This window comes from Parasteatoda tepidariorum, chromosome 2, assembly GCF_982258835.1.
Source record: "Parasteatoda tepidariorum strain Cologne lab strain chromosome 2, Ptep-v5.0, whole genome shotgun sequence".
In the NCBI taxonomy this organism is placed as follows: domain Eukaryota; kingdom Metazoa; phylum Arthropoda; class Arachnida; order Araneae; family Theridiidae; genus Parasteatoda; species Parasteatoda tepidariorum.
In genome coordinates this window covers 27507204-27573372 of record NC_141756.1, presented here as the reverse complement: position 1 = coordinate 27573372, position 66169 = coordinate 27507204, and the positions used below count along the sequence as shown (strand labels likewise).

The following is a 66169-nucleotide window of genomic DNA, read 5'->3' as shown; positions in this document are numbered from 1 at the left end:
TTACTTTTCTGGTTCTATGCCAGTTTAATGAAAAGTTCTTATCACTTTTAATTCGCTTCTGTGCGCTCAGTTAGTGCAGATGATTGATTAAGATACGAAATCAGATACAAAAACTTACTTTCTCTGAATAAACATACCTTTTTTCACCGAATTCTGAATTTCTGACCCCAAAAATATAAGGGGTAGCGCCAGGGCTCGAAAAACAGCCCGTCGGCGGTCAAAAATTCCCCGAGGACAACGAATTTCTCGAATGCGACGTCCGCGCGGACGGCAATTTTTCTGTTAATTGACATTCCAGATAACTTGCCTTTGTCCTTTAAATTATTTCATAAAAGAAATAAATTATTTCATAAACGAAATACTAAGTTACTATTAGTAACCTAGTATTTCTTTTATTACTGTATAATGTAATTCTAGTATTTGTAATCCTAGTAACTACTAATTCATTGTGAAATTTATATAAATGCTTGTAATAAATAAGAGAAAATAATATTTTTATTTATTTAGAAACGAAGGGTTAGTTTCAAAGTAGGACGGGTACATTGTTGGACGAGCCGTCCTCGGAAACGGGTAAAATTTCTGAGTTTTTTCGAGCCCTGGGGTAGCCACAGTATGGAAAAGATGGTCCTAATAGTTTGATCAGGAGGGCGGCTACAAGTTTGGATCCCTTATAGTTAATTTTATTTTGTGCGTATTACACCAAAAATCCAGAACTTGTATAAGAGTAGACTGTAAAAATTTTGCACACAATTAAAATATTCATTTATCGAAAGATAATTCCATACAAAAAACGTAGTAAATATTTATTTATAATTATATATTAATTTTTTATTAGTTATTTTAATAATAGTTGGAAATTTTTGAATTGCAAAGTATACAATTTTGACTCAATTTTACTGAATATAATTTTGAATGACAAACTGCAAAATGTGAGTGAAATCGATTGAATAGTTCCTGAAAAATCCAATTTCCAAGAAAAAAAATTTTAAAACTCTATTTCTCTTAAACTATTCGACTGATTTCGCTCAAATTTTGTCGATCGCTCTTTAACGATAATTTATGATAACACATTCGTGTTATATATATAATAAAAAATAATACCAAGTTGCAAAACGGTTTCGAAATTTAGACACCGATTCAAATAATTTTATTTTAAAATTTAGTGTAATAGGGTAATATCATAGAATTATTTAATAATAAAGAAGCAACTCTTTTAAATTTTAACTCTTAGTTCGAAAACAATCATAATTATGTACTTATAATAGCACTTAAGGTATTTTCCAGTAAAATTTATTCTTATTATTGTAAGAATAAATATTGCTGGCAAATATCTTTAGTTTCGGCATTGAAAAATGGACTTCTAATAGCCAAAATAACAAAACCTTATTGGAGAACAATGCTTCTTTGCAATAACTCATAAATATTTAATATAAAATATTTAAAACAATTATAATTTTTATTTTTCCATGTATAAAACATCCAGCTTTTTTCAATGTTTTCCATTGTAAAAACACAGTAAATTTATAATCTTCGGTTGCGAGAAATATAGACAAATCTGTCTAATCTATCGAAAAGTATTGCATTTTTCAAAGCAATGCACAGCAGTTGATGTCCAGCTAATAGAAAGAATCCGGTCCATAATCAATGCATCTGATTATGATTGTCATCCTAATATCAGCGATTTCCATCATTCTGTCCCACTTAAAATATCACAGATTCTGAATGTGAAAGTAAACACTAAATCGCCATATAATTCTGTTTCACTTTCACAACCCGTAACATAGTTAGAGTCCGGGTACATCTGCATTCACTTTCCAACCCGCAGTGCACAAAAAAAATATAAAAACCGCCCTGAATAACTTTTGATCTAATGATCGGAACTTCACGTTTCAAAACTTAATGCTAAAGGTTCGAAGGGGTAATTTCCAATATGCTAATTAATGTTTCAAAACGATATTTTAAGTTATGAAATCAGACATATAAACGTACTTTCTCTGCACACTTTTGTTTCGAAAGATTCAGATTTCTGCTCCCCTAAAATATAGAGGGTAGCCGCAATCTGGGAAATATGACCCAAATAGTTTGGTCAGGAGAGAGGTTCAAAGTTTGGACCCCCCTTAATACTGATTTCATTTTATGTGTATTTATTATATCTAGAGAACTTTTTAAACTAATTAAAAAAAATTGTGCTCACAATTATTAAATCCGATTATCGAAAGATAATTATAACTTTTAGTAAATATTTGTTATATTTTATTATTTCATTTAAAAGTCGAAAAACTTTTAAATTGCAAGGAATACAATTTTTTGGCAAAGTACAAAAATTTTATCGAAATCGGTTAAATAGTTCCTGAGAAATCAAATTTTTAAAAAATCATTTTTTTTCTGCTTATTCCGAGAAATTACGTTTTTGTGTCTGATTTCGTAGCTTAAAATATCTTCTTCACTAATTAATTAGCCAATCTGGGGTTACCCCTTTCAAACCTTTAAGATTTAATCCTAGAACGTAATGATCCGATCATTAGATCAAAAGCTATTCAATGTGGTCAGTTTTTTACTTTGCGAACACAGCACTGTTAATGTGTCATCCGCCTAGGTTGACACTTCCTGCAATAACTAGTTACTATTTAGTAACTTGTTACTATTAAATAATAAACTTTAGTCTCAATGCAGGTACTATAAATTAATTAATAAACCTGCATAGAGACGTAATCTGAATCTCAGACAAAGGTGTGTTTATTAAATGAAATTACGTTTGTTTGTCTGATTTCATAACTCAAAATATCGTCTGTACTAATCATTTAGCATACTTGAGATCGCCGTTTTGAATAATTAAGACTGAGTTCTAGAACATGAAGATCCGATCGTTAGATCAAAAGTAATTCACGGTAGTACGCTCTTTATTTTGCGCTCTGTACATGAGAATTTTTTCGTTTTGTATTCCGACACTTTCTGTTCCGGTCTATCAGTGTTGCGAAAAAGAATTTTTTCCCGCTCCCCCCTTTCTGCAACATGTTATCAAACATTAATTTATCGTTTAACTGGTGTATTGTCATTCAAAAAAATGAAACACTTTTTATCTAATTGTTTTCACAATGGTGGGACGGATAACAAATTAAACAAGTTCATATTAAGGGATATTTCTTATTCGTTCACCAGAACTTTCAAACATTCCGCTATCCTAACCCTGCTAAGCAATTACATCAACTATCAACAATACTTTTGCACACTTTTTTCAGTGACAGAATGGATTTTAAAAATATGGATAATTTATTCTCCTAAGAAGATAATTGATATTTGCCTGCACAGCCAACTGAACCAACTACGGGAATCGTGGTACTGAGCCGTTATCATTGGTTGACAGCCAAGATAAATCTTTGGGTCTAATACCAGTTTTAGTTCGATTAAGGTTAAAATCCGAGATCAAACCTAATTTTAAAATCACTTAAAATCAAATTCTCAGTTTTAAAATCCCATTAAGATTATTTTAAAGATTAGTCTATAGTTTTAATTACAGTCGTGACAGCTAATTAAATAAGAAAAACTATTTTTTTTTTTTGTAAAAAAACTTTCATAATTTTTTACTTATATATTAAGTATAGTAAATAGGCCTTAAAAACTTTTTTTCAGATTTAGTGGTCCACAAAAATAAAGAATAATGAATCGCTGACCTATTTTCTATAGAATGCAAGCGATTTTTGCCGCAATGGATTTTTTCTGCTAGAAACAACACATGTTAAATCTGAGAGAGTTCATTGTAAAATACGTTTAAAAATAATAAAAAGGTTTTTCTGAATATGTAGTGTATTACTATGAATGTGATTACAGTGATCCATGCGCTTTAATAGAAATATATAGTTTTCATTAGTCATATAAATCAATTATTCCTCGAAAAAACCACTCATAATAACCACTTTCATAATATGCGGAAACTGAAATGGAAAATTCTACAATGAGAAAACTTCATTAACTTCAAAAGTTAAGTTGGGAGCAGTCGACATGTTTCGAACATTCGAAAAAAACCCTCCAAAACGTGAATGATGAAGAAATAACAGAATTGAAGAAAGAAACGAAAGTTTAAATAAAATTCAAAAATGATTATATAATGGTAAAATTGCAAAACTAAATAAGAAAAAAATGCAGTAACCGTTCGGAGCGGTTGCGGCCAAAAGATTTTATTTTCAGGGACGATTTAAAAAAAATTATTGCAATTCTCTAAAAGACTCTATAATCATTGATAACTAAATTTTTGAACAGTTATAATTAGGATGGGATAACCTGGTTGGTAGGGCATTGGGCCCGTGTCCAAATGTTCGTGGGTTCGATCCCCGCCGATCGAAGATGCAATAAATGGTGACTGATAAACGTTAAATCTGCCGAGTCGCGAAGTCCTCCATGTTCCCATAAAAAGCAATACTACTGGGGTTTCTGATCCATGAGTTACCTTGTTTTCTGGATTGGTCCAAAATTTCAAGACTACGGAGTTAAACATTAGTAGTCATAAATCCGAAATTGGGTACGACGGCTAGAAAACCAAATATAAAACAGTTATAATTATGTATTCTGAGCTCATAAAATGTTAGTGAAAGAAATGGAGAAATCGGCTCGATAGAAGCCTTCAACGTAAAATGTACGGGAACAAATCGCTCTATCAACTGCACATTATTAACCAATAATTACTTGACTAACCAGAGGGCTCATTACTTAGATGTTTTTCCTCAATCTTAATAAAATGATGGCAATAAATTTTATCATGAAGATATTAAAATTCTCTTCTGAATTTACTAAAATAATGTCGTTTTTTTTCTTTTTGATTGATTCACACATATAGATAAACTGTTCGAAATTTTTCAGGGAAAATGGTTAAATAACAATCTATTTAAATGTTATTTCACCATATTTAAACAGGACAGTCAAACAACCATTAATAAGATGGTACTCAAACTATTTATAGTGAGAAAAAATTATTTATTAACTGCTTTCTCCTAATACAGTTTAACAACCGGAACTTTGTCGCAGCAGCCTAAAGCTCTAATGAAGACGCTGTTTCTTGTAACTGCATTATAGCCGAGAGGACTAATCTGTTAGTCTTATAACCTAACGAACTTGGGTTCGAATCTCAGCATTAACACCTCAATGTTTCCTTCATTCCCTTCAACGTATGAAGAGTTTCTACTGTCCTGCTTTCCCTAATTTTTGACCCTGGGCTGTTAGAATGCAATACTCTCATTTACGCAAAGATAGTAGCATCACAAAGCTGCCAAACTATCTGCAATATCCAGTTAATTTTTTTAACGATTTTGAAATAATGCTAGTTATAAAGGGTAAAAAAACCGTATAGTTATTTATTCATAGTTTTTTAATCATGCTTATTACCTTTACGGTTTCAAAACCATAAGGGTTCACTGTAAGCTGTACTGTTAATTGGATAGACAGAGAGCTGCCGGATATTTTAGCAATATTTTAAAACGAAAATTCTAACGGTTTGGATGTTTTTCGAGAGTTATCAACATGAAAGTGTTATTCCAAGTCTCAGAGAGTAGCTAGTTAGCCAGGAAAAAAGTCGCTTCAAATTTTACAATGCATTTAATAATCCGTACTTTAATTCTGCTATATTTTAACACGTCGTGCTCAAAAATTACAATAAAAGCGTGTAAAAGCGATTAATTTAAATAAAAACTAAACGCTTGATATACAACGATTTGAGTCTTCTGAATGAATCTTCACGTCCAAAATTCTTACTAATTTAGCAAGCTTTCTACAGTCATCTGAATATAATGCCTCTTTGGAAATCATAGGTCGCATAATGTAGGCTACTTTCCTTTATACTTTCCAACATAAATCTTTCACTTATACTGTCGTAGTGGTCCAGGGAAGCATTGGATTCTAAGCATATCATTGGAGCATTCGCCTCCCAATGAGATGCCCAAGTTCGAATCTCAGCGGTGGCTGGTTGATACGAACTCTTCTCCCGACTCGTACTGACCACAGTACTGACGTAAAATATCGTCAGTAGTAGACGGATCAAGTGTTAGAATTTCCTTGTCGTCAGGTTAACCGTAGGAGGTTTTCGTGGTTGCCCTCTCCATGCAATGCGGGTTAGATCCATCAAAAAGTCCTGCACCAAGTCACCTAGTTTGTTCCTTTTTTTGATTCAGAATTCACTTGACTTCTGGGTTGACTCAAAATTACAAGGATACGTAGTTGAACACTGATAGGCGTAAACTCAAAATTAGGTTGGCTGTTCAACGCAGGTTATGAAATAAAATACAAACGGGTGTAACCACATGTCAATTACTTCCAATGATTTTTTTCTTAAATTTTCATTTTCAGGTCCTCTTCAACATCTTCCAACCATCTTCTTCTCAGTTTTCCACTTGGCCTAATTTAACCAAATTTTTTATTAAACACCTTTTTTTCTTAGCTATATCAATTTTCCACTGAGTATGACCCAACGACCTACATCTCCTTCGTACAAGTCGTGTTTTTTTTTAATACTTGAGGTTTAAAATATATAAATAACCATCCTACAGATATAAGGAAAAAATATAATAATTCAATTTATTACTTCTATTCACAGATATTAAAAAGAAATAATTTTTCAGACAACAGCACAATGAATTTATTAATTTCAACCAAATTTTATACCATAATTGCGTCGTAACTTAATCAAAATTTATTGGATACATAGTACAGTGTATACATGGGAAATTCCATCTGTTTTATAAAACAATTTCCATCTTACAAGGTAAATTCTCTTCAGTGTATTAAACCTAAAATATGAAATAAGACAGTTATAGCCCAGATAAATTACGGCAAATAAAAGTAATAAAAATTCTTGTTGTCGTTTTAATACGCGACAAAAGCATAAAAATAAACGAAATAAACCTGCGAATTCAGATAACTTTAGAAATGCTAATTTGATGACGTAACCCGCATCGATGATGGCGAATTGCGCTAATGGTTTTCTAAAACATGGTGGACTGCACTGCTAACATCTTAACCCCCTTGAGATGGGGTGGTGTACTGCACTCAGTGTAACTCTTATGACCATATTACTTCAATTATAACTCTTATTACTTCAATTATGCAGTGATACAATTTCTGATAGAAACATTGCCAATATTTTGTGCCAGAAGCTAGTGTGCTGTGGAGAGGGGGGATACGTCAATTAGTGTTCCTCCTTTTTTTGGTAATTTTCACTTAAAATTAGTTTTTTTTTAACATGTTGTAAGTTTTGATATTTCTGTAATTTTAAAATGCGAACTATATTTAAACTATGAAAAAAGAAAAACGATTTTTTGTACGTTTTAAGGTGACAAAGAGCGTTTAAAGTTCTGAAAATCGGTCTTAATTTTATTTAGACTGATGCAATTCTTTCAAGAATATTGGTTAAAAAGTTTTGCCAACTTATCATCCTAAATTAGTTAAAAAGTAAAAGTTCTGGATGCAGCAACAAATTTTAATTAAACTGTAAAATCATTACCTTAACACTTAAAACTTTGATTTTAATGAATTTTAAACCAGTCTATACTAGCCAAACTTCTACTGTATATTAGTTTTTTAAAAAATGATTTTCACGTAAAATGTTTTTTACCGTTAACACACTAAAAAGTTATTGATTACAACTCTGACCAGAAGCCCTGGTTAGAAAACATTATTTTACTCCAAAATCGTATATATTTGATTTAAATTGGATATTTTTCTTTAAATAAAATTTATCGGATTTTTAAAAATTTACCATTCAAAGCATCTGATAAAAAATTTTAGTAATACTATTGTTTAAAAGAAATGGAACTAGAATATTTAATGTTTCATTCTAAAATGGATAAAATTATTATATTATTACAAACTAATCACTGAGTTAAAAAAAAAAAAAATCATGATTATATTTTTCAGGCTCAACTTTGTAATGATTGTTAAAAGTCGGGAGGCAGTTTCTCAACTAGATACCTAATGAAAATTTATTAGTTTTGATAAGAAAACATAACTGATAAGATCGCCTTTCCAGTTTGAGGAGGTCTTGATACACTATAAATACTTATTCAATAAGATATAAAAGCACTGCATGTTAATTAGCAAAAAAGTATATAGGTGTAATTGAAATATGTTTTAAGCCAGAAAATTATTTTAATATATTGAATGAAAAACTACTTAAAAGCTTCATATCACACTTATTCACGTACAGTCAATTTTGAAACGTAATAATTTACCTGCACTTTCAATATTTCTTAGTAAAGAAATTCTCGTTATCAATAAAATCGGACTTAACCCCTTAACGATCAGTTAATTTTCACGAAATGGTCATAAAAGTGCCTAATTTGCCAAATACAAGTATTTGATTAGTCCTGACGTCTCATTAAAAACAAACTAACTATCTACAATTACCTTAAAAATAGCTTGGTACTACCATCTGGTGTGTAAAATGAGAAATAAAATGTTTTCCGGGCAAAAGAAATGAACTAGTTTTATTCTTATTGGTGCGTTACTACTGAACACTCCAGCTCGGAAATTTCAAGGGGGTGAGAAATAGAGGGCGAAACCTCACCCCGTCATTTTCTCTAGAGCGAGAAGGAAGGGATTAAAGAAATAGCTGTCAAAAGAATGTATTTATTTAATTGTATAGAAATAGTTTTTTCAATTAATATTTTTTCATCATTTTATTGAAATTATTGATTTATTTAAAAGAAAATCACTTTTGAATTGCATTTATGCATTTTTTACTGAAATATTGAAGGGGATAATATAGTAATTTCAATGCATATGCCTTTTATTATTTTGTAGTAAGAAAAATCACTTCTTTAATAAACATACATTATCAATTAAATTAGACTTTTAAAAATTCTTACCTTAAAGAATGTATTTATTAATTATACTGCATCAAAATATTTAAAATTTATATTAATATTTTTTTTCTAAATTAATTCATAATTAATGCTATAAAAACTATGTTCGTTTAAGTTAATGTTTTTTTAAAGGAAATTACATCTGATTTAAATTAGTGATTTAGTTAAAAAAAATTCAAATGATTTAAATTACGATTTTAATCATGACTAAAATCAAGTGATTTAAATTATGCCAACACTAACAGTAAGCGATCAGAAACTTAGTAATCCAGTAAACTTTTTCTATTTAATTTATGATGTTTTTAAAGAAAAACATTAAAATTGAATCACTTCGTCCATTTTTTTCATTTGAAATGATTTTTAACTAATTCTTTCTGTTTTGCTTTTTGTAACTTTGTAGTAAAAATTTTATTTTCAATATATTCTGAAAATTAATTTCAGGATGCTTAGAATCAAATATTTATTACAAAGTTACAATGAACAAAGAAGAAAGAATTAAAAAATTATTTCAAACGAGAAAAAAAGGAAAAATAAACAAAATAGTTCAACTTTATATTAATGTTTTCCTTAAAAGCTTCATAAATTAAATGTAAGATTTACATTTAAAATAAAAAAGCATACATATAAAAGAATATATTTTCTGAGGCATAGCTATACATCCATATACATACATATACAAAATTGTTAAAAAAAAATCTTTCTTAAGGCTGCTAAATCTAACTGACCGACTTCTATAAATTAGACAAAGATTTATACAAACAATCATATTTATATAAAAATATTTAAGCTAATGATTTTACTCTCATAAAATCTATGCATTTTGCCCTAAAATTATCATTAAATAAAAATGTTGAAAATGTTTTTAAAATGATAAGTAGTGAGTTACCGTATAAAAAACCCTCTTCTTATTAAAAAATAAAAAATTCAGAAGGAAAGTATCTATTAACTAATGGCATAACTAATGTCCTATGCTAAATTAGAAAAAAAATCGCGAAATAAAAATATCTATAAATAAGTGAGGGAAAAAATAATAAAAGAAAAAAAGCAAGTTCTTATGGCAGTTTTTAAACTGGCTGAGAATAGTTCGTTTAATGCTTAAATAAATCAATTTTAACTGTATTTTATTCTAATTGTAAATCTAATCCTGATTACAATACCTCAAATTTAATAACTTTAGCATAATATATTTTGATACATTTCTCGGTCAAGTAGAAATCGGTTGCCAAAATAGGGCTTGACTTTTATAAATTGCACCCCTTACATGTCAATGAGAAGAGAGACCTACATAGAGGCGTAACCAGCTGGAAGGGCAATCAGCATACTGTTAGGGGTGAAAGTTATAATTCAGGCAATTACTGAGCGCAATCCACCACTGTTGATCATGGATATTATTTGGCCAAGGTTGAACAAGATTGTTAACTTAGATGGTACTTTTCCAGCAGTCTCGTTCTACTCAAATGGACTATCGAAAAACCAAAGTGGCTCCGCATATATTGGTAACGCAATCTATAAAAATAATGGTTGAAGCTGTTTCACGCCACTAAGTGAATGCATCTGATTATGTCTGAACCAAGCCAGTTTATGAAATCAGATATTTGATTTGAAGTATAAAGTATCATTTATCATGCTTGAAAATGATTGGTTTCTTTCAATTCAGATTTAAAAGTCAAAGAATTAAAAATGTTACCTATTAGCATTTTTTTAAATTTTTCAGATGCGATTAATAATGAGTATTTTCTTCTCGATTATCTATTTATATATTTCTCTTGTGTGAAACACTAAACTCCAGTGTTTCTCTATTTATTAGCAACACTGTAGTAATTATTCATTTCGTTTTATTTGTTAAAATATAAAGTATCATTTATCATGTATTAAAATGATTAGTTTCTTTCAATTTAACTTTAAAAGATTTCCCAGAAGAATTCAAAACTTTACCTATTACCATTTTCATAACTTTTCATATGGCTTAATAATATATATTAACAATGCAATAATGTTTTCTAAGGTATCTTTACATCTCTATCTTTTATTTATATGGCATTATATCTCTTATGTGATCAGGTATTTCCCTACTTACTGAGAACACAATAGCAATTATTCATTTTGTTCTGCTGTCCTAAGTAATAATTTAAATAGTGTTGAAATATTAACAATATGTTAAGCATTTATTTAGAGTGATTTTGTTAGGTTGTCTTAAGTAATAGTTTAAATTGTGTTGAATAATTAGTTATACAGTATGTATTTATTCAAAAAGAATCTATTTTTATAGAAATAAAACCTTAGTTACGAAGTAATTATCTAGATTTATTTTTTTATTTATTAATATGATCGAAATAATTCTGAGTTGCAAGGAATACAGTTATTAAAGGAAAAAAATTAAATTAAATCTATCGAATGGTTATCGAGAAATCAATTTTGTTGTTGTTTAGACTAATTGGTCTAGTCAATAGGCTAGACCAGATCCATGCGTCCACGGTCAGAAAATCCAAAACAGGAAGAAGTCTTTGTCTCAAATCTTCTCTCTCAAGTCCCAGGCAAAAATTAATCTTTAAATATAGGACTCTTTTTTATTGAAAAAAGTATTTCTTCTCCACTTTTCTTTAAAAGATAAATGAAATGTCCTTGATTATTGTGATTTTACGATATTTATATTTTCTCATAAAAAATTTAAAAAATAAGTATACTTTTAATAATAAAGAAAAAAAGTGCCAGTCACTGATAGTTCACTATACTTTCTCTGAAGAAAAAAAATGAAAAAAAAAATTAATTTTTCAATCTTTTATTATATTTCAAGTTGTATTTTTTTTATTAGCCAACTTTTTGTATCTTAGCAGGATATAAAAAAAAGCTGGCATTTCAAAATTTACATTTTAATTTAAAATTAATTTTAGAATAAATGTTGCAAGCTGAATTATAAGCAGTATTACTAATGTGATAAAAGTTAATAAAACAACTATATAACATAATCTATAATACTTAGTTTAATAAGTGGCTCTATGACAAACTTTTTCAAAAGTGTGATCGAATTTTTTCAAAAATGTGTTAAGGGGTGAAATTCAGGGATGATTTTCAAAAATGTGTTAACTTTTTCAAAAGTGTGAGGATTTTTTTCAGGAGTGTGTGCATTTCTTGTGCGATAACTTAAGGACTAATAAAACAATTATACACCAAAATATATAATACTTACATGTTTGGTTCTGTCGTCAAACTTTTTCGAAACTTTGATAAGGACGCCTGTTGCTAGAGTATTATTTGTTTTTAATAACTGGAGCCACTCTGGTGAAGTTAAAATAGTTGTGGAGTTTTCAACTATGTAACCTATCGCTAATGATTTCAAATAATCATTATTCATCATATCAGCTAACAACAGTACTTTACAGACATTTGTAAGAGACAGAACAGACTTCAAATACGCAGAACATTTTTCCATCAGAGGAACTACTTGATATTTATCGGCAACAACCAGCAGATTCGTTGCGGTTTCTTCATTCATCACATCTACTGTACTAGTATATATGTAATCAAGGAATGATTTTAAAGTTTTTGCATCCACATCGATGATATCCACGATACCTGTTTTACCCTCTACCATGTCTTGATCAAACATGGCTGAGAACACGGGTGAACGGGCAGCCAGTATGTTTTTGTGGGCAGAAAAACACTCATCGTCAGCACGCAATTCGACGTCTGCAAATTTTTTATCCACCAGCAAACTGCGGAGGTCCTGTTGTAAATATGACAAACCATCAACTTGTGGTGCGTCTTTGATACTGAAATCCTGGTCGAAATATGAGCCTGTTAAAACAGAATTTGCTACCGTTTCAGTATCTTCGCTTATATAACTTGCTGGACTGCAAAAGTAGGCATTAGAAAATACAAGATTGAAAGTTAGAGAAAAGCTCCTCGGTTTTTGCAACTTCTGTACAGAGAATAAGTGAGGAAATTCTGTAACCTCGTCTTCTGTTGAGATAAACATCCAATGCTTTCTTGTATCTGCTACGTTTACTAACGTTGCGTAACATGCAAATTTCAATTCCCCATTTACTTTAAAATTTGAAAATTTGATCAGCAGCTCATCTCCAACACATTCGAATGTCACTTTTAATGGAATGTCTACAATGCATATGTCTCTACTTTCTGACCAGCCTTGAAAGTGAGATATTTCAAAAGACCATTCATATTCTGATTTCTTATGTAATTTAGCTTCAATTTCACAACCCGTGGCATAAACCGCATCATCGAAGTGTCGACAAAGCAATTCAAGGTCCCATTCCATTAGGCACTGAAAAGTTAGTGTATCTTCTGACCAGTGTGACATTTTCTGCAACAAGTCACACATTTTGATCATGACACAAGACGTTAGAGATGTATCGGATGTATCATTGAAAACTTTAGAGCTTCTAAAAATAATGTTATTATTAGGGTTCAGCAAAAAAAATTGGTAATTAAAAGGATAGTTTGGACTGTCAATTGTGTACAACTCGCACCCGACTCCACCGTCACCTAACTTGGGGACAAGACGCATAAAAAATTTACTCTCAAAACTATCAACTTCAAATGAAGTACTCTCTATTGTTGCGTCTTTCTCAAAATATGACGATCTATAATACTTTCTAATTTTCCAAGTAACGAAAAATGTATGCTTTTTCTGTTCCGACATAATTTTATTAACTCTGACATCGACAATTCGTTTCCTAAGAGTGATAAAAGTGATAAAAAGAACTATAACAGTGTAAAATTGTTATCAAATGATTTTATCTTTAAACCAGTTTTGTCCCGTTATCGAAGATAAAAATATGAAAGTAGCTTAAAATAAAAAGGAAGGAAGTAAAGGAAAATCCTTATCAAATTTTCGTGATTAAATTCAAACGCACATGAAAGTAAAGTTTCGTATTTTATTCTATAGTTTTCTTTTATTTCCTTAATTTCAGAAAATTAACATTTAAAAGTCAATAAAAAATTTACATCTATACTACAGAAAAAGTAGTGCATCTTAACACCAAAAACGGCGGCAACTAATTTACACTAAAGCAGTGTATTGAAACAACATAGATAACTCTTGGCTCTTAGTGCTTCATTACATCAAGAACTTCATTACGTCAAGCACTTCATTACATCAATCATTGCACTACATTACTTCATTACAAAGGGGACAACTACTATACACTAAAACGGTGAATTTAAACAGCATAGATAACTCTTGGTTCTTGGTGTTGAATTACGTCAAGCACTCCAATGTATCTAGAATTTCATTACATCAAGCGAATGTGGGAAAGAATCTTAATTTATTAAAAACCAAAGAACGAAGAGTAATTCCTGGTGCAGTGAAACGCTGAAAATGTTCTTTTACGAACTTGGTGTAAAATTACTGTCTTTATTTTTTGATATTCATTAACATTAAAATTTATAGTTACTACAAAATATAATATACAACTCAATCAGTAAATTTATTTTAACTAACATTATAAAATAAAATCAATAATTTAGGATACATATACTAGCTAATTCTTAACTTAAAATTAGTTTGTTAGTCGAACAAACACCCATCGCACAACACCCTCGTTAATACACCGTCCACTTATTCACTTGAAATGAAATTTAAATGGTCTGTTATATTATCATAATGTCAAGTGAAGAGCTGTGTACAGGCAAATTTGCAACGGTGTGACACTCAGACTTTATCCTATCATTTTTTTAAATTTGTAATTTTTTTTCCATTTATTTTCAAAATTTAATAAGTAATTGATTTTGTGAATTAAAGAAATTTGAGTGATGAATAACTGTTTCTCTTAGATAGAACTAACTGCCCATAACTGCAAATTTGAATCTAATGATTTCAAAAAATTCTCTTAATTCCGAGTTAAACAATATTAATGCATTACTTTTTGTTGCTAGTTGGAGAAATATCTTTTGTAACTACAGAAAATCTTTTGAATAGAACGTTATTTATGTCGGACTAGAACTGCCCAACGGGCTATTGGTGATGGTCTAAGAAACATCCCCGAGGATGATCCGAACATATTGCCATCACAATATTTGATCATTTGCAGAGAGGAAGCCTCGCTCGCTTTGGTGACCCTAAGACCTGCACGTGAACTCCAGAACTTCACTGCATCAATTTAATGAGGACCAATACCGTACACCCTTGGTCCATTCGAAAGCTGATCAAAGTGGTTATCTTCAGTAAGTGATATGACCTCAGTGATCTACCGGGAACCATGTCAAACCGTTAATTCCCTGTGGAATTCGTGGTATTTGGAAGGTATGTCTAAAGCTTTTCAATTCAGAGAATCCTTGTTCACACCGGCAGATCTCCTCTGCATATGCTAAAAAAGGGACAGTTCCCTCTGCGTGAGATTCACGTGCCTCCGGTTACCGTCTAGAGAAGAGGAGAACGTGCTTGGTGAGTATTTTTGTGGAAAAATATATTTCACTTATCAGGTTCTCATTCACCCTCGACTGCGATTGGAGATGCGTGAATCGCATGCACTAAGTTGCTTCAATTAGTTCCTGACTTTGAGAGCCGTGGTAGCTCTGCGGTTAAAGAATCGGACTCCAGCTGAGTGTAGCTGGTGTTCGATCCTCGACTCCTTTAAAACCCATCGAGTACTTGTGATACACATACTTGTAAAGTCTGTGGAATGAAAAGTACTGTGGTTGTCTACTGAGCAGTAACATGGGTGCTGAAATCCGGGGGAAACCCCTTCATATCTATGACTAAATTGAGGAAATGGTGTCAAAATCAGATCTCCTTTGTCTGCTATCAAAATTGCGATGGCATGTTCTCGGGTCATCATCAGGGATGTTTCCCAGAGCGTCGCCAATAGCCTATTGTGCAACTCTATAAGGTGACGTGATTAAAGTACCTACTTACCGACAGATTGTGACTTTGAGCCTTCTGCCTGAAAGTCTCAGTGCTAAAAGATTATAGATATTAAGAAGGAAAAGAGAAACAAATTGGTAAGTAAATTCCTTTATTATAGCTAGTTTTCGGGAAAATTGAGATATCAACGACCACGATTTCTTTAACAGTTCTTAAACATATATAAGACTATTTTTAAACCGAAGAAAAAATGAGGATAAATAGTTTTGTAATTAAGAATAAATAAAATCAGTTATAGATGAAATAGCTTTACTACCAATTTTCTCTCTTTTCTATCTTAATTTTTGTCCTCAAAAATATGGATACAGGGTCAGCCTCTTATTACGGCTCACGAGGACCTTGATTTTCTTTACTTTCTCATCATTATCTCCAAAGCCTGTATGTGGCCTTTAGACCTGAGTCGGGGATCCAACGCCTCTGTTATCAATTTGTAGCCAATAGTGTTACAAATTATTATTAAAGCGAGAGAAAAAATACTAACGAAGTCATTGAATCCCTACTGAAAAAGATGGAAAAGCAAACATTAAAGACTTTTTGATTTCCAGCCAAAAAAGAGGATTTTTTTAGGGATTATTAAAAACACTTTCACATTTTCAATAGGCAATCTGTTTTTGGTGTTTTCATCATTTCTTCCTCACTAGTGATTCGGCAGATTTCTAATGCGTTTCATTTTTTTCGTTGAATTATTAATGTGAAACTTTTATGGCATACTTTTTTATTTCAATTTCAACAAGATTTAATACTTGTATTAGTTAAAATGTACACAAAGTGACAATTTAAATGTTTATATACCTGATTTTTTAAAATCTATATACAATTCAGTTTATAACAAATACTTTTAACAAAGTTTAACAAATGTATGTATTTGTTTTCGAAATAACAGTATTTTACAAAAATGAACATAATACAACTGATCTTTTCTTTTGATATAATTTATGTAGTTTGCAAATTGGGATGATTATATCTTCCACTTAATAATCCAGTTATAAAAATTACCTACCAGCAAATAATCTTCAGACAAAATATTCATTTCATAAATTCAAACCTGAAATACGGAAAAGAAAGTTAGAAAATTAAGTTTCGTAAGAAATATAGTATCAGAAATTGGTGTGGATAATTGCTTGTTTTCGGTTAGGCCTACTGAAGTTTTGTTATTGCTTATTTGTTATTTGCTTACAGTAGAAAAACGTTTGAGGACAAAAAACAGTTTTTTCCCAGCTTCTACATAGCCACTCGAATATTTCATTGTAAATAGAATAGATGTCGCAAGGTTGCGGTATTTCCCGAAATTCCAAACTTTTTTTTTCTTCGTCATCATAGTATCTTCGTCATCATAGTATCAGCAATTCTTGATTTTTTTCAAGCCAGTATATTTTTACTTTTTACTGAAACGTACTACCATTTTTGTTTTATAACGGTTGTTGAACAGCTAACCCAATTTGAAGTGTACGACTATCAATGTTCTACTCAAAACCCTTGTAATTTTGAACCAAATCCAGAAGACAAGGGAACTCCTGGATCAAGTTTTAGGAGGAATTTGCATTCGTGGAGGACTTTTGGATGAAACCAACCAGTATTCGCGTTAAATTGAAAGAAAAACAGCGAAAACCTCCTATGGTGAGTCTGGTGGCAAGAAGACTAACTCATGATCCGTCTACCACTGAGGATATTTTGTATCAGCACGGTGGTCTGTGCTTGCCGGGGGCAGAATTTATATTGAACAGCCATCATTGGGATTCGAACCTAGTCCCCTTAAAAAGAGGCTAGCGCTCCTGGGCCATCGTGGCTCTGAGATGCATTACTGTAGGAAAAAGGGAAGATTTTCCATAACAATAATAAAAAAGAGGGGAAAAGTTTGATGAACTGAAAATCACTTAACCTTGAGACTCCTTTATCTATTTAAAAAGAGTATAGAAGACGATGAAGAAAAACGCTTGTATACAGTTGAATATATTACCGTAGTTAATCTTTACTGTGACTTTTCTTACGTAAAATAACTATTTTACATAATTTGAACTGTTTAAAAAATTGTAGGGGTAATTTTTATTATATAACAACCAAAATTAGAAAAAAATATCACAATAAGTTAGCCTTTTTAAACACGTTAAACGATATTTTTTCAAAAATTAACAAAAAATTGCGCTATATTGCAATTTGAAACCACTTTTCTTATTATTTGCTATCTTAAGTAAACGAAATTCAAGCCCTTGAGGCATTTATTATAAATATGGGCCTTTCCATTAACGAAGACAAGACCAAATTCATGGAGTTTTCAAGCTCAACTGTAAACTATAGTGAACCTTTGCAGATAAACGAACATTCCTTTGAAAAGGTTAAAGAATTTAAGTATCTTGGTACAATTATCAAAGACCAAAACAAACTGAAATCTGAAATTGACAATAGAATCAATATGGCCAACAAATGTTTTTTTTGGACTAAAAAGTCAACTAAGATCGAATTTATTAGCCGAAAAACAGAACTAAAATTATATAAGACACTCATTCTGCCTGTCTTGCTATACGGAAACGAAACCTGGACTTTAAACCTTGACGTCCAACGCCCGATAGAAACGTTTGAAAGAAAGATACTTAGAACTATCTTTGGAGCCATACCAGAGGGGGGATGTTGGCGAACACGGTACAACTTTGAACTTTATGGGCTCTATAAACATCCTCAAATTATGCAGATAATCCGAAGCAACCGACTGAGATGGCTCGGCCATATCTGGAGAGGCTCTGAAGATAGCCCTGTAAAAATTGCCACCTTCAAGAACCCTCAGGGGTCTCGCTCTAGAGGTAGATCACCTACTCGATGGCTCAACGACACCGAAAACGACCTCAAAGTCCTAAAACTTAAGAACTGGAGGGGAGTTGCCATGGACAGAGGGAGCTGGAGAAGGCGTGCTGTTGAGGCAGCCAAGGCCTGCAAAGGGCTGTTGCGCTCCTGAAGAAGAAGTAAACGAAAATCATGTTTAATCAACATGATTCTTTGAATATTAGTAGAGACTAGGGGGATTTTATCTTCTACTTGCTATGTATGCCAATTCATAGAATTGATTTCAAATTTGTTTTTGGACTGGTTTACGTTTAGTTTATCCAATATACATTAGACCACACGAAATATGATATATACCCCAGCTATTTATATTATATTAGCTAATCTTTCGTTGGGCATAGTATGCTATAACTGAACCGTAACTGTTATATAAGAAGTTGCAGTAGTTGTGTATTCCCAGTTATGTATTCTTACGATTCCTATTGTCATGTTATTATTTGGTCCGCTGACATCTCTTCCTATTAAAATTCCCTGTTTCTCCCGAATCTCTCTTTCTTTTATATTTTAATATTCAAAAATTCAAAGATTTAAATTTCTCACATTAATTAATTTTTTTCTCTTCAACATAAAATTAATAAAAGTCATTACGTTATTGTTTTCCTGTAAAAATTTTTAAATCCCAAATTTAAAAGTATAAATATATATTTTTTAAAGTATTCTACAGATATCCTTTTCTGTAATATATATTTTTCTTCTTTAATATTCTTCTTCTCTGATCTTTCATATCTTTCACTCAGGTATAATCGCGTTATAGATTTTAATTGTTTTCTAAATTAAGTGCTTAGAACTAAGAGAGTTGTTTATTTATTATAACATAATTCTGTGATTTTACCATATCATGCTATATTTTAAGATTAACTTATTTGAATCGGTGTCTTCAGCTATTCTTTGGTGTACGTTAGTATGTTAATATGTTATTATAAATTACAGTTAAAGAGCTTTGTTAAATGTTTAAGAAAGTAGATTTATACGAGATCTTTCATACGTTTTACCAACCAAATTTGTTTAAAAATAAATATTTTATTTTATTTGGGAGCGAGGTAATAATAGTTTTATTTATTTAATTCACTACTTCTTTGTTCAAAATAAAAATTATATAGTTATATTCTGAAAAAACATTCGTTCGTGGGTCAGAATTAAGTTAAAAGCAAAACTACTCAGTATGTCAAGTTAACCATGTCCACATTTAAGTTAATCATTTATTTTTTCATACTGATTACTTACGAATGCATTTGTGACTTGCCCGTATCGGAAAAAGTTAGAGAAATAAATGTTAGATGTAACTATATTTATAAATAGTACATTTATTTTAAGCAAATAATTTCAACTTTCGTTAAATAAATCTGTTTTATGCTAAGGAACAACAGTTATTGTGAAGCATTCCTCAGGTTTGATGAACAGGGAGCTTAGCCCTCTAGTAAGTAAATATTAGTTCGCAAAACTTTTATGACAATATTATTTAAGTGTAATTAAGGATTAGAAAATTTAAGTGCTACAATTATAATAAATTGTTAGCGATTTTTTTGTAATCATTAATAACAATATTTCCAAACCCTGTTCGCAATCTCTCTTACCACAAGCAAAAAAAGGAGCTTTTTTTGCTTTTATTACAACTGCTGTGTAAAACTTGTGCTTGATACATTAAAAACATTAAAATAAAACATTTAAAAAAAACATTATTATGGAGGCAGTGGTGCAAATTCCTAGTGCATTTTTCGTTTGTAGTCAAAGAGGGATTACTGCAGATATTTGAAGCAAAATCTTGATTTATTACCAAACCTCTTTAATGTTAAATATAACAATATCAGCAAAGTAAAATATCAAAGTAAAGGTGAGTTTTTATAAGGCAGATCTATATTTTATGTGACAATTTTCGGGATTATTAACGGTTAAACTGAGGGACAAGAGGGCAAACAAACTACCCCCCCCCACACACACACACACCCTAACGCTAAGAATTTTAAATTACTAGTGAATGAATAATTATTAACGAGCTCTAAGAAACAGAGGAAGAGACCCAAAGTTTGCGATTTATCGATTGATAATATAGCCAAAAACAAGGCCAACCCCGTGTTATAATATTAAATTTCAAATAATCTGGCTACAAAAAACAAAAAAAAAACAGTGAGAATTTAATATAACCCAGTAACCAAAAAACATTTTGTGGTTAGAGAAATAAAGTAGCTTTAATAAAAAAATGAAGATGAAAATTGATTTTAATAATCGAATAGTCTCAATAGGTAATTGATAAGTTATACACTGGTATGGAATTTCAAAGTTAACCGTTACTTTGGTTGTTAAGAAAAGAACAAATTTATTTGTATTTGCTTTTTATAAAATATGATAAAAATTACATAATTGATTTAATTTAATTATATTATAATTAAGAAGGATTTGAAAATTAAATCTATGAAATTGAAGATATTTTAAAAGCTAGGAAATGTTAAATGCCTATAATGGTATCACAATTACTTATGGATAGCTTAGTAAAAAAACTAATATTTATTATGCATTGCTATTTCTTTGGATTGTTATATATTTTCACTTACTTATTTTCTTGCTCCACCTTCAAACCTTATTGACATTTTAAGGAAAACTTCGGATGCCAATGTAGTATTCATTTTCAGCCACTGTGCCCATTGAGGAGACGACAAAATTGCAGCTGAATTCTCTGCAATGTAATCAATCGCAGCTAATTTCAACTGTTCATGATTGATCATGTCAGCGATGGACAATGCTTCACACACATTGTTGTGAGCCAGAGCAGATTGAAGAAAATTGAAGCATTTTTGAGACAGTGGTGGGACTTCATACTTATCTGCCATCACCAAAAGATCCAACGCAACTTCAAAATCCATTTCATCCACCTCCGCAGTGTAAATGTATTCGAGAAATGTTTTGAAACTACTCGCTTCCACATCTGTAATATCAACAATCCCTGTATTGCTTTCCAGCATGTCCTGGTCGAACATGGCCGAGAACACAGGTGAACGAGCAGCCAGTAAGCTTTTATGAGCGCAGAAAGTTTTGTTGTCAACTCTCAGTTTGACATCGGTGAATTTTTCATCTAAGAACATGCTTTGAAGGTGCTTTTGCAGATGGAATAAACAATCATGATTAGTTGCCTTATTGTCTTCAGTTTTAGAATTAGACTCTTTTTCTTGAAATTGTTGGGACACTTTTACTGGATATTGAAAACTTTTCTCGCGGTAGTTTTGGCTCTCTTTGTCTTGAAATTCTTCTTTATTTGATTCCGTGACTCTTTTTTTTAAAGTCACAATATCGTTTGCCTTAGAAATGCTGCTCCTTACAGCTTTTTTACTTCTTCCCAAATATATTTTATTATATTTTACCATCGATTTGAACGAATTTAAAACTTCGCATTTTATCATTGTTTCAGCGCAAATTTCTGCTTTTTGTTTACTGAAGTTAAGGACACACTCATCTTCCTTATTTTTTTGCCGAAATTCACTCATACGCCGAAATGACACCAGCGTAGAATCTTTGGAGTTTACTAGTGACACTTCGAACCAAGCAAAAAGTTCTTCACTTTCTACATTAGAAAGAAAATTAAACTTTAAAGTACTTCCGATATACTGAAAATTAACTTCTACCGGTACATCAGCCAAATTCACAAGTTTTTTTACACACTCATTAGAGTAATTGAAAGGCCATGAAAGTGAAAATCTCTCGCTGAAATCCATTGTCACTTGACAGGTGGAAACTGGTTGCGTCACGCCATCTTCACAATCCATGTGGCAACGAATAGTTACTGTGTCTTCCAACCACGAAAACATTTCAAACAGTAACTCATGACGTTGCATCAGAAAATATTTTTCTGAAAATTTGCTTTTGGCAAAAGTGTAACTTAATTGTTTAGAAGCTTTCAAAACTACTCCTTCTGGATTTGTGAGTTCGTATCGAACACTGATTTCTGTATATGGATTCCTTGGTCCTTCTTGGGTTATGTAGCATCCAACTTGATTTTCATCATGAAAAAGATGTAAAATCCATTTAGTTTCTTTTACGCGATCTGTTGTGAATACAGGAGTACTGATGCAACGATCACGCTCACTGTCATAAAAGTTGAAGTGTCTAATCTTCCAAACGCACACAAAACCTTCAGACATTTTCTGTTGAAAACCTACCCAAATTGCGAGTAAAAAACAACATATACTAGAAAAAATAATGATTACCACCTTAGCAAATAATTCTATTTATTTGCACGAAATAGTGTATTTAATCAAATCTTATCTGTTTCGCTCTTATCTATAAAAACTCAAACGTCACTATTTATATCTAACCAAAATGAGACATGCGTTTTTACAATTTCAATTTCAATATCTTAATTTTACGTTTGATTTGAGAAATTAACTCAACCTATAAATTTATTATCAAATGAGTCTTACTCAGATAATAATAATTATTGGTATGAAAAAACTATTGCTATTATTCCAGATTTTCCAATGTTAATGCAAAAGTTACTTGCAGAAATCATTTACTTTAATTTTAGATCTAAATATCTTTAATTTGTATTATTTATTTATGTATTTTTTGTTTCTTTAATTTTTATTTATTCATTTTATTTATTGATATTTAATTATTTATTTATTTATAAATATATTTTTTTTTGTTTTTGCTTTGTGCTTTTTCAAAGCAGGTTTAGCAACAGTTCATTAAAATATTCCTTGGTTATTGTTTTAAAAACAATATTGTCTAAATTTTAAATTTTCTTATGTAAATGCAAAGTGTTTATGTCTACTATCAGAAAAATATTACTCCCCAAAATTTTTCACTTTAATTTTTCAATATCTTTGCTTCTTATTATTTATTTATATTATTTATTTATTTAATAATTTATTTTGCTTTTTTGCTATATTGTGATTTTAGACACATTTTGCGAACGCTGTTCCTCACCCCAATAAAAATGATGACAGAAGACTGATGATGGAATATGGGAGTTTTAGCGTATCTAAATTCATTTAATACTTCGGTATACTAACTATAGATGGCGTGTGTGAATTGTCATGTATTTATCTCAGAATGTGAAGTCGCTAGAATTTGCTATTTTTTGTTCTCTATACTTTTTGTCAAAATAGAAAAACGGATTTCATCAACATGCTAAACTATAATTCGCAGTTGAACTTTAAGGCTGTTTCTTAGATTTAAATGATAAAAATAACTTGTTCAATGTCATAATTCTTTATTGTATTATCAATTCTGTATTAACAATTTAAAAACGCTGTAAGATACACTACTCTGCTCTGTTTTAGCAACAAAAAAACAAACAAAAAACCATCATGAAAAATCACGAATCTGTTTATTGAAAATTGTATAGGGATTGGCATGGAATAGAATAACTTATAATTAGTCCTAGATTTATAAACTGCTAAACTTTTGGCAAAAACACCACGCTCTGCAGGCAGTTGGAATTCAACTGTTGGGCAACAGAGTTGAAATTAGTTGTTCGAAAATAATCATTTTTGAATATAAACATAACACAAACTTTTTTTTTTATTTCAAATTGTTTTAAGAGCTTTTATAGCGTACGTTACGTTTAGTTTTGCTAATAAAACAACTATAAGAAATCTAATTTGAAATTATTGAAAGAAACGGCGCAATAAAAAAAAGAGTTCCGTTATTAGTTCAAAAAATATTAATTGTTAAATTTAGACAAAAATACGGTGGTTAAATTCGACGCGTTGGAAGACTTAATTTCATTTATAAATTTATTGAGATTGCTTTTAAAATTTTAGTCTGTTCGACGGTTATTGCAATTTTAAGAGATTTTGTAACTATATCTTTCACATTAAATCTCCCTCGAGATTTTTATTTTATAAGCTCACACTTGACTTGATTTCAAAAGCAACAACAAATAAAAATAATAAGTAAAATATTAAAAAATGATCGCAAGAAACATTTGATGTTACCAGCTATCAATTCTAATATTTGTATCAATGCTTTTAAAAAATATGAATGACCCTGGAAAGATAAAAATTATTACAGGTTTGTACAGGTACAATTGTTACAGTTTGTACATTGTTTGTAAAGGGGACGGACAAAAATATATAAACGCTTCAATATCAACTCTATGTAACCAGTATTTCTCTTAGCAGTAAATATTTTGGAAGATTTTCACATGGCCATACTGTTGGCATAAGTCAGGAAGCTTTTAGGAATGATGACATTTTCCTATAACAAATTTGGATTGATCACAATGAGGAGAGAAAGTTAACAACTTCTTTCTAGGGTTCTTCTTGTGATAGTTATAAATGAAAGATTTTAACTCCTTCCATCTCGATCCCGTGAAAATGGCGGGGTGAGGTTTCGCGCTCTATTTCTCAATCCCGTGATGTTTCCGGGCTGGAGTGTTCGGTAGCAACGCGCCAATAAGAATAAAACTAATTCATTTCTTTTGCCCGAAAAACATTTTATTTCTCATTTTGCACACCAGACGGCAGTACCAGGATATTTTTAAGGCAATTGTAGATAGTTAGTTTATTTTAAACTAGATGTCAGCACTAATCAGGGCTTCAGGGATAAAAAATAGACACTTTTATGATCGTTTTCTTGGAAATTAAACGATCGTTAAGGGGTTAAAGTTGTATAGTGATCTTGATGAAGATAAAAAGCTTTTAACTTCCTGCGATTGTTTTATTCGATACTAATTTTACACGAGTAAAAAAGGCACCATTTCTAAAAGCTTCAAGCCTGTTCTTTCGACATGTGATAAAAGTTTTGCCTCAGAAAATCTTCAAAAACATTTGCAGCTAAAAGAAAGATTGTTTACATAGGGTTAGAATAAAAGTTTTTCCATAAATATTTGTCCAACCTCTTTTCGTAGTCGTTATATATAGTTAATAAGAAAAATTATACTAAGTTCTTCGTATTATGGAACACGTATTACATTCCAAAGTATTTTTTTCTGAGTTTAATTTACTATTTTCAAATCCAAATAATCGTTCATTTTGTTACGATTAACATATTAACAAAATGTTCATGTAATTATTAGATGAATAAATAATTTTCTCTTAAATATCAACTTTATTATCGTATTATTTTATAATGAAAAACAAAGATGGAATAAAGGCAAACACGAAGGTTGGTGAGCGCAGCCTACTAGTAAATTAAAATGATACTAAAAAACTTTTGACAGTAATACAAAGAGTTGATAAATAAAAAAAACTGCAAAAAATTATATTCTGCGTAAAATAAACTAAAAACTCGTTAAAAAAAGGCATAGTAGAGATAAGATAACTCTAACTATGTAAAGGTACAATTGTAAAAGTACGATATCGCGTATCGAAATGTCACATGACGAGAGAAAAAACACTGTAAAAGATAAAGATAACTTTTTTCCTCTCTTTCAGAATGGAATATTCGTTATGCTTATTAATTTCAATCAGATCTTATCAATTAACTTCAAATCTTTTTTAAACTTGTTTGGGATATCGTACTGAAAATGTCGGAAAAGGAAACGAGTGAGTTCATTTTCACCTGGAGAATTAAAAATTATTCTGCTTGCTACCAAGCAAAGGGTGAACATATTGAAAGTCCCGCTTTCACAGTAGAAAATTTGCCTGGAAGTCTTTGGTATTTATATTTCTTTCCTAAAGGAGTCTCTATATTGGAAGGAAGAAATCACGTTACTTTTTGTTTAAAATGGGTAGGACCTGGTGGTACATTTTTGACTCCTATTGGTTTCAGTTTAGAAATAGTCGTTGGATCGGACATCGTTTTAAAACGTATGGAGTGCAAGCACGAGTTTACAAAGAAACATAATATTTGTGGCTGGATAAAATTCATGAATATCGAGGAATTAGCTCAGGGAATAGAATTTTGGAAAAAGGATCTCTTAACTGTACGATGTCGGATGAAATGTGATAAAGTGAAAAAACAAATAATTTTTGGATCAGATGCTTCCACTATAATTGATGTAAATCGACGCTTTTTGGGATGGAATGTTACAACTTCATTGGAACATTCTGAAAGTTTAGTTTTTCCCTTTTCCGATGAATATAGTTTTGAAATCACTTTAGCATCATTTGTGGAAGGTTTAAAAATTTTAGTTCGATTAAAAGAACGCGATGAAGATTTATCTCAACCAATAACGTTTAAAATAACATTTTACGATAAAAAAGAATGCAAAATCGTTTCGAAGCATGCCAAATATTTATTTAAAGATGCAGAAGAATGGGAATTTCCCAATTTTATTTCAAAGGATTTGCTGGAATCTTGCAAATTTGATTCAAGTAACTACAAGTTCAAATTGGAATGCGAAATTTGCGTCATAAAAAATAAGATATCGTTTAATGATGTTGAAAAATTTCATTTTAATACTTCAAATGTCAGATGTGTAGATACCGAATCCAAGGTTTCCCCCGTTACAGCCATGCAAAATGATTTCCGAAACCTCTTCGTAAACAAAAAGTATTATGATGTAACTCTTAAAGCTGGAAACGAGGAATTTCCTGCTCATAAACTCGTCCTCAGAGTGCGCTCACCCGTTTTCGAAGCCATGTTTGACCAAAACATGTTGGAAAACGAAACTGGCGTAATCAATGTAACGGATATCGATGGAAAAACCATGAAATCCTTTCTAGAGTTTCTTTACACTGAAAATGTGGATAAAATGGATTTCGAAAGTGCCAAAAATTTATTACTTGCTGCCGATAAATATCAAGTACCTTCATTAGTGAACGCGTGTGCTTCTATTCTGGAATCAGTTTTGTCGCTAGAAAACGCTCTTGAAACTATCTCGATTGCTGATTCTGTCAACTGTGAGTGCTTGAAACTGTGTGCATTAGATTATATAATATCTAACGCCGGTAAAATATTGATCGACCCCAATTGGAAGCCCTGGATCAGAGGGAATCTTGAACTAGCTACTGATATCTTATCCAAAATGTCTACTGATTTTGTAACAAAATACATTTGAAATTACTTAGTCTGACTTTTTCGGTAAAAAGAATAATAGTTTTGCCAATTTCTAGTTTTAGTTACAAATCTAAAGTTTCATTTGAATTCAAACAAATAAATTACAAATCTAATTATATATTTTATTTTCCGATTAATACCAAGTATTATCATTAGCAAACGAGTATGTTTCTCTTTTGCAGTTTCCTTTGAGTTTAAACTAATAATTTATCTAATAAGATTTTCTATGAATGTGTAAAAAATGTTCTTTAAAAATTCTATTGTTTAATCAAATGACTGTAGTTAAGATTTTTGAATGGTTTTAACAAGAAATTTTGAAATTTATTTGTTTATATTTTAAATTTTGTTATTATATTCATTTTTTAATCAAAGCAATTATGTTAACAACCTTTACTTTTAGTATTTAAATCAGCACTAATACCAGTAGTTTTTTTATTACTCATCACATCTTATTGCCATCAATAAATTTTATTAAATGGAATAAAATTTCAAAGCACTGATGTCGTAAATTTCTTGAAAACGACTTGTTTTCCTGTACGATGTGATGTACGATGTGATCTTGACATTTTCAAATCAACATTATTTAAAAATTGAATAACCGGAGAAATATTGAAATAATTAAAATTATACATAAATTTGTTATATTCATTTCAAAAAAGTAAAATGAAAAATATGTATTTTGATTAATTTTATTGATCAATTAAAAATATGTTCATATATGTATGCCGTTTTTAAAAATAAAAAATTAGGTTAAATTTAGAATTTTTCTTTATTTGTAGCTTTAGTAAACGTACAGTATTTTTAAAATCAATTTAAAATGTAAATTTAATGAAAACTTGGAGGAAAAAATAACACAATTTAAATTGCATTTTAATTCATTAATATTAAAAACTCCATTAAAATTTTCATAACTTCAGTTTTTTAATCATTGCTTGTGATTTCTTTTATAAAATGTTCTATTTTCTTTTCTTTAACGACTTTTTTTTCTACAGTTTAACGATTACACTCCAATTTTTACTTAGCTTTCTTCAAATATTTTTTTTGTTTTAATGGTTGAAAATATGATATTTGATATTTAACCTAATAGTTTTCTGGTAATAAGGCCTTCATAAGCCTGCTTCATTTGTCCCTGGCACTTCGCTAAAACAATGTTACTCTATTTAATCATATAAAAATATTGATAAAATTAACGAAATTCATTAAACAAAATAAAACTAATGATAAGATGTATGAAATCAATTTTATGATGAGTTGGATACTTTATATGGAAGAGAAGTGATCTATTATCTAGCAATAATTTTTAATACCATCTCCATGGTATTAAGAAGTATTGAGTTTAGTTTTGAAATAAAGATATAATTTCTGTATATTACATATGATTTAGTTACATTTTACCTCCATATGTAAATTCTATTTTAAAAAATACATGGAGAGCGCTGCTGTTTTGTTTGTTCACCCTTGCGTGACATTTTGTTTCGCAATTCATGTAAGTTATGTAACATTCCATACTTAGTTCGAAAATTATTAACTGTTAAACTTGTTAAAGCTACCATGCGATCCGCTCTGCAAGTGGAAGAAATGCAAATAAAGAGTTGAAATTTAATTTGCTTAAGGGGCCATTTTTATTAACAAAGTTTATAAACAAATTATTATAAATTTTTTAACAAATTTCAAAAAAGGTCCGCTTATTATTTCTTACTAGAAGTTAAACAACAATTCTCGAACTTTTAATCATGAAATGTTAATTTTGTTTATTCATCATACTCCTTGTACAATTTTTCTAGTAAACGTTCGTAATTATAAAGCAAAATATAACGTTAAGTTCAACGCTCGAAACAGCGACTGCGTTAGCACGTTTTATTGCAGAAAGAAATGAAATATTCATAATTTAACTTAAAATAATGTAATCAACGCAATTACAAATTTAAAATGACACGGAACAGTCAAATCCTTCCTTGGTTTTGGATAGAATTGCTTCTACCTCTTTATTTCTATGTCTTTTGAGATTTTTTATGTGCAGTTGCGAATAAGTCTTAATCGATTACATAAATAAATCAGGGCTTTAAAAGGACGCTATACCAAGGGAGAAAATATTCATCGCAAATTCTCTTCAACTTCCATAAGTAATTGGAAATTTAGAGAGAGAGATCAGGTCAACCTAGAGTAAGCCCTGAAATTTCACGTACTGAAAACAAAAATTTTAAATATCAAAAGAAAAACCGATTGAGAGAGGGTGACTAAGTATTGAAGAACTCAATTTTTCTATACTTTAACTTTTAAATTTCTTAAGTATAGACTTGAAATTTTAAATTTTTAGTTACTATGGTTACAGCCGGTACATTTCAATTGCTTAGTAGTCATTTTTTCCTAAAATCTAATAAATCAGTGATTGATATCGATAAGCATTTTCCTTAACAGGAACTTTTCGAAATATTGTTTGGATTTGAATTAAATATATCTATACATTAGAAATAGCCTATCTAGTATATATTAGAAGTTTATTCAATTACAAAAATATAAATGAGTGACAAAATATACTTAAACATACTGAACTTAAGGAACCATATTTAAAAGTATTTGGAGAGGCTAAATACAACTAATGTATACATTACAACTTTGAAATGTGTGAATTGTTAAAAAACGTTCCCTTCACGTGAATCTTTTCCATCATATTCATGGAATATGACCGATCAAAATTTTGAATGGAGACATAAATTATTTTACTGAGAATTCTAAATTCCTTCTTGAGTCTTTCTGCATTGATGCACTTACATTGTAAAACGATTTTTAAGAAAATAATGGAGAAAAGTAACACTTTGTTTATTTAATTTAAATCACCACTCTTTTTTGCTGACTTGCCATGTAGCAAACTTTTTTTTGGGTCTACTTAAGCTGTTGATTTGCAGATTAAGAGAATTTGCAATGAAATGTTTATCCCGCGGTACAGCGTTCTCTTAAAAAGTTTTGCTACACGGTGCTTATTCACTCTTCCTGAAAGGTTAAATTTGCTTTCCCAAGGACATAAAACAGATACAATTTAAATGTTTACAATAATGTAGACGCTTTTTTGAAAAGCTTACTTTTGAAGTAGAAAACAGTTTCTTAAATATTTCATTATTCTGGAGAATTTCGACAGCTAAAGAATTTTTAAAAACTTCCAGTCTTAATCAATGTTAACGTCAAACGTGTTCCGTACTTGGTGTTTCATAATAACCACTCTGATTTATATTTTTTTAGGTACTTTTAAAACAATTAACTCAAAAGAGTTAACACAACAAAGAAACACAAATTAATACATATCTTAACGAGGAAAGAAATGTCGCTGCAAGTTTTTTGAAATGTCGCAAATGTCGCAAATCATCGAAATCTGATTGAGGGACGAAAGAGGTTGAAAAGCAATGTAGCTAGCTTTGATGCTTTTCTTAACAGTGATTCGAGAGATTTCGATTTCATTTTTTTTTCCTCCTTTAAATATTAATCTGTAATCTAGAACGTGTATACTTTCAAGGACTCAAAATATATATAATAAAAGCAGAGATTATGGAACAACCTTGTTGTCACTCAGCTGCGATGGGGCACTGTCATGGTGAAGGTTTATGGCTCGATCCTCAGTGGCGATTTGAACGCCGTTTTGCTTCAGATCTATGGGCACCTGCTTGTCTGGGACATGAAGATGGCTGTTTGCTGTGCCGTACACATTACCTCAGTTTTGACGAACGTTAAACAACCATATACTGTAAACAAATACTATAAACAACCATCTAGATGCGGAAACTGTAGACGCCTTCTTTCCGAACATCTGGGCCCAAGCACCAGTGACCCATGTTGATGAAATTGCAATGGCCCTCATATCCCAAATCGGTGAGATTATCCTGCACTAGTAAATTATACAAAACTAATCGAAATAAAGTTCACCCACCATATTCCGCTGGGTGAAACAACAAGAATTGCATTTTTAAGAAATCCCTCGCTTGAGTGTATATATATATATATATATATATATATAATAATAATAAATAAGTAAATACAAGAAGACCTTTTTTTTGGTTGTTAATTTTTATAATTTTCCCATGCACAAATCCATTTCAGGTAAATCCATTGCCAAAATTATTTACTAAATAATCTCTTTGTTAATTTGTATAATTTTTCCATGTGCAAATCCATTTCGGGCAAATTCGTGGTTAGAATTATTTACTAAAAATTCCTTTACTAAATTATTTCCTTTGTTAATCTATGTAGTTTTTCCATGAGCAAATCCGTTTCGGGCAAATCCGTGGGTAAAATTGATTGCTAAAAATTTCTTTATTAATTTATACAATTTTTCCATGTGCAAATCCATTTCGGGCAAATCCGTGGCTAAAATTATCTACTAAAAATTTTTTCTTTGTTAATTTTTCCATGTGCAAATCCATTTCGAGCAAATCCGTGTAAAAATTGTCTATTAAAAATTTTTTTCTTTGATAATTTAAATAATTTTTCTATGTGCTAATCTATATTGTGCAAATTCGCGGCTAAAATTATTTGCAAAACAGGCAATTTATGTTTCTCTATTCTATTTTATATTTTTTCTTAAATAAACATCTATCTTTTAAAACTATTTATGATCAATTTTTAAAATTATCCAGTATAATATTGCCTTGTGCACATCCATTTCGGGCCTATCCTTGGTAACTAACAAATCAAAGCTCAGAATAACAAATCACTTCAGCAGTGCAGTAAGAACGACACTTTAAAGCCCTCTTGTTACACTCAATTTGCGCTTTTGTTTTCATCTTTTGTTTTCATATTTTGTAATCTGTCAATCTTTCTGCGAAAACATTTTAAATCATTCTTGAAAAATTTTCTGTCCTTGAAAGTTGATCTGATTTTGCTACTCGCTTTATAGTCCCTTTTAAATGTTTTTTATTTTATTTTATTTTTTGTTTTTACATGCTATTTTTACTTTTTGTGATCTATTTTATTTGTTGTTATTTTAATAAAAAAAAATTTTTGAGTGCTCCTCACACTATTGTATTAATATATTTTGCTTTCGCTTTATTGATACAATATCAGAAAGCACTCTTTTTTGCGGATATAATCGTGTGGGCTGAAGAAAAGATTATATCTTTTTCTTCCCGGTTTTATTTTTCCGGTTTTTTAAATAAATTTTCATCCATTTTTTTTTATATATTTATTATATAAACTGTTGTTTGTTATTTTTTACTTATTATTCCCCCCCCCCCCTTTTTTTTCATATGTCTATAATTGTTCTTTGTTTTATTCTTCATTTTGAACTTTCTAACTTCATTTTGAACTTTCTAATTTAATCGTATAATTTTACTTGAAAAAAAATAATAAAAATGAAAGAAAAAACTATTTTTAGACTTTTTTTAGGTGGCTTGGGATACCTTTCGAGGAAAAAAAACTATTTTTTCTTATAAATTATGTCAGCTCCCACATTAAATATTCTTTACTGGAATGCGTGAAACCTTAAAAATGAACGTCACTGCGTGAATCAAAACATATGCCGGCCAAGTGGCCGAGCGTTTAGCGTGCCTGACTGCGAAGACAATGGCTGCTGTTTCGAATCCCGCTCTGGGCATGATTATTTCTCTCTATGTGTTGTCCTCTGTTCTGTGTGATGTGTAAGTGTAGCCCACCCTAGGTGTCCACTGGTTAACATTAAATGAGCAACACTTCCGGCGTCTTCCCAGGTGAAGTACGTAAAAATTCAGTGCCTGACATTAGAAGAAAAAAATATTTTTTCGCTACCGTCCAAAAACCTTTCATTATCGTCGGAGCACACCGTGCCTAGGGCTCGGTCTCGTCCTCTCAAGCTGCTGACATTTTCCTTAACTGGATCTTATAAAATAATATCAATACCGTAAACCGGGGCGAGTCTACCCATTTTAGTTTTATTTAATTTTCACTATTTTAAATTGCAAATAAAAAAAATTTTACCGACGGAGGACTTAGTTCAGACTCTAAGGAAGATGGTGCTGTAGTAGTTTGATTCGTTTTTATTTATTTGGTGTCTTTTTAACCGACCTGTTTAAACGTCTTTTGAGAGATTTGCATTGAAAATCAGCAAACTTTTAGTTGGTGCGGGCGAGTCTACCCATTCGTATTTAGTTTTAATAAAGCATAATAATATAATTTAGAACTTTGTTTATATTAAAATCAAGTCCTTTTAAATGAATTTGAGTATATTCTTTTAATTCTGCATTGATAAATTTATCATTAATACGAAAATTTATAGGTTAAATATAAATGTAAATATAAAATATGTTTATTTTACCTATTTTTTCAATTTTTATATTACAAAATTAACTTTTTTTATTTAATGCAAGGTTAATAAATTTTCATTTATTATTACAGATAGTTCGAAATTATATTCATACGAAATTTTTCATGATTCCCAATGTTTGAATTTCGATTTTGTTAATAATCTTTAATTATTATTATTTATTAATTATTTAATTGTAAATTTATATTAATTTTAATTTATTTTTATCAACAATAATCAGAAAAAAATGTTATTTTATAATGTGAATGATTATAAAAACAAAACTGTGATCCAAATGTGATAATCGATCAAATACTCAATTTGTGTTATTTTATGAATAAAAAAATGGAATATATAATAAAGTTATGAATTTTACTTCATAAATATCCTATATAGTAACTAAAATAACGATTTAATAGTAAAATTTGATTATTTACAATGTTAACATTCATTTTAGTAGAATGGGTAGACTCGCCCCATACGAGAGATTTGTCAGCAGTTCTATAAAAATATACAGTAACAGCGTAACTGTTAATATTTTCTAAAATCGATTTCACAGCTTTAAAGAAGGATAAATAGCGATTCCGAAACACCTATTAAAAGCCTTTTTTCTTTAATATTTACAAAAGTTTGACCACTTGAAAGTTGACAAACTGAAAAAATGGGTATACTCGCCCCGGTTTACGGTATCCTGAACACAAAAGCCCCTACCCTTTTCCCCCGAACTTTTCCAGAAATCTTCTTTCTCTGCCTTTCCAGACCCTATTGATCGTGATCATCTCCCCGTATTAACTAAAATTAATATTTCATGAAACAATCTTTTCTCACCGCCCCCGTAGCTTCATTTGCAAAATGCACAAAACGCAATCACTCACGTTCTGTCTGATGATCATTTTATAGCAAGAACACGGAACAAAATTTGCAATATTGTAGTCAAAGATAATACCAGCATCAAAAAACACTTACCTCATCCCACGACCAAAAATGCTAGTTCCTAGTAGGTCAAAAGTGTAAATTTTTGCGGTAGGTTGAAAAAAATAAGTCTCACCAACACTTTAGCTCAAATACAAACAATGCTCCTCTCAACTCCTCCAATGCATTAAAAGCAGAAAAAGAAGTTATTGGGACAACATTTGTGTCAATTTAGTGTCCCCAAAAAACATATGTAAAATCCTAAAAAGCATCTCGACGAGAAACTGCTCATATCCCTCCGGAAACCTGATTTTAGCCCACCAAACGACAGAAATTACTAACCCAATCGACCAAGCTAGTTTTTTCAATGAAAATCTCTTTCCTACTCAAAGCCCTTCCCCAATCCCTTCCTCTCTATTAGGATCAGGTAACAATGATTTGGATACTTTTTTTCTTGCCTATAGAGTTAGCAGCAGCTCTACATCGAACGAAGAATACAGCTTCCGGACCAGACCTCGTTCCGGCAAACTTCATTAAATTCTTTTACTCTCGCTACTCTAATAAGCTAAATAACTTCTTTAATGATATTCAAGATACAGCCAGCAACCCTAGCTCCTATCAGGGCTAAAGAGAATAGAAGGGCTGGTTCACTCCTTTGTTGTATCTCTCGCCGCGCCGATCCTCCGACGTCACTCTAGTGACGTCACTTTGGCGCAAAGCTCGCACTTTTACTTCAAGAACGGAGCGTTTGGCCTTAATAGCTCTAACTAATATTGGATCATTTCTTTTTGCGAGATATTCTAAGACATTTGTTATTTTCTATAATGACTTTCCTCAGTTTTTGCAGTGAATTTACAAGAATTTAAAACTATTATCGAAATGCCAGTTTGCGCGATTGCAACTTGCAAATATTCTGATATAAAAACAAAAGGAAAAAGTATAATTTTTCGCGTGTTCCCTAAAGTAAATGAACAACTATGTAAAGAATGGATTCCGAAATGACACAGTTAATATAAAACGGCAATACGTTTATTCTGTCGTAAAGAACTTTTATAAAAATTCATTATCTAAATTGAAACCGCCTCGTTACTTCATAAAGAAAGGCAGGTGAAAAGAATTAAAAAATAGATAAAGTCAAAGAAAATTAAAATGTAAGTAAAGAGTATAAATAAAATATATAGTTGAAATTCTCCTAATTTCATAACATATTTTTTAATGTAGTTATTCTAAATATTTATGATTTTTTTAAAAAATTATATTATCTTCAATTTAACTATCTATAAATTATATCATCGTAAATTTAAATGTCTATAAACAATTGTAAAATTTCTAATGTCATTATGAACCTAAATTATTATTTTGTTTCAGTAATTAGCGTTTAAGGTTGATGTTTCCTAATGATTAAGTATGAACAAATTGCTATTAACGACATATTTTAAAATCAGGGATTCTAAATTTAACTTAACTTATCTTTATAAAAGATAAAAAAAGTGTCGATATATGCCTTCATTTTTCTTAATAGTTAAAGTTAAAACTGAACTTTTTAAAATAAAGTATTTATCGTGTCATTTTCACCAACTAGCAAAACATTTTTATAAGTTTACAATGGTATTTTTTTAATATAATAACCAAGAAAGTTTTTTTTGAACTATGTTTATGAACGGAAATAATGTGTTAATTACGTAAAGTTTGAAGGCTAATAACCAGAAAAAGTCTAACTTATTTTTACAAAGAGAAAGATGCAAAGTTATCATATCTTTGCTTGCGATCTCCGAGATCTGTGGACACAGTGACGTCATGAGAAGGGAAATCGTAGCTTCAGCTCTAAGAGCGGAGTGAACTAGCCCTTGTATTCTCTTTAGCCCTGAGCTCCTATACCCAATCAAAAATTGTTCCCATCCTAAAACCAGGGGAAAAAACCTTATTAATTCACGGTTATCGACCGATTGCTCTCACCTCTACTTTTTCGAAAGTCTAAGAACACATGAAAGGCTCCTTAATTTTCGCCTCCAACAAAATTGACGTCTCTCCACACTGGCTTCCTGCCTTTTCGAGACAGCGATACAACTCACTCTATACATTACCATACATACTAGAAGCACGTGAATTGAGAAATCACAAAATCTGTTTAGCACTCTATCTGTTTTCCGAATACCATAACGTATGGACTGATGATCAGCTACCAAACTGCTCTCAATCGCCATCTCTGGAAAACGGCGCTCTTCTTACAAAACTTTCACTCTAACAGAACCTTCTACATCTCTTGGCACCACACCCAGTCTAAGGACTTCCAGCAACCCCAGGGCCTTCCGCAAGGCAATATCCTCTCCCCCTTCTTTTTATGTTGTTGTTGACGTATGCCTGTCCCAGACCGTCGCCAATAGCCCAATGTGCAGCTCTAGTGCGACGTAAATTAACAACAACAACAACAACATGAAAATCTTTTAAAAACACTTGGTGTTCTTTTTGAGTTTAACTAAGTGATTCTAGTAACAAACCCACAAATGTCAAATTAATACAAAATTATTTTTTTTTTTTAATTTCATTGATACTAGCCTTCCTAACCACCTAGGGAAAAGAGTGTTTCCGTTTAGAGTTTCCACTGTTGAATGTTCGCTCTCCAAAAGTGTTGGAACTATTGAATTTCGATTTTGAATTCTCAGAAAACTGCAAACTTTGCATTGAATTAGTTCTTGACGATCATTTTGTATCTTCACTTCTTCATTATCACCAATTCAACTTCTCCAAAAACGTACTGGAACTGCAAAATTCTATACTTCGATTTCTCGGAAAACTTAAAAATTTTGCATTAAATTAGTTTAAAGTTTCTTCATTATGATCATCTTGTATCTTTACTTTACTATCATCATCAACCGAACTCATCATCTTCCACCGAATTCCCCCTTACAGCACAGAGGATAAAAGCGAAAAGCAATCTTCCTCTTCCTCCAACCCAAGAACCCCATCGGATTCACGGATAGACTGGCCAAACAAGCATCCAACGCACCTCGAGCCATTGTATTTATCTTCCCTGAATACTTGTCATATTCAGCTTACTTAGACTGAGAGCGCGAACTCAGTAACCTCTGGATTAACTCGAAATACTGCTAACGCTTGCCCTTTGGTCACTCTGTTAATGAAACTTCTCTAAATCAACTCCCAAACCCAAAATACGACAATTTAATCCCACATCTCCGAAATAACATTATCCAATTAAATACAATATATGCAAAGATAGGACTCGTGGACTCCCCTTTGTGTGATCATTGACGCTTCCCAGAATCGGTTTACCACTTCTTCTTTGAGTGCAAAAGATTCGAAGTTCTGCGTGCCTCATTCGAGATATTCTCTCTTTCCTCTCACCATCTTCTCAACTATGACGTACGTGAAAATCTTTTTTAAAGCTTTGTGTTCATTTTCATTTTAAGTAGACTATTCTAGACCCCAGCCTAAGGACCTCTAATAAACACAACAACAAAATTTTAATTTCATTGGTGTTAGCCTCTTTGATCGCCTTTGGAAAAGAGTGTTTTCGTAAAGAGTTTTCCTCGGATAAAAGTGTGCCTCTCCAAAAGTAATGGAAATATCAAATTTTGATTTTGAATCCCCGGAAAAATAAAAACCTTTCATCGGATTAGTCCTTTACGATCATTTTAAACCTTCACTTCTTCATTATCTTTAATTCAACCTCTCCAATAGCGTATTGGAACTATTAAATTCTGTACCTTAATTTCTCGAAAAACTGCAAATTTTGCATTGTATTCTTCATGAACATCTTATACTTTCAGTTTTCCATCATCATCATCAACTCCACTCATCAACTTCAACCGAGCTCCTGCTATCACACAGAGGATAAAAGCGAAGATCAAAGTTTTTTTTTCATCCAGCACAACCCAATTCTCTTCTTCATCCAACCGTATGACGCAGCAAAATTATTTTATTTCAACCGCAGCTTTGCTCATAAACCGTGAAAAGAAAGGCAGAGTAGAGGGAAGGTAACTCAAATTATGCAAATGTACAATTCTCAAAGTCTTCTGTAAGACATTACGCATAGAAGTGTCACATGACAAGAAAGAAAACCCGATAACATTTTTTTTCTTCTTGAACTTGTCTAGCAAACCTTTCTTATACTTGTTTGGGAAAGCGTACTGAAAATGCCAGACGAGGAAATGAGCGAGTTCATCTTCACCTGGAGAATTATAAACTATTTAGCTTGCTATCAAACAAAAGGTGAATGTATTGAAAGCCCTGCTTTCACAGTAGAAAATTTGCCTGGAAGTTTTTGGTGTTTACGGTTCTATCCTAAAGGAGTCTCTCCATTGCAAGAAAGTGATGACGTCTCATGTTATTTAAAATGGGAAAGATCTGTTGGAAGCCTTTTACCTCCTTTAATTGATTTCAGTATTGAACTAGTTGTTGGATCGAACATTGTTTTAAAAAGTATGGAGTGTAAACACATGTTTAGGAAAACTGAGTCAGATTGGGGCTGGAAAATATTCATGAACATCGATGAATTAGCTGAAGAAATGGATTTTTGGAAAGAAGATGACTTAACTCTACGATGTCGGATGAAATCTGATAAGGTGAAAAAGCAAATAATTTTTGGATCAGATGCTTCCACTATAATTGATGTTCACCGACGCTTTTTTGAGTGGAATGTTACTACTTCATTGGAACATTCTGAAAGTTTAGTTTTTCCCTTTTCCGATGAATTCAATTTTGAAATCACTTTAGCATCATTTGTGAAAGGTTTAAAAATTTTAGTTCGATTAAAAGAACGCGATGAAGATTTCTTTCAGTTAATCATGTTTAAAATAACATTTTACAATAAAAACGAATGCAAAATCGTTTCGAAGCATGCCAAATATTTATTTAAAGATACAGAAGAATGGGAATTTCCCTATTTTGTCTCAAAGGATTTGTTGGACTCTTGCAAATTCGATTCAGGTAATTACAAGTTCAAATTGGAATTCGAAATTTACGGCCCAAAAAATGAGATATCGTTTAATGATGTTGAAAAACTTCATTTCAATACTTCATATGTCACTTGTGTAGATACCGAATCCAAGGCTTCACCGGTTACAGCCATGCAAAATGATTTCCGAAACCTCTTCGTAAACAAAAAGTATTATGATGTAACTGTTAAAGCTGGAAACCAGGAATTTCCTGCCCATAAACTCGTCCTCAGAGTGCGCTCACCCGTTTTCGAAGCCATGTTTGACCAAAACATTTTGGAAAATGAAACTGGCGTTGTCAATGTAACGGATATCGATGGAAAGACCATGAAATACTTTCTAAAATTTCTTTACACTGAAAAGGTGGATAAAATGGATTTTAAAAGTGCCAAAAAGTTATTGCTTGCTGCCGATAAATATCAAGTACCATCATTAGTGAACGCTTGTGTTTCTATTCTGAAATCAATTTTGTCGGCTGAAAACGCTCTTGAAACTATCTCGATTGCTGATTCTGTAAACTGTGAGTGTTTGAAATTTCATGCATTAGATTATATAATATTTAACGCTGCTAAAATTTTGATCGACCCTAATTGGAAGCCCTGGATCAGAGAGAATCTTGAACTAGCTACTGATATCTTATCCAAAATGTCTTCTGACTTTTTAGCAAAATAACATTGAAATTGCTTAGTCTTACTCTTTTGGTAAAAAGAATAATAGTTTTGTCAATTTCTAGTTTTAGTTACAAGCCTGAAGTTTCATATGAATTCAAACAAATAAATTACAAATCTAATTATATTTTTTATTTTCCGATAAATGCCTAGTATCATTATCAAACTAATTTGTTTCTTGTCTGATGTTTCGTTTGAGTTTAAGTAATTAAATTTATCTAATAAAACAATTTTGTCTACTCAAAATTCTAGTGTTTAATCAAATGACAGATTTTAAGATTCTTGAATTGTTTCAACACGGAATTTCGAAATTTGTTTGAGTACATTATTTTAAATTGTAATATTGTGTTCATTTTTTAATCAAGGCATTATGTTAACAACCTATGATTTACTATTACCAAAAAAAAATTTATTTGTCATAATTATCGCTATCAATAAATCTTATTAATTGCAATAAATTTTAAATATATTGATAACGCAAATTTTTTGAAAATGATTGTTTACTTGAAGTATGTGATACCGTGTAGAGGTTTTCAAATCAACATCATTTCTCTGAAGCAAAAAATTGAGTATGCTGAGAGATATTAAAATAATTAGTAATTAAAATTTTACTTAAATTTGTTGTATTTATTTTGAAAATGATATATGATGAAAAATTTTCAAGCATTTTAATTGGTTTTATTCATGTAATTAAAATGTGTGTTCATTTGTACCCTTTTTAAAAATAAAATATTAGGTTGGAATTTTTTTTTTATTTGTGGTATTAGTAAACAGCAATTTTGAATTGATTTTAAAAGCTAAATTTAATAAAAAATCTGTTTAACAAAGTAACTCAATTTAAATTGCGTTTTAATTAGTTTAAAATTCTGTGTTAGAATTTTCTTAACTTCATTTTTATTATTACTACCCGTGATTTCATTCTTAAAATATTTTAACTACTTTTTTTCCGCAATTTCATTATGTTGAACGATTATTCTCTAATTTTTACTTAGCTTTCTTCAGATTTTTTTTTGTTCTTGGCACTTCATTAAAATAATGGTACTCTATTTAATCATATAAAAATATTGATAAGACTAATAAAATTCATTAAACAAAAAAACAAATTATAAGATGCATGAAATCAATTTTATTGAGGAATTGGATATGTCATATTGAAGAGAAGTAATCAATTATCTTAGCAATATTTTTCACCATTATTGTATTAAGACGAATTCAGTTGTTTGAAAAGAAATAATTTCTGTATATAACATTTAATTTAATTACATTTTACGTCTATATTGCAAAAATACTTAGAAGAAGCTGCTGTTTTGGTTCTTCAACCTTACACGACGTTTAGTTTTGCCACTTAAAACTTGGAATTATGATTTTGAAAAGTTTATAGGGTAAGTTATTTAACATTCGATATCAAGTTCGAAAATTATTGAATGTTAAACTTGCAGTAAAAACTGCCTTTATAGCCGCTCGGCAATCTTCAGAAATGCATTTAAGGAATTGAAATTTAATTTGCTTAAAGGGCCATTTTTATTAGCAAATTTTATTAATATATTTCAAAAAAGATTCGCTTGTTATTTTTTACTACAGGTTTAACAATTGGTAGTTTTCGAACTAATCATCAAATGTTAATTTTTTTTTAATCCTTCATAATCCTTGTGCAATTTTTTCTAGTAATTTCGAGATTTCAAGTCTTCCAGTTTTTGCAGCGAGGCAAAATGTAACGTTAAGTTCTACACTCGAAACAGCCGAACTTCGAATTAATATAAGTAACGCAATTACAAATTAAAATTAGACGGAGCATTAAAATGCAACACAGATTTCGGATAAAACTACTTCTACTTCTTTAATTCGATGTCTTTTGAGATTTTTTATGTGTTGTTGCGAATAAGTCTTAATCGATTACATAAATAGATGCTAGTTTTATAAGGACGCTATACCAAAGGGAGAAAATATTCGTCTCCAATTCTCTTCAACTTCCATAAGAAATTTAAAATTTAGAGAGTCATCCTAGAGGAAGCCATGAAATTTCAAATACTGAAAAAAAAAATTCAAAACGAAAACTCATTGTGAGAGGGTGACTTAGGATTACGCAATGGGTAAGTTCACTCCTAATAATTTGTTTCGATTCTGATATTTTGACAATTCATAATTTAATGAAATTTGTTCGATATTTTGACATTTTATAATTTACTTCATGGCCTACTCTACGTTTTCCAGAACTCATTTTTTCTATGCTTTAAATTTCTATACTCCTACACTTTAAATTATGTATAGACCTGAAAATTTAAATTTTCTGTTAGTAGCCAGTAGACTCCAATAGCTTACAGTCCCCGGCAAAATTATTAGACTCACTATAAGATTCTTAGTAAAATCTTAATTATCAGGTGAAATTATACAGCAATATTGTTTTTTCGCGGCGGAAACCGGAATGCATTTGTTTACGTTATTGTATCAATTGGTTAGCATTGAAATGCAATCAGTTAAAAATAAATACAAATAGTAGGAATTTAAAAAATCGCCTGAATAAAAACCCATTGCATGCATGTTTAAACATAAAAGTATTGCATAAAAACTTAAGAAAAAACATGCAGTTATTAAAGCACTTCAGTGCGTTTAATAATTGGTCTAATTATTACAATATACTCACACAAAACCTGATATAATAAATAGTTATTGTTTAGATAATATATCGTCTAATTTATCCATCGTGGAATTTATATTATATATCTTCTAATTTAACCAATTGATACACGAACGTAAGCAAATGCAAAACCGTTTTCAATTGCGTAAGAACAATAACGCTGTATAGTATCACCTGATAATTAAGATTCTACATAGAATCTTATAGTGCGTCCAATAATTTGGTCAATGATTGTAGCAGTCATTTTTTCCACAAATCTACTAAATCAGTGACTGATATCGATAGGACCTTTCATTAGTCAGGGACTAATATATTCTATTATATTAATATTTATAATTATACTAATATATTAATACTTTCTTTGTTGTCCTGCAGTGGACTGATCGTAAAGACACGGTTCCCAGTAGAGCACCGAAGTCGAGTATCACTGGCTTTGGTTAGTAAGCGAGTGGGGGAATATTTCGATCAGCTTGCGTAGGGACCGAAGGTGTGCGGTATCAGCCCTCATTAAATTGTTCTACCGTAAAGTGCTCGACTTCGCACGTAAGTCATCGGGCTCCCAAAGCCGGGGAGTAATCCCCTCTAAAGAGGATCAAAAGTGTGATGATGTGCCTTGGGGTCATTCTCAGGCATGCTTCCCAGACCGTATCCTGTAGTCCATTGTGCAGCTCTAATGCGATGTAATTAAACTACCACTACTGATTCAAGGACCGAACAGGAGTGGCTGCTTGTTCTTTCACCGGGTAATGTGCACCTACTTGTGCAATCGCCCTATCTGCTTACTCCCAGCGGGGCGATATTTTAGTTTTGTTCTCACTGTATGCAAAGAATTCGTAGATTACATTCACCTCTTATTCCCAAGATGCGAAAGCAGGTAATTTTAATGCAGTGAGAATGGCGGTGAAATGCACGCGATTCCAAAATTTGTGTACTTTACTCCAGTAAAAACAAGGTAGAAATATCATTGCCAACAAAAATATATATCTTATTTCCTTTTCAATTTTTTGGTGAGGATTTATTAAACGGCAGAAATAAATAACCAGAAGTGTTTCTGTTAAATCAAACTGAAACTGCTCTGATATTTATCTCTGGTAAAAGTTCTAAAAAATATAAATAATTTAGTCTTTACCACCTCGTTTGATCAAGAATAAAAATATTTAACTTTATTACAATGGCTGAACCAAATAAGACTCATAAAATTAGCAATGATTATTATTTAGAATCAGAAGATGACGGACAAGTCATCCTCCCATCATTTAAAGAACATCAAGTATTTTAGTCTAATAATTTGTTTTCTTAATTTTAGATAAGAATTGGATTTGGTTCGTAAGTGAATGTTTTTTAAAACAAATTGTGTTCTTTGTATTATTACTCCTTAATGGATACACATTCACTTCTGTCAGTGATTTTTGAAATGTCAAAAAACATATGAAATTTATCTTGCTTTTATATATGTTGTTTTTTCTCATACCTTATATGTTTACATATGTACATCAGAGAATCATACAATCATTATCAATCCTAGACGTTGATTAAGTAACATGTGAACGATATATTAATGTTTTCAAGGTAAAAAAGTAAACCGTTAATTATTTTAATTATGGATATCACCTCAAGTATTCTATAATTAATATTTATTATAGATAGTATTTTTAATGAACATAATCATTTATTGCATACAAATATATACCCATAAACTTTAAAATAATTTTTTTTGGTGCTTTAATTGTCGGTAACTATTTTATAGACTCTTCAAAACTAGTTGTTTTTGCGGTTTCATTTTTGTAGATGCATTATTGTTGTAATTTGCATTCAATATATCTTTTGTTAAATATCAATATAAAAACTATTATTGCGACCGCCGTAAAATAATTTATCGATTCAAAGATTGCCCACAAACTGTCTTCCAATGGTTTGCCCACAAAAAATTCATTGCTATTTACTGCTGACTTCTATTAATTCACTGATCCATTGATTGGTATACTTTCATTCCTCATTCTTACTTTTTTCACTCATTGTATCTAAAAATTTCACGAGGACAGTTTTCATGAGGAAGCAACAAGCATACTTGTAATAAATTGTTTATGAAATATATCTTATAAATAACAGTTAAAAATGATTAAAAATTCATTTCTTAAATTTAATAATTTTATCATAAAATTTTGATTGCAAATACGAAATTTTGTGTTTGCAAAATTTCTTTATTGCCATGTATATTAAATGTATCCCATTGTACATATATGTACAATGGGTATATACAACATCATGAATATGCTAAACTAACATATTGTTTTAATTTGCATGAAAACTAAGAAAACTCTGTCTTGGCTCATCGAATTTGATCCCGTGTGATGTCCGTTTCTGTCCCACATTCTGCCTCATAATGAGACTCCTAATGCCAACTGTGGGAGACACGCTGAATATTTTTAAAACAGGGAGGCATGATTCAAATATTCGACATCATGTACTAGACACTTGCCTCATTTATAGTCGAATGCAGATGTATTGAATTTACAACAGCATGAAAAGAAGAGCTAATATTTTAAATCCAAACTTATTATTAAATGCAAGTTTCAAGGTATAGTTATTACTTTTTGACCTGCTTTATCAGTGTCCCTTTCATCGTCAGTCCAACTGGCCTTTTGATCATGTTTTCAATTGTCTTTGTCAAATTTCCACAAGGCTTTTAAATTCCCTATATTTTTAATATGATAATAATGAATAACGAGTTTTGAATTGTACATTTTAATTATACTCTTTGACATGTGCTGGTTTCATTTTATTTTAAGTCAAAGTTTTCTATTCTTCTTTTTGCAGTTATCGTTAAACAATTTTCTCATCGTTTTAGATAGTTCTTTAACATTTCGAATAGATCTTTTACTTGAATAGTTTTGAAATTATAATAACCCTTAACTCAAAAAGATTAATTTAGTGCCTAAAACACGGATGCTTATTAAAAAATTACAATGATTGTTATCATTTAGTCTGAATACTTGGACTTGCAGTCAACTTGTCTTTTGTTATTTTTTTTATCTGCATTTATGAAAAATTAACAAACACTTTTTAAATTGTAGAAAGATAATCTACGAATTCCCCATGGTATAGTAATATCAGGTGAAGCATCGGAGTCTGATGATGAAATCGATACTCATCATGCCATTCCTTTATCAGGTAACGTTTAACGTGTTCCATACCTGGCACTTCAGATTTTTTTCCTAATATTTTATCCTTTTTTTATGTTAAACTATTTTGTCATAACACAATATTTGTTATTTTGTTCAAATACAGATTAATTTCTTAAATGTGAGAAAATGATATTACAAGAGATATAAAGAAGCCATATAAAGAAACCCTTCAATATATCAATGATTTTAATCTAATTATTATAATCAGTAACTCAAATGCTTTAAGGAAAAGGGTGGTTAAGATAACCTTTCATGATTTTATGTCTGTTCATTTAAAACTGTCCCAAAATGAAATATTTCTTTTTTGTTAATGGTATTTTTTTACTACTATGAGTTGTCATGACTGTTGGATTAAAATTTGTCTATGTCTTGTCCGCACCATACTTAGCCATTCAGATGCTGTTTTTTATTTTGCAATAGGGTCTACTTGTAGAAACGCCTTAGTTTTGTGAAAATAAAAAGTGTTTCGAATCTAAATTTACAATGTATGCAACTTCACTGCTGCCTTGTTTGAACTTATTAAATAAGCAATTTGAGAATAATTAGAAATAGCGAGGATCTGTCTAGGTTTTTTTGAGAGGTACCTATTTTATGAAAATTTAAACATAATTTGTGAAACATTAAAAATTATATTAAAAAATCAACACAAAAAATATGGTAAAATTATGGATTTATCGTTTCTCAAGGGATACAAAAATAAAATTTTAAGAAAAATAATTTTGTGAAACTATTGTTTTTTCTAAAGTTGAATTTGTGAAACTACCATTTTTCCTAAAACTGAATTTGTAAAGGTACCGCTAAATGATAAATTCGGCCTGGACAGACCCCTGAATAGTTATTTTTATCTTAGCTTATAAAACTTCCTCAATAGATAGTTTTGTAAAAAGTTAAATAATTTTGCCCGTTTTGAAATTTGGATGATTATTTTCATCAAAATAATTCTCTTATTGAAATTGGTTTGAAAAAATGATTTAGTTTAAAAAACATTCTCAAAATGATTCTGAATAAAAGGAGCAATAAATATGCTAATAAAGTAATAAAATAATTATGATTTTTTTTGTTATTTATTTTTGATGTATTAGCAATTTCATTTGCAATTTTTGAAAGTAATTCCTACCTAAATTACTGAAGCGGTGGAAAATATCAAATTAATTTTAAAATTGAGATTATATTTGTAAACTACTGCCTTTTTATAATACAGATTATATTATAACAGATAAATTTTTCTAAATTGACTCAGTAGAATTATTGCTTGAAATAAAAAACTTTATTCCTCTTTAATTAGATTTTTTACAGTTTAATTAGCTTATAAACTTTCTGAAGAAAAAATATATGAATTTAATTGTTTTATGTATACTGTGCCCCCCCCAAAAAAAAAAATAGCGGGGGGGAACAGGCCACTCTGAATACCTTTTAATGATCAGATTTTCACTTTCTAGGACTCAATCTTAATGGCTCGAGGAGGTGATCTTAAATATGTTGTATAATAAATACAGGCAATATTTTAAGCTACAAAATCAGACACAGAAGCGTACTTTCTCTGAATAAGCATACCATTTTTTCCACAGATTCGAATTTTCGACCCCCAAAATATGGCGGGTAGCGGCTATCTGGGAAATATGGTCCCATTTGTTTAGTCAGGAAAGACCTACAAAGTTTGAAGCCTGTAATGTTAATATTACCAGGGTATTTTGCTATATCTCCAAATTTTTTTTAGCGTATTAAAAAAAAATATTAGGTAATTATAAAAAATTTTTATCCAAAGATGCAAAAAATGACTATGCAAAAAATAACTTTTAGTAATAATTTTTATTATTTTATTTAATAATGGTCGAAAAGATTTTGAATTGTAAGGTGTAAAATTTTTTGCACCATTTTAAACATTGAAATTTTGCATGGCAAAATATAAAATTTGAGCCAAATCAGTTGAATAGTTCCTGAGAAATTGAATTACAAAAAAGTCAGATGCTTAAAGTTCGATTTCTCAGAAACTGTTTGACCAATTTCGCTCAAACTTTGTATTTTGCATTGTAAAATTACATATTTTGAAAGGAAGCAAACAATTTTATACCTTCCATTTCAAAATTTTACGACCATTATGAAATAAAATAATAAATATTTACTAAGAGTTATTTTGTCTTTGGATAAACGAATTTTATAATTGTGTGCAAAATTTTTCAATTCTCTTAAAAGTTTCTCGAGATGTAACGAAATACGCTAGCAGTATAATTAGCATTAAAGGGTTCAAACTTTGACCATTATGAAATAAAATAATAAATATTTACTAAGAGTTATTTTGTCTTTGGATAAACTAATTTTATAATTGTGTGCAAAATTTTTCAATTCTCTTAAAAGTTTCTCGAGATGTAGCGAAATACGCTAACAGTATAATTAGCATTAAAGGGTCCAAACTTTGAACTGCCTTTCCTGTCCAAACTAATGGGACCCTTATTTCCAAGAGTCAGACTACCCCCATCAAAAAAAGTCGTCTTTATTCAGAGAAAGTACGATTTTGTGTCTGATTTCTAAACTAAAAATATCGTCTGCTTTTATTACTTAGCATACTTGAGGTCCCCCTCTTCCCATTAAGATTAAGTCCTAGAATGTCAAGATCGACTCATTGGATCAAAAGTTATTCTGCGTGTTCCTTTTTTTACACAATGTACATTAGTCAACAACAGGGAAAAATTGGACATTTTTAGCTGAAATTTCATAAAGAGTGTATTCACTCAGGGTAAAATGATGAGAAGTAATACTATGATGTGCGAGATGTGTGTCTAGATACTTATTGGAAAACTCTGCTTCAGATAATTGAGATCTTATTGTACTTTTTAAAGCTTTTGCATTACATTTCATACTAATCTCAAATAGCATCTATGAAATATGTTTCTTCTTCAGCTAGTGATCTTTCTGTATCACCTTCTTGGGAAAAAAACTTCACCGAACCTTCAGAGAAGACATCATCGGCTGGCAGCTCTACAACCCAACATAATACGTATGTATTGTTATAATGTTTGACTATATTCTAAGATTATTTTTAGTGATAGGTTAACTTAATTAATCTGTGTAAAATAAAGATTTTGATTTAGAAATTTTAAGTGATCACAAAAACTTCTTTGAAACATATTTAGTTTTAAATTATCTATTAAGATAAAGCAGGTATGAAATTCTTTCAACCTTGCAGAGTTTGACTTACTTTAGAAGAAAATGCTTTGTTAAATGTCAATTTTTTCTTAATATTTATACATTATTATTTTTTTCAAACATCTTGCTTATTTTCTTCTTTTTAATAATGATTAAATATATAAAAGTTTGACAGTTGTTTGACTGTCAATGTACACTTATAGTAAAAAAAAAACTTTCTGTGAGTAAATAATGTTATTATTTTCCTTCTGTGTAAAATCATGCTTTTTTTATGCTCTTTCTTTTTTGCTTAATTATTAATAAAAGTTTGCAATTTTAAAGCATCTCATGTACGATTTTTCAAAGTTTGACATTCAGACTTTTAAAAGCATAAGTTTTAAAATCTTTTAACCTAATCCTTAGTCAACTGTGTTCATCGCATGAAATTATTAAGCCATTAAAAATTGAGTATCAAAAGTTATTTAGTTTCTTTTTTTTCCTGTCTATTATGTGTCATTTCATAGAGTTATTTTTTTTATATTTGGTATAATATTTTTCATTATAACCTTTTTTTTTTTATTATTTTAGGTTGTTGCATAAGAAACTTAGTAAGTAAACATTTATCATTTCTCAAACCTTAGTATTTACTGCAAAATTCTCTGTTTTTTTTTTTTTTTTTTTTTTTTGTTTTTTTTTTAATCCACACTTCTAATTTTGTACATTTTTTCGTCATTCCTCAAATGATCTTTGTGGAAATTTCTATCTTATCACTGAAAATTAATTAGAAATACCTACATAACTGGCATAAGAAATGTTAACTGCTTTTTAAACTAATTTCAAAAGACGTTACTGTTTTCTGCTACTGGCAAAGCATGAAACACTGTCATTCTATAAAGGCTTAGACATTGTATGCAATGCCAGACTTTTTTAGACAACGTATGAAATATGAGAATTATTACATACTTTCCCTAGGCATTCTATAGAATGACAAATTGCACAGCATGAAAAAAGGTCCTAATAAGGCTATTATATGAATTCCTTATATAAACAAATGTTATTCTGAAAAAATAATGTGCATGCCATTAAAAAGTTTATTCATAACACGTAAAGAAAAATAAAGTTTTACAAAAATATATATATATATATATGCTTTTATTTTGGGAAAGAAAATTTTTATACACATATTAAGAAATTAAAATCAACTTACTTGTATCAACATGGTAAGTTTGAATGACATTTTGAATTATTTTCCATTACATTCTAAATGAATCAGTGATGTATTTCATACTTTGCCAATTTCTCATTTGGCACTCTATAGAATGCCTAGGAAATGTGTGAAATATTCATTCATTGCCGACTAGTTTTAGGTATTATATACAATGCCTAGGTATTCTGTAGAATGCCAGATTTCAAACTTTGCCAGTAGCATACTTAATATTAAAATTTCAAAATGTAGAGTTGCTTGTTAAAATTAAATATCTTTTCATATTACATGAGATGTCACTGAAATTTTTAACTGATTCAATAAAGAAAGCGTCTTTATATAGGTATTGATATTAAAAAGAACTAAGCAATTTATGTATTTATTTATTTATTATTATTTTTTCCCGATATTGAGCATCTATTTCTCTTCTTTTTTTTAATGATCATCTGAGTGTAAATTCAACCAGTTAAAAATTAAAATTATTTCAAGTAAACCATTCAAAATAATTATATTCCTGTTTATAAAGACTCTTCTTGTGCCTATCAATTGAAAGTGTATAATATATTTTCTGCCCTTTTTTCTTTAATAATGAGTAGGTGCCTTTTTTTCTTAATAATGAGTAGACTTTCATAAGTCATATTTATTTGAAAAAAGAAAAAAAATTACGAACAATGACAATCCATTGCAACTATTTTCCTGTATGTAAATTTAGGTTCAAGGAAATTAACTTAAGTATGCTAATTCGTTTGTGCATACTTTTAGGTTAGATATTGGTAAAAGAAAAATGTACTTCCTTTACCTTAAAATAACTCTACATAAACACTAGGATGCATAAATTTGTACTTTCTTTTTCCTTTTCTTATATTGAATCATCTATGGAGGGAAAAGTTGTGTATTAGCATAAAATGTTTCTTTCTTTTTTCTTCTTTTTTTTTGGAATTGAAAGATAGTTAGGTCTTCTAATTTTGTCTTATATCTCAATAAAATAAATATCATGTCATTTACTACCTTATTAATTTATAGGAGAGAAAAATCAAGTGTTAAGGAAGAATATTGTTGAACTTGTGACACAACCATATGAATCTGCTTCAAAAGAAATACACAATATTTCTCAGCAACTAATTAAATCACAACTACTAGTGCAGGTATGTATATAATTGTTTGAATTCATAGTCATTTTTAAAACTGCAGTGAATTAATAAATTTATTTCTTCTCATATATTGCTGGGCTCCCACGGGTCAGGGAGAACAAGGAAAACCTGAAATTGGGAGAGAATTTTATTTTGATTCTAAAGAGCAGAGAATAGTCAGGGAAAGTTGAATTTTCTTACAAAAACCTGGAAAATTCCTTTATAATACCTGAAAAATAACCAGTCTTAAAATTTTCAGTAACAATAATCAGTTTGTAAAATTTGATTTCAGTAATTCTAACATCTATTACTATTATTTGTTGTAAAAACTCCCATTGCAATAAAGCTTTTACATGCATTCAATGATATTTTTTTTGCTCACAAAATCTAATGTCTGACATTACAAGTAAGAAAATCAAAGTTTTCAGATGAAAAATTGCATGGAATAGATAAAATATAGTCTGGATTTACTTTGAAATTTTCCTGAAATATTTGAAAAAGTCAGGGAATTTTTTTTCTGAAATTAAGTGTAAACCCAGATATTGTGTTTAAAAAATAAAACAAGAAATTTTTTTTAAATTGTTAACTCAGTTTGAAAATTATTTGTAAGCCATCCCTGTTATACGAAGCAATTGATTATAATTGTTCTACTGAAATATTTTTGTTGAACAAAAGTACTCAAAGAAAAATAACACTTTTTTGAAAGTATGTCAGTTTTGAAAATAAAATAAAATTTAAAAAAAAGCTGTGTAAAATATAAGCTTTATTTTTCAACTCTGTCTAGTGCAGCTCTATTTAATATTTTTTCTTTTAATTTTTGAGTAAGTGGAAAACAAATTGACAAAATAACTTGCAATATGAAATAAATTACACTAAATTTTTTCTTTAGTTTTGCATTATCAATTTTGAAAAACAAATATTATTACAATAAAGAATATATAGTTATAACTATTAATACCTGTTGTTACAAAAAATTAAGTAAATATATTAAATTATTCAAATTAAATTCAATCTGTATGCATTTTCAAAAGCCTATTAACTTTTTCTTTCTGAAAAGAAAATCAACATTTGTTAATTAAGTCAATTATTAGCATTTAATAATAAAAATTATTATAACTACTAAAAGTTGTCCTTCATTTATTTAAAAAAAATTTATTTTCATGTAGGCAAAAATGGAATTTAATAATCAAGTAAAAACCAAAATTTTAAATGCATACTTATCTAGAATCGAAGAGACAAGACTAAGATTTCTAAGACTTTTTTTTCCTTCTCGCTTTTTGAACTTCGACACCGAGCATGTAGTAGTCAGTATAAATTTTTTTCTGATTCTAGTTAGTTAGGCCTAATAACCTTCGATCCATCCCTCTGATGAGTACCCCATTCCAATTTGAATTTAAATAATTTCGTTACCTAGTGATGCGTGTTTTTCAATTTTAAAGTATTTAATATGTGTAACATTGTAGTTGCTTAAGATTAAGTTTTAATTTAAATTATATTCATTAACTAATAATTACACATTGATTACTCAGCATCTGCTCAATGATTTTCGCTCCGAAAATCCCAGCCAAATTTTTTATTTTTCCTAAAAAACTATCAAATTTGTTTTGAATTGTTATTTTAGTAAGGTAGGTGCAGCACCAAATTTTTGAATGCTCTAATAATTTTATTTTAATTATTGAATTAATTGTTGTAAATTGTTGGCAAACTATATATCAAGAACTATATATTGACCGACAATATAGTCAAGATTTTGTTTTAATACATTTTTGTTTTAAATACTAACTGATGTTCATTAATTGACTATATCTTATACTATTTTCTTAACTATGAAATAACCAGCGTGTGCTGCACATGCAACCCGGGACGTTAAACCTAAAATATTATGTATAATCCCCTAAAATAATTATTTTATTAGATAATTGATTAGATCCAAATTACAGCATGAACAAGCTGATTGAAATTGTTATTTGATCTTTGAGCACGTGGCTGATAAAGAAAATTTTATGTATGAGCATAAAGTTAATTTCCTTAATTTTGTTTAATTACTCTCAATGCAGCTTTTAGTTTTATCGAATTGTTGTTCAGATTACTATAAGGTCCTCTTATATATCATTTTTATTAAATGATTAATGTGAATGTCAAAATATAATATTTGTTAGTTAGAAGTGAAACTTAAATTAAGACAATAAAGTCGAATATATCTTTTTCTTACATGTGTTAGAAACCAAGCTTAATCTCATATACAATTGTTCTCTTTTGTTTCATGAATCTGATCTTATCTGTGAAACACTTGTTGATAGTTGTTTCTTCTTTTTTTTTTGTCCTACTTGTTATAAAACGAAACAAATATTTATAATTATATGATAATAATGTATTTCAGCTATGCAAATAATAATTATTGGTTGAACTTGCAGTTTTTTTATAGATATTATTGCATTACTTTTTTTATATAGACTAAATATTCATTCAACTTTATTTATAATAAGTAGTTATCCAAAACATATAACATCAGGTTAAAACAAATTCTAAATAAAAGAAATGTTTATATAAAGTTTGACATTTTTAAATTTTAATAAAATAGCAAGTGCACAAAAATGTAATACCTTTTACTCTTATTTCTCTGTACACATAATGGATCGGTTTATTCTCAGAATCATGGAGAAGATTCATTTTTTTTTATTGTTGAAAAATACTGACTAATAGAATTTAGTCCACAGCATTATAAAATAGATCAATTTTTGTTTTTAGGTAATTTCAGTATACTATGAAAATGTAGAAGAAGGCTGCACGAGGATGGAGATAATTCTGTATTACATGAAAAAGAATGTTTTGTTTAATAGATTCTGATTAAATTTTTGGCAAAATTATGAAATGTTAAAACAAAAATTTGAAACTTAATTATTTTAATAAAATATATAAATCTTTATCATCCGGTCAACATTTTGTTTTAGCTAACTAATCAGTGATATCTCCAGCGCTTGCAAGGGCTATAATTATGATCTTATAAAATTTATAATTTGAAATAATAAATCGCTATTTTAATTGGTTTACTCCAAATTGAATTCTGAATTTCATGTAAATATCAATTTTTAACTGAAGGACATAAAATCAGAAATGTTTCATTTGCAATAGAGTCCTATGTTAAGGTAGTACTGAGAGTTCTCTGTACAAAGAAAAAAAAAGTTTCTTATTCTTTTTTTTCTTCAAAATTTTGTTAAACAAAAATTTTGTCAATTAATTTCTAGCGCTATTTTTGCTTTCAGGAACTTAGAAACACCATCAGAAGATTAACAAATGATTTATTTGATATGGAAGATAAAATGGAAGCTTTAAGAACTGGATCGTTTTTGCCCAACATGTATGAACCAACAACGTCTGAATAATGTTGTCTGTTTGTAAGCCTTTAATGTGAAGCATCTAGTGAGTTTATGTGGAAATTTTTTCTTTTTGTATCACCTTTTCATTGAATAGCACAAGAAGAAACTGGTTTACTATTTACGACAGCAACCCAATTGGTAATGAACCAAGAAATGAATAAGAGTTATACTGTTGCAATTTGTTACATAAATTATCTTTTTGTGAGAAAAGAAAAACAATTCTGTTAGACATTCATGTATGTAAACACTTCTGCACATCCAGTTAGATACTGGCTGAATTTTATCACTGGTCAGTGATACAACTACACGCAGTTACGTGTTGAATTATGCCTAAACTTGTTGAGGGAATGTGCCTGGGACATGTAATAATCCAGTGTGACAAAAACTTAGCTGGTCACTTGTTTTATGGAGGCAAAATTTATTAATATATAACAGCTTCGTTAGTATTTGAAGGAGAAAAATAGAGTGATTTTGAGTTTCAAATTTCATCATTATTTTTCCTTGATGCAAGAGTGTTTGATTAGACCTAATTAACATTGTTGGCTGAATAAAAAAATTTTATTGCTTTGAAATTCTTTGTTTTTTCTATCAATCGATAGAATAATTATGAATGTAACAGAGGGATGATGAGGTAGAGAATTCATATTTTAAATAAGTACCTGTCTTTTAGTGAAAAGGGTTCCTGAAATATGGTCTGAAAGGACTTGTTTCCAAAGTATAACAGAATTACTGATTGGTATATAATTGAATAATCATAGTGCCTCCCAATTACTGTATTAGTTGCTGAAAGTTTTGATACATATTAGACAATTATTTAAAAAATATTTAATTTACATAAAAAATAAAGTAGTAATTTTTCAATTTTTTTTACAGCTTTGCAAGTATAATTACTATAGAATAGAATCGATTGAAGCTAATGTGTTTGATTTCATAAAACTTAAATTCCCATTAAAACTTTTAATGATGAAAATCAGTGAAACTTTTTAACTTAAATTTAAATATAAATAAATAAGAAAATTAGCATTTTTTCACTGATTTCCTAAATGTCACTAAAAGTGAAAGAAAACTTATGCTGTTTGTCAGTTCAAAGCATATTAAACAGTATGTATTTATTTCCATTGGGAACAAACACTCTTTCCCCTCTACATGCATAGATTGGTGCCTTTGCAAATTCTAACAAATCCTTAACTACTTAGAAGGTCTAGAAAAAATTAGTTTTTTTAAATAAATAAATAAGAACCTGATGTTGTGCACTTCACAAGATTTGAAATTAACAGTGGTCTGGGACCACTAAAATCTAAATCCAATATTAAAAATTATTACTATCCCTTAACACCCACTGCTGGTCTCTCAGATCAGCAGGGGTTAGTACGCTGCTTAGGTTTTTTGGCTTCATGTTTTTATGGAAAAATGGCAAGCATTGCACATTCTCCGATTGTAATTTTTCATTTTAATCTTTTGAAAAAATTCTAATCGATATACGTTAACAAAACTTTCAAAATGTTTACGGACTAATACATAATCTTTTTTCACTGGTCCTTTGAACCTGTGACTAAATTTCTTAATGTCTACCTTTGCTAGAAATTGAATGATTTCTTTGAAAACAGATACAAACCATTACCACTGGTCATTTCTGATCCTCTGGCTTAAGACCATTTATTTCACCTGAAGTTCTTCTAAAGTAAGGTACTAGTAAAGTAAGCTACTAGTTTTATTTCTGTTATGCATAATACTGATAACCTAAGAAATTTTAATGTTCTCATATATTCTGGATAATTGATTCTGGTTTTGTAAATTTAATGACAATGATTGTTGATTCTACTAATGATTGAGTTTAGAAACCAGCAGACACTGGATTACCAAATCATATTTAAAAAAATTTTATTCCGTAAACCCTAATAACTGTGTTTCTTCTTGTCTTCTGGGTTGGATTCAAAATGAAATGCTTATGTAGTTGAACACTGATAGCTGCAAATCTGATGTGGATCAGATGTTTAATGCTAGTGATTGAGAGAAAAAATAACATGTTTCTTTATGACGCATTGTATAAATGTATAATTTTTATCAATGAGTGTGATCATCCACTTTTTGTTCATTCTATGAAACATTCCATAATACAACTGTTGTCATTTCACTTTTCTTCTGTGATTTATTGTAATGTATTCTTATTAGTATAACTATCAACTGTTTTTGTGATTAGGCTGATTAGTTGATTTTTACACATTGTAAACAACATGCAAAAATTTATTTAAAAATATTTTTGCATTGCTTTTGATTATCAAACTTTCATGTACTTATCTGCATGATTTGAGAGGACCATCTGAAATATGCTAGTTAATTAGAAACATTGCTATGTAATTTAATAATCAATGTTAATTATGCTTAATAAAATTGTTGTTACTTTTTGTCATATTATGCTTCATAATTCTTCTATTGGATTTATTAAATTTATGGTATGCAAACAGAATAACAAGAATAAATGAAAATTCATAGTTTTATCTAATTATTCTATAATGCACTGGTATAACTTCAGGGAGGTATACATAATTATCACCAATATTTCTTTTATTAGAAAGTGGAACTTCTGTAGTATATACAATGTATTTTCTTATTGTGGCAATAATTTTTATTTTTTAAGCTTTAAAAAAAAGAAATAAAGAAAATGATTTCTCAAATTTGATAGTGTTTTATCAGGAAAAATTGATTTATATTAAGGAAAATAGATTTTTGATTGTAGATGAAATTTATACCTTGTTGAAGTTGTTTGGTTTGCGTATACCATAAGTTGAGGATGTTAATGAGTTCAAGTTAGTTTCGATCCCATTAGTTGAAGGGTGTGGATGTTTTTATCATAAGTTGAAGGACCTCGATAAATTAATCATTCGTTGAGGAGGATGCTGGTTGGTGTAGTCATCCATATATTATTCAAGTCTGATGTAGGCAAGCAATTATTTAACAAAAAGTCATAAATTGCTTAATAAAGAATTAAATAATAATAAATAAAAATGTTTTTTTTTAAATTTATGTGTAATCATATGAAGCTCCAAAGTAAGGAAATGATTCATACAAATAAATTTAAAAAATAGTACAGAGGGTGCGAATGCAGAGCAAAACCCCAGTCACCTCCATCCATCAAGAAATCAAAATGCAAGTGTAATGCGTACGTTGAAATAGTTTTTGGCAAGGAAATGTAAAGAATTGTATTGGCTATTAATTGATTAAATTTTCTTAGCCTTATGCATTCAAATGTGTTGGCAGAAAAGAAAGCGGGAGAAATAATAACAAATGTTAATGAGATCAAAACATTAGCAACCATATCACGAATTTTGAATTCTATGCTAATGTGTTAGGCAGAAGTAAAGGGAATCTCTAAAAATAAATTTATTCTGCACTCAATTCAAGGTGTAGTATAAAAGGATTACAGATTTATATTAATGATTTTTATTTATTGAAAAAGGATTTTTTTTTTTAAATGATAGGAAATATGTTATGCATTTTTCAGCATGACATGTTTTGATGACATAAAATTTAAAATCTATCTAATAATTAAGGTCTATAACTCAAAAAATTATAATAAAATTAAATCAGTCTAGTTATTTTGGAATAAACTTGCTTAAAATGAATTCTCAATAATAATCCTTTTATCCTCAATAATAGACTAGTTTTGGATCATTTATTTTAATATTTGCTTTGTTTTTTTAGTCCTCAATAATATAGTTTCTGTTTATTGGTTATTGTTTGAAAATATCTTTGTTTTTTCCCACTTAAAATTCTTGACATCTTATTTTCACGAATCATAAAAATTTATATAGTTATAATCTATATTATTTCTAAAAATATTTATCATTATAAAATACCTACTGTATGCAGGGCTGATTGTGCTCCGGAAAAAATCCGGATTTCCGGATTTTTCGCTAACAGTGATCCGGAAGTTTCCGGAGATCGAAGGTCCAAACGTTTCAAAAAATCATTGATCACAGAAGTTTCTGGAAATCAAATTGTCAAAGGTGGAACTTAAAAACACAGTTTATTTTATTTGTATGTAAGGGAGAGCCAGAGAGATACTTTATAAGCTTATATTCTTGATTAATATTCATGTTTTATCAGTAAATAGTTGTTATAATCATAACCTTAAGACAGACATATTTGTAAATTTTAATTACTTCTCCAGGTCATCATAGGTATGTGTAAATGGTATAGGTATGTGTAAAATTTTAAATATATTTTAAGTAAACTAAGAAATATTGAGAAAAAGGGAAAAAAAACTTGTTTAAATTTTTTTCTAATTTTTCAATTTAAACCGTCTTTTTTTTTTTTTTACTCAAGAAATTTTCCGGAATTTTGACTTGGACTCACAATCACCCCTGTGTATGTAAAATTAAAAACTTGTATGATAAAAAATTCTAGGCATTTTTTGAAAAAAATTTTTTTTTCCTGTAGGAAGAAATTTGTTATTTTTAGGTTGCTGCCCTCTGTTAAACCAGCATCAATTAAAATCTTTCTTTTTGATGGGTTGTGAAATTATTTTCCATAGGTATTGTATTAAATGTAAGTAGATATTTTTTTTCCATCCAAAACCTATTTTAAACTAATTATTAAATTATGTAATTTTAACATTCCTATCAGTTAGAAATTGAAAATGTAAACTGTTGAAAAAAGACCAAATTTATTCTTGGTGCTGAATGATCACAAAACAGGAAGAAAATCTGGGAATGATTTAAAAGCTTAAAGCAGCAAAAAACCTGATATTTTTTATATAAAATTTTTTTTTATTTTTTTTACTTAAATGTCAAATATAAGTGCACTGGTGTCCAGAAGTTAGCGAAATTTTCACACTTATTCTATTTAAAAGTATGCTTCACTTTTCGACATAGTTAATCGAAGCGCTTTTATACTAAGCATTAGCACCAAGGGCGCCGGCAGCGGGGTGCAAGGGGGTGCACTTGCACCCCCCTGGCTCTTATTTTAAACAATTAAGGAGATACAGAAAAACAATTCTGCTATAAAAAATTTTATTAAACATATTTTTATTGAAAAACAAATAATTAAGTTATTATTGATACATAACAATTAAAAAATTGCTTATTCAAACAAGAACTGTAATCGTCTTGTTTGCTGTCCAGATCTGTTTATAACTTTTTTTCAATGAATTCTGAGTCATCTTTGATTCTTTTCTTATGCACACTGAGCATGCACTAACTTGGCAGATTTCTAAGCTATATATTTAAATTTCATTCAATAAAATGTAAGTATTTTATATTAGTTTAACAAACGTGTATTACACAAACTGATTTCTCAAAACTGTAAAATTTCATCAACACAATAAATACCAATGTTAAGCGTGCACAAACACGTTACTATACGAAACTGCTGTTTGTAGTTATTTGTGTTTCAAAGTCAGTAGCTATGCCAGCGCCATCAATACAGTTTCTTGTGGCAAAATTTGCAAGTACAAGAAATTCGTACTTTTTTAAATTAACAGATCAAAGTATATGTAATAACAAAACAGAATGTAACAACAGAATATTTTAAAAAAATTATATATTTTTTATTTTTTTTTTTGGGGGGGTAGTTTGTTAGAGGGTTGCACCCCCTTTTATATTATTCTGCCGGCGCCTTTGATTAGCACTTATAATTTTGTATAAATATTGATATGTATGAGAGTAAGACGTATTAAAAAAAATGAATGAAATTCTAAAAAAACCAATCTGGAAAAGCTAGGAAGTGTTTCCCCCCCCCCCTGAATATTTGTGGTCACTTTAAAATACACATTCCTGATATGGCAACAGGACTGATAATATGCTTTTATATGTTTCTCACCTAAAAAACAATAAAATGCCCTAATTTGTTATCACTTTACGATGGGAAAGTTAGGAAGAGTGAGGCAATAATCCTCAGAAGATTCTAATGCATTTACTTCCACCTAATTTCTTCAATTTTTATAATTTTTTTTTAGCTTATTGTGTCACAATAAGGTTCTTGATAGATATATCTGTATTGGATTTACAGCTTCAAAGTTCTGTATTCCTTTCCACAGGTATCACCTTTCCTAGAAGAGATAAAATTTGTGACAAATTAAGCTTGTTAATTTAAATGGCTGTTAAAAATCATTCCACCATTGAAATACAACAGAAGCTTTTGTTGATAATTTTAATTTCAGATTTAATTTTCTTAAACATTCAATTGCTTTTTAATTTCAAAATTTTCCTTTCACTTTTAAAGCTAATTATTTGATTTAATAAAGATGCAAGGAAGAGGAAAAGAATTTAATGCTTTCTTTTTATCTTACTGGATTTGTGATTTAAAAATTTTTTGCTCTCTTAAATTGTATTATGAAAAGAAAAAACTCGTGTGTTTTCATGATCACATTATTTTAAAATATTAAGTTTGATCCTTGGTTTATATTAGTTTTTCAGCAGATACATTAACGAATCCTACCTGATTTATATATATATATATATATATATATAGCATTTTATTTAAAATGAATTTATAAAAAGAAAAAATTATCACAGAATTGTGAAAAGAGTGAGGATGGACGCATATTGATTTACTTTTCACAGAAATGTCAAAAATACTTAATGTTTGTTCTTAAAAATTGAATCGAATTATTACAAGTTTTAACGGAGTGTTGTGCATTTTTAATTCTTTTAGCGGCCAGGATATACGTAGACTCCCCGTGTGACTGATGCACGTAATGGTGACTGATGGTGAAATGGTGACTGATGCACGTAAAATCTGTCGAGTCGCAAAGTCCTCCATGTTCCCATAACAAATCAATACCTCTGGGGGCACTGGATTGGAGTCTGGTCGTTCTCTGGTTCAGGTCAAAATTACGATCTGGTGGATGAATGAATATGTCCGCCCTATAAACAGGTGTGGCAGGAGTCGAATTCTTGGCCATAGATGTCGCCACTGGAAAACAAGAACAATCTCACAACTCTGCCTAAACAGACATACGAGAGAGAGAATTCTTTTAGCATTAGCATTTTCCAATTTATGTTTTTTTTTTTTTAATGACTTTTCCAGCTTTGTAATTTTTACATTTTTGAGCTTTTCTGATGTTAGAATCAATGCAAGAAATTTTAAAAATTTATTAGTGGTCATATACGAATTTACGTTTGTAATGTGATTTTGTTAAGGGGTTTCTTATCTTACCTACTTTATTAACAACACATCTTCTAGGGCAGGGATGGCGAGCCAATGGCACGCGTGCCATTTATGGCACGCGACACAATATTTTGGGCACTCCACCGATCACAATTGTTGTTGCACTAAGAATTGTTATTACACAAATGTTATTACGCTATGAAGCATACGTAACAATTAAATTAAAATTTACAAAAAACAAACAAAATAATAAACAATTATTAATAAAAAATTAAAAATTAATACTAAAAAAATAATTAATAACAGTAAAAAACAAGCTAACAATAAATAACTAGTAAAAAAATCAACAGTTCTACTTAAACTAACATCTTACTACCTAATATCAGTTATTGGTCATCTAATCTGCAACAACAGAAGTCACACTGTTACTTTAAGTTGAATTACGTATATAACTGAGACATTGCAAAATGTATTTTTTTTTCAATGTAAATAAAAAGTTTTAAGTTGATAGTATTTAGTAATATTATTTTCTCAATAATCACGAAGTCAAAATTATTTGACGGCACGTCTATCACCTCATTAAGCAATTTTTTAGAGAAAATGACAAGTTGGTGTTTTAAGGTTCACCACCCCAGTTCTAGGGGTTGAAGCAGGCTTTCTTTTGGGGTAGGAGCCATTCTAGGAGCGGAAGGGGAAAAAATTTTTTTTTTTTAATCTGCATGTTTAAACGTCATCTTTACTAAGATTATTTTCAATTATGAATAGTAAACCAATCTGAAACCTCCAAAAGGAAATAATGAAAGAAAATTATGATCCAATAATTTAAAACAAAATATTAAAAAAAAATCTTACTTTTTCTATATAATCAAACGTTTATTTTCATGAGAACAAATGAACTTATTACTTCTTTTCTTTATTAAAATCTTATTTAAAAAAAATTGTATTATTAATAAAAAAGAAGTAATATTTGGCTAATCTGATAATTTTATTCACATTGAGGACAATGTGAAATGCACAAAATGGTAAGTAAAATCGTAAATGTTAAAAGGAATTGATTTGTTATTTATCTGCGCCTAATATTCTGAGGTTTTTTTCCCCCCTCCAACCACTTCAGACACATTTTTATTGAGGCTTTTCCCACATGCCGGAAACGAAATCAACTATTGTAACCCTAATAAATTCAAATTTCACTTTTCTTATGGTCCTTTTTAATGCAAAACAAGCATTTTATTTAGCCCCCGGGAAACTGTTTCGTTATTCTTCTGTACTGATGCTGAAAACGGAAATTCATTTAAAACGGTATAAGTTATACCTGGCAAATACATAAAAGGCAGTAGCAGTTAACCTTAAAAATCAGTAACTACTAAATTAAAATTTAACCTTCTTTACAAGCATTTTTAAATCAAAATTACAGTTCATAAATAAGATATACTTCAGTTCAATATTGAATCATTATCAATAGATAGGACTGGGCAAAGTGAGGAGTTTTATAATGTGATATATTGTCTGTTAGACATGATATAGCTATATACTACGCAATTAGAAATCTTAATTCATTCAAAAATAATCAAATGAAATAAATCTTTAGCGAAAGGAAATGTAAATTCTAAAAAAACAGCTTCAATAACCTTTTCATTGCATCGGTCCACATATGTGGACCTTAGCTTCTAAAAATATGCTATAAGAAAAAAAAATTTATTCTCATTATTTCACTCGTGCGTGTTTAAGCTTTCTGGGTAGTCCAATAGATACAGAACGTGCTATTTACTTGGGTAAAATTCAACATAAATAGATGTTGTTGTTGTTGTAGTTCATCTACGTCGCACTAGAGCTGCACAATGGGCTATTGGCGACGGTCTGGGAAACATCCCTGAGCATGATCTGGAGACATGCCATCACAATTTTGATCCTCCGCAGAGGGGAGGGCACCCCCGCTTCGGTAGCCCGACGACCTGCACGCGAAATCGAGCACTTTACTGTAGAACAGTTTAACGAGGACCAATACCGCACACCCTCGGTCCCTACGCAGACTAATCCAAGTGGGTGATTTTCGAAAAATGACGGTAAATCCACGTGCTTGAAACCGTAACTAATTTGGAATATTTTATAATTTAGTTATTCTGAAAAGAAAAGTTTTTTCTTGCAACTTAGTTGTTCTGTGATCTGTATAAAGCTTTCAAATTTATATTTACAAAATGTTTAACAATAATATAGTATTATGAGTATTTCGTTTTATATCTATTTAGTATTGTTTTTATGCGGATTCTAATTAATTGTTAATTAAGGTAGAGTCCGCAAAAAAAAAAAAAAAACGAATCACCCTGAATAACTTTCGTTCTAATGATCGGATTTTCACGAACTAAGTATCAATCTTAATGGTTCCTGGGGGTGACCTCAAATATACTAATTAATTAGTGCTAACTAGTAATTAAGTTACGAAATCAGACACAAAAACGTACTTTCTCTGAATAAACATACATTTTTTTTTACATATTCGGATTTTTAACCTTCAAAATATAGGGGTTAGCCGCAATCTGGGAAATATGGTCCCCATAGTTTGGTCAGGAGAGTGATCCAAAGTTCGTACCCCTTAATGTTAATTTCACTTTTTACGTTTTTAGTCATATTTTCAAAACTAATAAAGCAATTTAAAGAAAATTGCACCCACTCATAAAAATCATTTACCCAAATATAATTTTATGAAAAAAAATAATTTTTAATAATTATTAATTATTTTTTATTATTTAATTAAATTGAGGATGAAAAAATTTTGAAATATAAGGTACGAATTTTTTTTATACCATATTAATCTACATATTTTTCAATTGAAAAATCCAAAGTTTCAACTGTTTTTATTTATTAGAAGCTGAGGAAAATTAGAATTAATTATTTTTAGAAAAATAATTTGGCGACAATAAAGAAATGATTAAATGGGGCGATTAATATTAAAATGTGATAAACTTGCGAGGAACTTGATTTCGCGCGCGTAGTGTAAAATTTCATTCATATTTTTTTCGCTAATAATCGTTTGCTATTCTTTTTATTTTTATTTCTTTCTAACTATAAAATACAATATTTCCTTTTTAGTCGCTTAATAATTTATTTGAAATTTAGTAAAAAAATTTCAATAAAACATTTTGAATAAAAAACACTTTATTCAAGGAATGTAGGTAATGTTATGGTAGTGTTAGACAAGGTAATGTTATAAAATAGGATATATGATCTTCTGATAAAATATACACCAGTTTGTTCTTATTTAATGTGATTATTTGTTATTTTTTGATTTTGTTTTTCAATAACTGATATATTTCAATAGTATACATACGTATGCATAGATTTTGAATAATATATTTATCAATTTCTTGAATATATATTTTATAAATATTAATAAAAATACGTAGTCAACATTTTTAAGCAACTCTCAGAACATGTCAAATAATTTAACATCTTATAGGGTAAATTAACGAATGAATATTGTTTTAAACTTTTGATGATTTAAATAATAAGTAGTAAGATAACCAAGTGAAGGAACAGTTCTTACCAGTGAATAAACACTAAATTTTCCAGTGAATGAACACTTAATTTAGAGAAAGTTTGATGCTCGTTAGGAATCCTAAGGCCACACAAATGTCTAAAAACAAGATTTTTCTTGGAATTACAACATATAACCACAGTTAACGTGGAAAATGCTACTTTTTTTCAGTCATGGAATGGAAAGTAAAATATGTTTGAATACATAATTTAAAAAAAAAAATGTTTTTCATTTTTTTTCTCACAGTTTAATAGTCCGTTCTAAATTATGAATGTTTATCATTGCGTAATCCGATGATGTTTTTATTACTATTATAATTATATCACTTTTTTGTTTACTCTTTTCCCTATTTTTTTTTAAGCTATTTTTTAACCTTTTTAAGTATTTTTTTTTCTCTTCGTCATATTTTCTGCTTTAACTTTTTTTACAGCTCTTTCAATCTCTATAAAGTTTCGTTCTTTTTCTGAAGTTAATGTAAAGAAGTAATTTTTTTTCTTCTGATTTAACCTTCCTCTTTTTTCCAAATTTTTGGCCAATGTAAATGTATCTTCGAAATTTCTTTTGATTTTCCA

The 66169-nt window shown here is 29.7% G+C and overlaps 3 protein-coding genes across 5 annotated transcripts; 1 reads left to right on the top strand and 2 right to left on the bottom strand.

The window, feature by feature from the left end:
• Positions 1–6597: 6597 nt before the first annotated feature.
• LOC107444711 (uncharacterized) lies at positions 6598–13587 on the bottom strand. Its single transcript, XM_016058923.4, has 2 exons — positions 12034–13587; positions 6598–6773 (listed from the first exon to the last, which is right to left on the bottom strand). Exons 1-2 carry the CDS (start codon positions 13504–13506, stop codon positions 6768–6770), a joined length of 1479 nt encoding a protein of 492 aa, XP_015914409.4. The 5' UTR covers positions 13507–13587; the 3' UTR covers positions 6598–6767.
• A 2844-nt stretch (positions 13588–16431) lies between these two features.
• On the bottom strand, positions 16432–22789 carry LOC147814872 (uncharacterized). Its single transcript, XM_087157069.1, has 2 exons — positions 21114–22789; positions 16432–16774 (listed from the first exon to the last, which is right to left on the bottom strand). The coding sequence occupies exon 1, from the start codon at positions 22692–22694 to the stop codon at positions 21114–21116; it is 1581 nt and encodes a 526-aa protein (XP_087013195.1). The 5' UTR covers positions 22695–22789; the 3' UTR covers positions 16432–16774.
• Positions 22790–43936: 21147 nt separating this feature from the next.
• On the top strand, positions 43937–57365 carry Blos3 (Biogenesis of lysosome-related organelles complex 1, subunit 3). 3 transcript variants are annotated; one of them, XR_015431319.1, is made up of 7 exons: positions 43965–44206; positions 46011–46107; positions 49020–49116; positions 49833–49852; positions 51472–51593; positions 54842–55661; positions 55714–57365. XR_015431319.1 is itself a non-coding variant. In XM_043054174.3 (6 exons), the coding sequence occupies exons 1-6, from the start codon at positions 44108–44110 to the stop codon at positions 54959–54961; spliced, it is 555 nt and encodes a 184-aa protein (XP_042910108.1). In that variant the 5' UTR covers positions 43937–44107; the 3' UTR covers positions 54962–57365. The 3 variants fall into 3 exon arrangements, 2 of the variants coding, with proteins under 2 accessions (XP_042910108.1, XP_042910107.2); XM_043054174.3 differs by having other exon boundaries at positions 43937–44206; positions 54842–57365; XM_043054173.3 differs by having other exon boundaries at positions 48993–49116; positions 54842–57365.
• Positions 57366–66169: the final 8804 nt, after the last annotated feature.

Bases quoted from the DNA above. Each gene is read 5' to 3' on its own strand.
- LOC147814872 (XM_087157069.1), bottom strand. From the start codon at position 22,694: ATGTCTGAAGGTTTTGTGTGCGTTTGGAAGATTAGACACTTCAACTTT.
- Blos3 (XM_043054173.3), top strand. From the start codon at position 44,108: ATGGCTGAACCAAATAAGACTCATAAAATTAGCAATGATTATTATTTA. The intron at 44,207-46,010 runs GTATTTTAGTCT...TTTAAATTGTAG, and splicing joins CATCATTTAAAGAACATCAA to AAAGATAATCTACGAATTCC. The intron at 49,117-49,832 runs GTATGTATTGTT...TTATTATTTTAG, and splicing joins TCTACAACCCAACATAATAC to GTTGTTGCATAAGAAACTTA.
- LOC107444711 (XM_016058923.4), bottom strand. From the start codon at position 13,506: ATGTCGGAACAGAAAAAGCATACATTTTTCGTTACTTGGAAAATTAGA.